This window comes from Salvia splendens, chromosome 6 (genome assembly GCF_004379255.2).
Source record: "Salvia splendens isolate huo1 chromosome 6, SspV2, whole genome shotgun sequence".
Lineage (NCBI taxonomy): Eukaryota > Viridiplantae > Streptophyta > Magnoliopsida > Lamiales > Lamiaceae > Salvia > Salvia splendens.
In genome coordinates this window covers 27,649,675-27,721,043 of record NC_056037.1, presented here as the reverse complement: position 1 = coordinate 27,721,043, position 71,369 = coordinate 27,649,675, and the positions used below count along the sequence as shown (strand labels likewise).

Genomic DNA, 71,369 nt, shown 5'->3' with positions numbered 1-71,369 from the left:
GGAAAATTGGGATTCTACTTTGCAAGCATATGTACACTACGCTAAAGGAGCTAGCCCAGTGGAATTCCAATCCCCATCCTACCGGTCAGTATGAAACCTGAGTATGTGGTTGCAGTGGGATCTCATCCACTACAGCCACATCACTATTGTCCCTAAATACTTTTAGCCTATGTCCATTCACAATAAAAGGGTCAAAGTTAGAAAGACTCCTTGAAATTTCCACTGCTCCATTAGAACCTTGGTCCTCAGATTGAGTTTTCCTCAGTCTCGACTGTAAGAGTAGTACTTTCTGCCCAACATGGAGATCCTTGGTCCTCAGATTCCTGTCGTGCTACAATTTGGTTCGCTCCTTGTACCACATGGCTGAGTCGAACGCTTCCAATCTGAGTTCCTCCAACTCCTGCAACTGCAGCTTCCTTTCCTCTTCACAGGATGCAACATCCACATTTACTTGTTGTACTGCCCAGTATGCTCGGTTCTCAATCCCAACGGGTAAGTGGCACATCTTTCCGAAAACAATCCGGTACGGGGACATTCCTATGGGGGTCTTGTAGGCTGTACGATATGCCCATAGAGCATCCTCTAACCTCATACTCCAGTCCTTCCTGGAAGGATTTACGGTCTTCTCCAGAATCTTCTTTATCTCTCGGTTAGAGATCTCTGCTTGCCCATTCGCTTGCGGGTGGTAGGGGCTTGATAGTCTGTGATGCACTCCGTACTTCTTCATCAAGGCTTCGATGGTGCGGTTACAGAAGTGGGTGCCTTAATCGGATATTATGGCCATTGGTACTCCGAATCGACTGAAAATGTTACTTTTGAGGAACTTGGCTACCTCTCTTGCTTCACACGTGCTCGAGGCCTTGGCCTCTACCCATTTGGAGACGTAGTCAACTGCAACTAAGATATATAAGTTCCCATACGATGAGGGAAAAGGCCCCATGAAATCCATCCCCCATATGTCGAACAACTCACAAACAAGGATCGGGACTTGCGGCATCTCAACTTTTGCAGATATCCCACCGGTCAGTTGACAGCGCTCACAACTTCTGTAGAACTCGTACGCGTCCTTGTTGAGCGTTGGCCAATGAAAGCCGCTATCCAGAATCTTCCTTGTCGTCTTCTTAGGACCGAAGTGTCCTACACATGCCAAGGAGTGGCAATGTGTCAATACGTCCCTTTGCTCCCAGTCAGGAACGCATCTCCTTATCACTTGATCGGCTCCTACCCTCCAAAGATACGGGTCGTCCCAAAAGTTGTATTTCGACTCGCTCTTGATCTTCATTCTTTGAGCTTTGGTGACGTTTGGCACTTCTGGAAGCTCCCCTGAAACGAGGTAGTTGGCTAGGTCTGCATACCATAGTTTTTGCCCTACATTTTCTTTTCCTTTTGTTGTATCGTACTGGCCAGTAAGCTTCATCACTTCTTCCCAGTCAATTTTCCTGACCTCAAAAATTACCTCACATAAATGCTCATCTGGAAACTTGTCGTGCACCTCTTCGCTGTTTCCATCTTGCACTATTCTACTCAAATGGTCCGCTACCTTGTTCTCGACTCCTTTATTATCTTCCACCTCCCAATCAAATTCTTGTAACAAGAGTACCCATCGGATCAAACGGGGTTTGGATTCTTTCTTGGCAATCAGATACTTAATCGCTGCATGGTCAGTATATACGATGACCTTGGATCCCAACAAGTATGGCCGGAACTTCTCGAAAGAATACACCACTGCCAGCATCTCCTTTTCAGTGGTATCGTAATTCCGCTGGGCTTGATTCAGAGTCTTAGATGCATAAAAAATTATGTACCTCTTCCCATCGATCTTCTAACCCAGTACGGCTCCCACTGCATAGTCGCTGGCGTCACACATTACTTCAAAAGGATAGTCCCAGTCAGGAGCCCGTATGATAGGTGCGGATATCAGCTTTTCCTTGAGAAGGTTGAAAGCAGCCTTGCATTGCTCATCAAAAACGAACTCCACTTCATTCTGAAGAAGTCGGGTAAGGGGTTGAGCGATCTTGGAGAAATCCTTGATAAATCTTCGATAAAATCCGGCGTGCCCCAGAAAGCCCCTTATCCCCTTCTGATCAGTAGGAAACGGCAATTTGGATATAACGTCCACCTTGGCTCGATCCACCTGGATTCCTCTCTCTGAGACCACGTGTCCTAGAACAATCCCCTCGGTGACCATAAAATGACACTTCTCAAAGTTCAAAACCAAACTCTTTGCTTGACACCTTTCGAGAACTATGTCTAAGTAATGAAGGCATGAGTCGAAAGAATCTCTGTAGACCGTAAAGTCATCCATAAATATCTCTATACAGTTCTCAATTAGATCGGAGAATATGCTTATCATACATCTTTGAAACGTACCTGGAGCGGTGCATAGGCCGAAAGGCATGCGTCTGTATGCATAGGTTCCGAATGGGCAAGTGAATGTAGTCTTGTCATGGTCCTCAGGATCCACGTAAATTTGGAAATATCCGTTGTATCCATCCAAAAAGCAAAAGTACTTATTACCAGCTAGTCTCTCCAACATTTGGTCGATGAAAGGCAAAGGGAAATGGTCCTTCCTCGTTGCATTGTTTAGCTTTCGGTAATCGATGCACATTCGCCAACCCGTGACTAGCCTCATTGGGATCAGCTCATTCCTCTCATTTTGAACGACTTGGATTCCCGACTTCTTTGGAACCATGTGGATCGGGCTGACCCACTCACTGTCCGGCACTGAATAGATAATCCCTAGCGACAACAATTTCAAGATTTCCTTCAATATTTTTTCTCGCATGTTAGGGTTTACCTTCCTTTGAGCATCTCGATGAGCTTTTGCTCCTTCCTCCAGCCTAATATGGTGCATGCAGACGTCGGGGTTTATCCCCACCAAATCTGTAAGACTCCATCCAATCGCTTTCTTGTTCTTGCTCAGCACAGTCAGTAGCCTCGCTTCTTGTTCCTTTGTAAGGCTGCTGCTGATGATCACTGGATATTAGTTCTCCTCTCCGAGGAAAGCATACTTCAGATTCGATGGCAGTTTCTTCAGCTCGACTTGGGGTGGAAGTGTGTCTTCGGGTAGAGGGTTTCTTTCAGCTTCTCCTTCTTTTTCTAATTCTCCCCCGGGGGGTTCCTCTATACTAGCTGGTAGCTGAGCCCCTGCGGCTCCAATGAACTCTGATTTCTGGCAAAATTCCTTGATCGCTCCTTCTATTTCTTCATCAGTCAACCCTTGGCTACTGATCAGATCGCACCATGTAGCAGCTTCTACGTCAGCCTGCTCATACACATCTAAAGCTTGAAGTTTCTCCTGCAATAGTTCGGTCTCAAGAAAATCTTGGACTAAGGGGTCAATCACATCAACATAGCATAAGTTTTCAGAATCAATAGGCTTCTTCATGGCCTCATTGATATCAAAAGTAAATTTCTCCCCGTGGAAATCAATGCAAATTGTCCCCTCAGCCATGTCTACTATTGTCTTGGCCGTTCTAAAAAATGGTCTCCCTAACAATATGCCACTAGATTCCCTAGCCTCGGACTCACTCATTTTAATCACATAAAAGTCAGCAGGGTAGGTAAAATCATGCACTCTAACCAACACATTCTCTAAAACACCCTCAGGACTTATGCATGACCTATCAGCCAGTTGGATCAACACCCTAGTACTCGACAATCTAACTCCCTTCAATCGGTTATAGATTGACAATGGCATAACATTTATAGATGCCCCCAGGTCACACATTGCATGCTCGACTTTTACATCTCCTACAGCTATGGGTAGAGTGAACATACCTGGGTCGGCTCTCTTGGGTGGTAGTTTTTCCTGCACTATAGCCGACGCTATCCCTTCCACCATGATCTTCCCATCCTCCTGGGCTTTCCCGGCTATGAACTCCTTAATGAATTTCCCAAGAGGGGGTAGCTTCACGGCTTGGAGGAATGGTATGGTGACATCCAATTTCCCAAAAATTGACAAGTAATCCACCGGGTTCTCCTTCTTTCTTTTTGTAACAAAGCGGAAAGGGAATGGTTTCTCCCCCTTTCTCTCCTCTACCGGTCCCTCAGCAACCTCCTTGGAATCTTCCTTGGGCAAATTCTGGAACTGAGCCTCCGTTCTGGATTCTACCTCTTGATGGGGTTCCTTCCTGACCAGTACGTTCTCGGGTTCACCTCCTCCACATGCCGTCTCCCCCAAGAAAAATGGGTCCTGCATCCGAGGTATGGATCTATTAAGCTCTTCCACTGAGATGGTGTCGCCACCTATCTTCGTTCCACTCGGCTCTCCACTTGGTTGTTTCGGTCGAGGGCCATCATAAGTAGTTCCTGATCTCAATGTAACCTTACTCACATTCGCATTTTCGGGTATTTGGACTGTAGACGGGAGTTTCCCTGCATTCCCTTCAAATCACCCACCGAACTGGCCAGCTGGGCCAACTGCCTATTCATCATATCCATGTTTGCTTTATGTTCCTTCTGGGCATTTTGCATCCCCTGCACTACTTCGTTGTGGGATTGCAACTCGCCCTTGATACCTTGCTGCGACGCGAGCAATTCTCCCATCATGTCCTCCATGGATCGTCTGGTCCTGTTGGAATATTGTGACTGATTTGGGTCTTGGTGCTGGTTATACTAGGAACTTTGGTTGGGCTGGAAATTTTGGAAGTTTTGCTGGTTCTGGTTAGGTGGGTATTGGTTATACTGGTCTTGGTGATATTGGTTCTAGCAAAGGGTGTATCCTAATGATCAGTATGGAAGTCCCTGCTAATCCTGAACCTGGTATCAATAATCCTCAACCCACTTCTATTGGCTAGTATAGTGGACGTAAGGGTCAAATCCCACAGAGATGAATGCGTTTTTGGAATTGTGGTGATATTCTGGAAAGGTTTGGTTAGCTACCACGCTTTGGGTTGAGACTTATCTAGGCTGAAATTTAAGGTGGTACTCTGCTGACTAGGAGGAGGGAGAGATGTTAAACAGACGGCTGTGTACGCGTGAGTGGGGAACATGATGTTTGGCTAATAAATGTGGAAGGTACGGGCTTACTATAAAAGGCTAAACGGAATATCAGAGAAAAAGAGGTAGTTAGGTGACTAGACCTGCAGATCTGAAAAGTAACAGCTGAAAAGTAAGGACAAAAGTAAAAAGTTGTTAAAAAGCAAAAGTGGTCCCAAACTTGGATGGAGATGTTGTCTTCTTCAACATAAATCAAATCAGATCAGCAAAACCAGATTCATCACCATAAAAACACAGATTAACAACTTCAAGAACACAGATCTACAATTAAAACTTCAAATCAAAAGATCGAACACTGAAACTGCAATTATGCTTACTGGCCAATAGGCAGGGTGGCAGAAATCACGTAAACTGGGTTTTCACACTTAACTAATTCAGATCTAAAATCTAACAGCTATCTAGACTTGCAAACTCTGAGAGATTAACTACATAAGTTAAAACATGCAATTCCACACTGGAAATTACCGTAACAGCTAGATCTAAGCTATCTAGGCAGAAAGAAGCGAAAACAAACATGAACCGATGCTGGAAAACAACTTCATATTCAATAAAACGTTTGGATCACAACTAAGACTTTAAGCAAATATTTAAAGTGCAACAAATCCAATCGTAAGAAAACAGAATGCGATTAACTAAGAAAGCAATAAAGATTGTTTGCCACTCCGGGCGATGAAACTGTTGACACTGCGAGACACACTGACTGGAACGAGAGAATGGAACTCCGGCGAACTGATGATCTTCAAGTGACCAAGGCTGTGGCGAGGAACGAGAATTACGAAGGATAATGCTGAAGGAGTGATCTACCGAAGAGAGTTTGCTAACTAAGCGTAGGAGTTAACTAACTAATTGATGATGATTCTCTCTCCAAGTGGCTTCCTTTTATAGGGAGGCCTCCCTTGATTTTTAGGGTAGACTTCAAACATGAAATGACTCTTTTGCCCCCTTGCTTGCGGCTGATCTTCCCAGCTATCCTTCTTCTCCATCTCGAGCCTTTTTTTGGCATGCATACTGGTCAGGATAGCAACATCCTGACGCCCTTTTCGCCTGAAGTATCCGAAGCTTTGCCTATTGGCTAGAACACTCAACCTGCACACTTAAGCAACTGTTTTGCAGATATAATTCAATTATGCACATCATACTGACCAATAACCAAGGCCTAGAATACGACTTATCACACACCGACTAATAATGCATCATTATAGTGTAATAATGCAGATCATCTGGACCGTTGATGAATGAGATCTAACGGCCCATATTAAGAAGAATAAAGGATCTAAGGGATGAATAGGAGAATAACGCTATATCAGGCAGTGATATAATGAAAACCATATATCTAATACAAACTCAAAACTTTAATTCTAGCCAGTAAATATTACTAATCAACGATTATAATGTTTCCATTTGAAAATATCAATAACTTCTATAAATCTGTCAACATAGGTTATAATAGACACTTTCATGATATGGTGAATCATTTAATTATCGAATAATTATGTAATCCTGATTTCATCGTTCTCTCTCTCTCCCCTCAACTATTCACGTTTTTAGAATCAACATAGAATCAACACGATTTCAACACAAAATTCAACAGCAGCAGAACAAAAGAGTCAACACAATTTCATCGCAAAAAAACAGCAGATGAACAAAAAAATCAACGATTCAGCACGAAATTCAACATCAACAAAGCTTCAACGCCATTTCAACACAAAATTCAACATCAACGACGCATTGTCAATGCAAAATTCAAGCAATTTTTTCGACGAATCAACACATGATCGGAATTAGCCAGGTTTTTTTACTGGAAAATTTTAATTGTTGAGAATAGGAGACGTCAATTACAATGGTGAAGATCCTCGCTGAAGATGTGAATATTTGCAGTTTGGAAAGTGGAAGATTAGCAGCGATGTGAATATTTACAGTTTGGAAAGTGGGAGATTAATTAGGAACGCATAAACCGCTAGTCAAATTAAGTTACAAAATTACCCTCTGTTGACAAAATATATGCTCTTGTTGACATAGGAATTGAACGCCATATTGACCACAAATCTAATATAATTAGTGATTAGGATTAAAGTTTTGAGTTTGTATTAAATATATGGTTTTCATTTGATCACATCCATATATATATATAGGGTTGCGTTAGTGTGCTAACTAATTACAGTAATAATTAATAACTTTCAATTTTGTGTATTAAAATTATCAACACAAAGATATAATTATATCAACACAACATGTAAATTTAAATATCAACACAAAGACATAAATTTATCAACACAAAGACATAAATTTAACATACAAAATTGATATTTAGTTATTAGTTATTACTGTAAAAAGTTAGTATTTGATCACACACATCTATATATATATATATATATATATATATATATATATATATAAAATAGGGGAGCGTTATTCTCCTATTCATCCCTTAGATCCTTTATTCTTCTTAATATGGGCCGTTAGATCTCATTCATCAACGGTCCAGATGATCTGCATTATTACACTATAATGGTGCATTATTAGTCAGTGTGCATTATTCAACTGAAAATCTGCATTATTACACAATAATGATTCATTATTAGTCGGTGTGCATTATTCAACTGAAAATCTGCATTATTAAATGACACGTGGCACCAATCTAACCGTCGGATGACAAAATCGTGGGGCTGAGATTAAAAAGAACAAAGAACAAAAGATACAAAAAGGAAATGAATACATCCCTATATATATATATATATATATATATATATATATATATAGGGGTGTGTTAAGGTCCTTCGCAGCTTTTCAGTCCAATGTTATTTTTAATCACAGCCATTGGATCCTTGAATTGAATGGTTGTGATGATCTGCATTATTTGATGAAAAATTTGCATTATTAGTCGGTGTGCATTATTCAACTGAAAATCTGCATTATTACACTATAATGGTGCATTATTAGTCGGTGTGCATTATTCAACTGCAAATCTGCATTATTAAATGACACGTGTCATCAATCTAACCGTCGGATGACAAAATCGTGGGGTTGAGATTAAAAAGAACAATAGAACAAAAGATACAAAAAGTATATATATATATATATATATATATATATTATATATATATATATATATATATATATATATACAAAAAGTTTGTATTGATCATTTTCCTATATATATATATATATATATATATATATATATATATATATATATATATATATATATATATATATATATACTGAAATAAGAGTGAACTACATATATGGTACATGATCTTTCATTTTCGCACATAAATAGTATATGATCTTTATTTTATATCTTTTTTGGTACCTATAATTCACATTTTTGGTCCCTGATGCAATTTTCACCCCAAAATGCCCTCTAAACAGTACATTTTTTCATTTGTTTCATAGAGGATATTTTGGGCATACATAAAACTACTACCAAAAGTGATATTATAATATCTTTTGTCATTCTCCTTGCTCTTTATACTATTATTATTAATCAATATTAATATTATTATTTTGATGTTATAAATTAATAATTAATTAATTTTTTAATATCATTCAAATATACTTAATTATAATTATATTTAATTAGTATAATACTAAATACTAGTAATTAATAAATAATTATAGTATAATTATTTAAGTTATGAATCATATAATATTATATAATAATAATTATTATCATTATTATTATTTTATATTAAATTAATAACTAATCTCTTAATAAAATTTTAAAATGGTGAATTATATTCATAATGATATAAAGAGTTGAATATTTTTAGTTATGTGTTTTAACCCTAAAATAGTATAAAATAATTTAATAAAAAGTATTCAATTGATATAATTACTTTAAATAATTAATTTAACTAGGTGTTTTGTTCTTGATTTATATTATGAATGCAATTAGATGTATGTATAAGACACTAAAGAGAGAATAAAAAGAAGAGGAAATAAAAAAGAAGAAACATAAACTAAGGAATAAAAAGAAAGAATGAAGGAAGTTAAAATACTAAAAAGAAAGAAGAAGAAAAAAATAAAAAAGGAAGAAAAAAAATTAGACGTTTGGTACTATTTAATTGAAATTTCTAAAATATCCCGCATAATCAAAAAATTACATGTTTGGTATGTAGGGTTATCTTTGTCACGAGATACTAAAAATGATATAAAATAAAGATCAGACCTCATTTATGTTCGAAAGTTGAAGATTAGATATCGTTCACGTAGTTCACTTTAAATATTAAATGGTTAATTTATATGTGTGCATGTGTAATAATGCGTGTGTGTGCATGGAAGTATTTTTATGCATGTAAAACATTCATAATGGTAGTGATTCTAAATAAATGTTACATAAATAAAGTAAGTATAGCTAGTATAATTGTTCTGCATGCACGTGTACACTTTTTAAAAGTGACACTAATCTCTTGAGACAAATGTCAATTAGAAAAAAATATGTAGCATGCATGGGTGCTATTTATCAAAATTATTTTATATTCAGGAAAGAGAATAATAAATAGTATGGTTTCATATTTTATCAATAACGAAGGTTGAGAATGAGAAAAAGAGAAAAATAGGGAGTGTAACAAACTAATATCCGAGTCAGTATTGCGAAGAAAAGGATCGTATAGCATAAGATGGAATCAGGGGTTAGATTAAAATACCTATCATATATTATACGTGTATAAATCACGATTTAACTTTATATATGTTATTGTTACGCACTTAATTGCTACATGTAAGATTGGAGTGAATATTTGGATTGTATAATGTGAACCTTATATAGTTATTTGTTATTTAGAATTATTTTGTGGAATGTGATATGATATGGATATGTGATTGGTGCAATGAATATGTGAGTGGTGCAATTGATATGTTTTTATATTGCATTTGAATTTCTTGAATAATTGGGTTAAAGAGGATATGTGACAGTCTCGCCCGAGGTTTGATGTCAATAATAATAGAAATAGATCTACGAGTCATATACAATGATAATGGACCTACGGGTCAAAGAAAATATGCAAAGAGGGACCTTCGTGGAATGGTCAAAGGCAAAGAGGGTCCTTCGTGGAACGTCGAAATGCAAAGAGGAGCCTTTTTGAAAATGTCAAAATGCAAAGAGGGGCCTTTATGGAAAAGTTAAATAATCAAAAGCGACCTTCGGGTTGTTCACAATGTAAATCCCGGGCAGATACCAAGTTTGATTTGTCATAAAATAATAAATTGAACAGAAAGACATATGCATATAGATCAGAAATTGTTTATGATATTTGATGTTTATTTATATGTGTGGATTTAGAATATTTGTAAATAAGTCAAAGAAATGATGGATTTTGTAATTACAGTATCTAGATGGTGATGTAATTGATATGTTATTTCTTTATTTAAGTGTGTATTTATTTATTGTAAGTATATTCGTCAGGGGAGAATGGGGTGTGACAATAATAATTTTGAGTGAGATGGGGCAATTATTGGGGACCCAACAAAAATAGCAAAATACAATTAATAGGACGGGAGAGTTGTAAAATAGTACTCCCTCTGTCCTACCGAAGATGACTCACTTTCATTTTTAGTCTGTTATATCAAAATGACTCATTACTAAAAGTAGAAACTCATTTATCTCTACTTTATTCACTCTCTCTTACGCTACTCTCTCCACATACACACAAAATAACACTGCATAAAATCTCGTGCCGCCTAAGGAAGAGGTCTTCTTCCTTGGGACATAGGGACTTATATTGTTTTCTCACGTATATAGTGAATTTGGAAAGAAAATTTTACATTTCTATTTAGCGCGTTTTTATATATATATCTATAAGTTGATATGTTGTGTAAACTAATGACGCTAAATAAATAGTGAACTTGGGTAGAAAATTAATTACGGCTATCTACTCCCTCCACTTAAAGTAGTGGGGACGCTTCTTTTCGTCATGCGAATTAGGAAAAATTTTGTGAAATGGGTTAAGTAAAGGAAGAATAAAGTAAGAAATGAAAAAAGTAGAGAGATGAAAAAAGAATAAAGTAAGAGAGAGTAAAGTAAGAGAGAAGAAATGTATTTTCTTTTGCTAGAAAATGAAATGTCTCCACTATAACGGAATGTACCAAAATGGAAAAAAATGACTCAACTACTACGGAACGGAGGGAGTACTATTTAGCACATTTTTAAATATATCTATAAGTAAAGATGTTGTGTAAGCTAGTGACATTAAATCAAACTCTTATTTATTGTTTGATTTGATTTGACTTTGACTTAAGTCGAATAAAACATTGCCGTACAAATAAGGCAATCGAAGTAATTTATGGCCATCTTATTTAATATAATACAATTTATATTTTATCTTTTTTAAAGTACTTATGATTGAGATATTTAAATTTTCAATATATAATAAAACTCTCAGCATAATTTGATTTGCCTATTTAAAATTAAAGAGAATAATGATTATTTAAATTTTGATTTGTTATATTCACACTTTATAAAATGGGAAAAAATATCAATGTAATAGTCAACAGCTAATACGGCAGGTTACCAGTAGCCACAATAGTAAATAGTGTATAGCAATCACATACAGACGTACGTAGAAACTCTAAATTCATCCACATTAATTTAGTGTTTAAGTTCAGAAAAATATACACACGTCTTATTTTCTTTTTTTTTCTATTTTTTATTTCATTAGTTAATGTTTGATGCTTCTTGTGATATAATTGCATCATATTAATAATTAAGTAATAAAGATGCAGTTTTACAATTACATGTATGAATTGTTTTGGCGTGATTGTCAATCCTAACCTAGGTATAGTTTGGACAAATATCTTGATAGTTAGACTAATTAATACTCCATCCGTCCACAAAAAATAGGGCAATTGGTGTATGGCACGAGTTTTAATGTAGAATTGATAAAGTAAGATAGAAGGGAAAAAAGTAAGAGAAAATGAGAAAAAGTAAGAGAGAAGTAGTGTTAGTGTAAGAGAGAAGTTTTAATTCTAATGGCATAAGTGGTAAATAAAATGATGCGTAGGGTTATTATTTTTTGTGGACGACCAAAAATGGTAAATGTGCCCTATTTTTTGTGGACGGATGGAGTATAACTTACGGCTAACTAACATATACATAGTCAATTATTTGCCTAATAAAGTAATAACTAACAAAGTAATCACAAAGACTTCAACGAGTGGAAGAGCCTAATTAAATTAAACCTATCTAGATATCATAAATAATCTAGAGTGTTTTTTTAATGGCAACAGCTAGTTGCACTGTATATATATAGTCAGAAACATATGGTACATGTATTACAAAAACAAAAACATGAGGATCATGAAAATAGATTCTCGTTGGCTCCATGTTTGTGTTCTAGTCCTTCTCATCCAGGTAGCCACCCATGAGGCGACTCGGCCTCCGACTGACTTCTTTCCATGGTATGGAATACACTATCCTCATATTCCATACTTTCCACAGCCTTATCCGTGGTTTGCCCATTCTCCTCGCTCATCGCCTCCGCCTTTTGTAAATCCATTTCCTCCAACTCCAAATACATATTGGTTCTACAAAAACCCTTTTGCTCCCAAAGCTCCATCTCCTGGGCAAGCGCCATGAGGAACTACGTCTGTTGTTGTCGGCTCTTCTTCAGTAGGAATAACTTGGCGCAAACGCGGCCATTTATGTGCTTTGTTTGGTTTTCTTTTTGTGATTTTAGGTTTTTGTTATGATTGCAATAAAATGTTAATGGCATAACCTTCGTCTATTTAAATTAATGTTAATTTGGAATATTGTAGTGATTGTTGTCATTATCGTTTTATGTGCTTGGATGGTCTTAGATTTGCATATTTAGTGCATTACTATATGAATAAGTATGGAATTGAGCTATGCATAGGCCGACTCCAATGAGGCAACCCAAAGCAATTCTAATATGAACTCATTATATATACTCAAATACTAATTTAAATAGGATAATGAAAAATTAGATATGGTACGATTTGCTAAAATATGGTAGGACTTAATTGGATTTAATTAAGAAAGATATGCATAAGATATTAATTAAATCCACAAAATAAAATTATCTCCTAGGAATTAGGAGATTTTTGAATGTCCTTCAAGAAAAAGAGGCGGTGGAAAATTTTAGTATAGAAAAGAAGATCTAATTTGAATTTAATTTGGATAATAATTCCATGGAAATTTATTTAAATCTAAGAAAAATAAGTCTTCTCCAATTGTAAAGGGGGTCAAAAATAATAAGGAGAAATAGGGTAGAAAATTTAGTAGGGACCAACTTGATTAAACACACTGGCGGCTCTCTTAATGCGACTGCGGTTTTTCTTTTGATTCAAGTTCTATGGAAGAGATAACTGAACCGGATGGATCAGTTAGCAAATGTCGTTGCCACTTAATCAAGTTGATCTCGCTATCGCACGCCACCAATGTAATTTATAAACTCCCAATTTTGCACTCTTTAACAGTAAAGCGAAAAGTTCGGGGTCGATCCCACAGAGAAGCTAGTGTATCAAGTGTGTGAGTAGTGAAAGGGGGTTGGCTGCTGCCATGCTTTAACTTTGGGAGTTTTTAACTACTGATTTTAACTTAGACAGAAAAGTAAGTAACTACTTTCTCAAGGGAAATTTAACTACTGGGTCAAGTGAATTGAATGAAAATTAACTACTTAGAACAGTAAACATAAGGCGGAAATGAAAACAACTTTGATTAAAACTAAACTCAGAACAGTACAGCGTGAAATTTAAACTAAGCTAACACTTCGGAAAATACGAAAGCAAGTAAAACCGAGGAGATCCCGGGCGGGAAACTTAAGAATACACCGATAGATATCAAGGATTCTGCAGCGCTTCCTTCGATCGCCCTTTCTAACTAAGCATTACTTTATCTAATCTATCTAGAGAACTGAACTAAACTAGAGAACTAAACTAAACTAAGACGGAAAGTAAAAGATCGGATTCCTTTTGGCACATCCTCTATTTATAAGCTCGGCAACGACCTCCAGCTGGATAACGATCTTGGCAGGGAATATTCGCTCATGCTGAGAGTAAGCGACTCATCGATTGCTACGTGCTTTCCTTCTAGAATGACGACGCTTTTCAGTAACAGATTCATGACTCAGCTCCGTCCTTGTGTCTCATATATCAGCACGTGTCCCCTTCTAGAACGTTGTCCTTGCTAACTGAATGATGCGCACCATCCAGCTCATTGCCTCACATGTCCTTCTTCTGGAAGCCAGTGGTCCCCTTCTTGACTGCTTGATTACTCCCCTTGATCAACTCCCCCGCTTTTTGGCCTTTTTCGCCTATTGTACTTGCTTGATCAGTTTGGCCTTGTTGCCTTGGTCAAGCGGCATTTCTGCACATTTAACACTTGCTTTGCGCGATAAAACTGATCAAGTAGCGTACATTTTACCCCTAAACCGATGCATGAAATGAGCATTTCTGAATATGAATGCAATTAGATGTGCATATAAGACACTAAAAAGAAAGAATAGAAAAGAAGAGAAAAGAAAAAATAGGCATAAACTAAGGAGAAAAAGGAAAGAAGGAAGGAAGATAAAATACTAAAAAGAAGACGAAAAAGAAAACAAGACTCGAAATAAAAGAAGACGAAAAAGAAAACAAGACTCGAAATAAAAACACATATTCACATAGATGCATTAGATCGAATAAATTTCCAACAATCATACCCGAGGTCGAGGTCAATCCATTTGCCAGCAGCTAATGTTTCTTCCTTTTCGCTTTTACTTGATCAAGGTGTCAGTTCGTCAAGATTGCTCGATTTAAAAACCACTGTTGGATTCACTCAGTTACTCATTTCTCACCAGAGATGTTAGGACTGTTCACTCGGTATTGCCACAAATTTAATACCTCGAATCGGATTGCACAAGAGATTTCCTTAAGGTCTTTGTTTCGGGTGTAATGGGGCTTAAGGGTAGTAGTGTATTAGGGTAGGGTCCTAGGGGTTCTAAGTTAAAAATATAAATTGTAAAAAAACAAAAACACATAAGTCAAAAGACCAAAGATTTGAACTATTTATTTCGCCACTAGATATCTTACTTGGTCAAGTGGCGACTTCTAACCTTGAATTTTTGGCTCTATTCTCTACCTTTCGACTTGCTGGGTCAGGTTACAATTTTTTTCTTGCCCTCTTTTTTTCTCAAACTTTTCTTGCTAACAACACATTTTTTTATTTTTATTTTTATTTTTTTTAGTTGATTTCTAACCTGATCAACCTGATTGACTAACTTGCCAACCCGGCTGCCCTTTTATTTTGACTTTCTATTGGTACCCCATTTTCCTTTGAAATTGACTCATCTCTCTGGCCCCTTTTCCTCACGTATTTATAAAAAGTATAAGGATGTGGATTTGGTTTCAAAAGTGAGGGTAAAAGTGTATGGGCTCAACTTGGTTAACTAGGGGGTGCCTTGCTTGACGAGGCGGGTTTGTGGAGCGAAAGGAGAAAAGACTCAAATTGGTTAAGTCCTAATGCCTTTAGTCCTTACTACTTGTGCAATTTTCATCTTAATATTAAAAATTCAGCCTCTCGTAAAAAGTTTTCCTTTGGAAAAATAGTAGAAAGTGTTCTACTTTGACTTATAACTCACACATAGGGAGGCTTCACCGTAAGTTTAAAAATTGAGCACTTCCATCATACTTGCATCGTTCAAACTGATCAAGTTTTTTGCAATCAAGTTTCTACATGTAAACATACTGATTTCTTTCTCTAACTCTTCCCAAAGTAATCAAGTCTTCCACTTATCCAATTTCATGCATATTGCCTATTTATTACTAACTGAAATTTTGAATTTTTAAAATTTTTTTCATGAATGATTTTTATTTTCTGGAACTAACCCTCCCCCCTCCCACTGCACATGAACTCGTCCTCGAGGGGCTGGATGCAGTGGAAAAAAGGTTAGGTACAGGCAACGGCACAATAGAAAAACAAGGAAAACTTCTCGCACTTAGACCAGACACTGGGCTAAGTGTGAGATAGTGCCAACAGTCAATCATGTCAATAAATAAAGAAAAACAAAAATCAAAACAGAAATAGGCATACCAACAAACACAAGCAAAAACAAATATGTATAACTTCTCACACTTAGACCCAACACAAGTCTAAGTGTGAGGTGGAGCAGAATATCAGTTATACAAATAAAAAATAAATAAAAAGTAAGATTGTTTAAACTTGAAATGACTGGGAGGTTGACTGGGTGATGCTGAGGGTGACCGAGAGGATGATGGGCGCCGAGGCGGAGGAGAGCTTGTAGTGGGAGGTGGCGGTTGGTTGGCAAAGGTCTGTTGGCGGATCGCCTCCAGAATCCTAGCTTGAGCAACCAGCTGGGCATGTGAGTTCTCCACCAGCTGCGTAAGCATTTGCTCCATGCGAAGCCTCCATTCATTGTTAGTCCGTGCAGCCTCCTCTGGCTCTGTCGTGGGGACCATCTCCATCCTTTATCTCTGCTGCCTCTCAGGGCTTGCCGAACGATCGGTCGTCCTCCTCTCTTCCTCGCGCCTGGTCTCCTGCTGATCCATCTGCCTCTCCTGCCTAGCCTTTACGTAGAAGCGAAGCTTCCCGCCGGGTACCCGTTCAAGTACATGTATTCTTACAAAGAAATCTAGGTTAAATAATTCGGGCTTAGGGCAACGGCTGGGACGCCCCACGTCCCTGTGGAACACCAGGGTCCAATTCCTCCTTAAGTAGGCTCCAAGCAAGTGGCAGACGTTGAGGTGGCGGGCAGGATGAGTGGCAATCTGATTTATTGAGTAAGCCAGCCAGTAGCCGAGGTGCACCCTCCTCTGCTCCTTCATGCTCCACATAAAGTAGAGCTCGGTCAGAGTAATGATCGCCAGTGTATTGGCTTGGCTAAGGAGATTGCAGGCAAGGTAGACCTGGGCAAGGCGGAGGGGGGGTCAGCAATATGAGTTCCTCTGGACTCAGAGGCTTTAAAGTTGGGGGCACGTTCGTTGCATACGGCCTGCCAGACGGCCAGCTGATCAAACTCCGGCTTCCTCTGAGGAAGGCCAATGTCGCAGCCGAACCACTCTCCACTAGCAACCTGGGCCTCTGTATAGAGTCTCATCCTCACAGAAAACTCGTTCAGGCTCATCCTCTGATCACGCCTGAACACCCGGAAGGAGACGCTCCTGGCCTCCAAGTTTGTGCTTCCAGTAAACCGGAAGGACGTGAAAAATTCTTTGGCCAGGTCCTTGGGCACGAGGGTATCCTCGATCTCCAATAGCCAGTCAAAACCAATCCCAGTAATATACTGGGTAAATCTCTCCTCAACCCAGATAGTCGCCAGGGCTGGCTGGTGGAGTTTCTTACCGGCCTTCAGCCTCTTCGTGGGCGTCACCCTCTGGTCAACACCACAGTTTGTCTGGAATAGACGATGGTGGGGGGTGCTGCAGGCCTTCCTTGTTGCCTGCGGGATGTTCGGGCCCACCGGAGCTCTCTCCCCTCTGTATCACTGCGGTAGTTGGCGCTTCCTGACACCTTTTCAGTGATTGCGCACGTCCTTTCATCACCTGCCCTGATCAACGAAAGTACTGTACCACCAATTAAATTCGAATTGCACTGATCAAGTGGACAATTAATTCCAGATGAAAACTCAAATAGTTCCACTTAATAGATTAAAAATTTATTTCTTGATCAAGCAGACTACCCATGAGTACCCGATCACTCCTTTTACCTGCTCACTGGATAAGATTAGGCATGGTCAGTGGAATTTCTTCCACTATGCCCGCTTCGGTCTTGTCTCTGTAGGGCTCAACCCGTTGACTATTTACCACGGAGGAGAACGAATTGGGGGATACTCCTGGGAGTATGTCTGCCTCCTGTGTGTGCATTGCCATGATGGTACGAGGGTCTGCCCATTTCGAATTCCGCTTCCTGGGTACCAGTTTGATTTGACACTGGAAGAGTAACTCTTTCTGCCCCACTATGAGCTCTTCCTTTTCTGAAAGTGGGGTCGAGTCTGCGTTGTCGATCACGGTGGGGTGTCACTCCTTCTTCTAACATGGTGGGGTGCATGCACAGATCCGGGTTAATCTCTATCAAGTATGTTGTTTTTCACTTGACTACCTCTTGACCCAGCCTCAGTTCTTCCATCAATTGTCCTCCCTGTCCTTGCAGATTTGGTTTGACCGGTTTTTGATACGTCTGGTTGGACAGGTTCTTGAGGGTATCTGGCGATGTAGGTAAAGGCAATAGTTGCCTTGTAGACGCGGGACTCTCCTTCATCATTCTTCTCAATGGGGCGGCTTGGTCAGGTGATTTTTCAACCTTTGCCGGTTGAGTGATCTCAGCTGGTCATGGCGGCTTACAGAAATCCATAATTGCCCTTTCGATGGCTTGATCATCCATTTCCCCAGTCATCTTTGCATCGAACCATTCAGCTGTTTCCCTCTCAAGTTGTTCATCTTCAGTGGAATCAGTGGACGGTTTTTTGAAGAGTTCATTTTCTAGATACCTTTGCTCCCGAGGCCTGATAGCTTCATCAATATCGAATGTAAGCTTTTCTCCATTAAAATCCATATTCATCGTCCCATGGCGGACGTCAATGATTGTGCTGGCTGTAGATAGGAATGGCCTTCCCAAAAGGACTCTGGTAGACTCCTTCGTTCCTGGCTCTGTCATCTTCATGACGAAGAAGTCGGCGGGGTACTTGAATTTGTTTACCTTGACGATTTCATCTTCCAGAATTCCCTCTGGGTGAACATAAGACCCATCTGCTAGTTGTATCACCATGCCGGTTTTGACAAGCTTAGCTTCTCTCAGCTTTTCGTATATAGAATACGGCATAACATTGATGGAAGCCCCTAGGTCGCACATTGCGTGCTCCATTCGAACGTCTCTGATGGATATTAGGAGTGTGAACACCCCTAGGTCAATCTTCTTTGGTGGAAGATCACTTGGTTGGATTGTCAGGTTACTTTTTCTGCTTCGACCATCCTCCCCTTCTCAGTGACTTGTTCAAGGGTACTGGACTCTCCTTTTTTTATGGCTTGATCAAGGGCGCTGGACTCAGAGCCTTCTTCATGATTGGGTCTGTCTGCGGGTGTTAGAGAACTCGCAGATGGGCTTTGATAAACTCTTCCTGATTTTAGAGACACTGCATTGACATTCTCTCGCTCAGTAGGTGGCTGCACTGTAGACGGAAGTTTTCCTTCATTTCCTCTCAGATCGCCCAGTGACATGGCAACTTGAGATAACTACTTTGTAAGCATATCTAGTGCAGCCCTCTGTTCTCTCTGGGCCTCTTGTATTTCTCGCATTATATCATGGGGCTGATGTGGGATCATCACATCTCCTGGGCCTTCATTTCGCTGTTTGTTATATCTCTGATTAAAACGGCCTCCTTCATGGCCTTGTTGATGGTAGCTGGAAGGTCCATACTGCTCTGGCTGATTCTGGGAAAAATGATTCTGTTGGCTCCCTTGGAAGTACGGTGGGTTCCCTTAGGATTGCTGGTTTCCTCTCGGGTACGGCGGAACATAATTGACCACTTGATTATTTCGTTGTCTTCCCTGGTTGCTTGACTGAGGGCCTTGGTGTTGGAACCCCCAATTTCCTTCCTGTTGTCGGCTTGACCAGTTAGGTTATCCTCCGCTTGACCAGTTCCCCTGACCGCCTTGTATCTTGTTGTCTCCATCTTGTGGTCTTTCCTGAATGCGTGCGGGCCAATTAGGCTGTCCTTCGGTGAATTGTAAGTATTGTTGTGCTGGTTGCGGTGGTTTGTTTTGACTCTGATCAGTCCACCTGAAGTTAGGGTGGTCTCTCCATGGAGCGTCTCTCTGTTTACCCTGGATCCAGTTGCCATTCGCATTCCTGTGGCCACGACATTCACTTGGGGTTGCGGCTCCACCTCAGGGAGAAACTCGCAATAGTAATAGTGATGCTCTTCTGGTGGTGGTGGCGGCGCATACTGCTGCTCTTTGAGTGCAGGAGGTGGAGGTGCTCTGGATTTTTCTACTGCCTCAAGCAGCTTCTTTTCTATCTGCTTGAATCGAGCCTCCAATTTTTCATCACTGCGTGCCTCTGCTGCGTGTACTGCACCCCTTCTGTACTGGCCATGGAATGTCTCGTACGACCTCTTGGCTTCGATCAGCCTCTCTAAGATGCTCTTGGCTTGGCTGAATGGGGTTTTTGAGAAATCCCCTTGAGCTGCGAGGTTGAGGTCGTTCTTGCTGTCGACTGTCAGTCCACCGTAGAAGATCGAGTAGATCTCCCGCTCCCCCAGCTTGTGGTCGGGGCATGCTTGAAGCAGCCCTTGGAATCTATCCCAGTATTGGCCGAGGGGCTCATCGTACTCCTGTCTGGCTTCTGTAATCTCCCGCTTGAGGGCACTCGTTTTTTACGCTGGAAAGAAGCGATCAAGGAATATCATTCGGAACTCGGCCCATGTTTTTATGGACCCTTCTGGCAGTCTCGACAGCCATACTCCACCTTCACCCTTCAAAACAAAAGGGATGGCCTTCAGCCTGTAATCTTCAGACGTAGATCCAACCGATACAGGTTGGATATCACAGTATCGGCAAAATTCCTCCAGGAATGCGCACGGACACTCTTTTGAAAGGCCGTAAAAATGGGATAAAACGGCCAGTACTCCTGACTTGATCGAGATGGTCCGCATCCCAGGAGTAACGGCAATGGCATGTGTGGGCTCCTTCTCATCATGAGCGTGCAGAGAACCAATTCCTGAGTCGTTGTCGACGAGGGCCATCTCTGCTTTTGCTTGTTCAAGTGGTGGTGGTTTAGGTTGCGCATTCTGCTCTCATTCTTCTTCGCTGGTTAGTTGATCAGCGGTTGCTTCTGCTGCTAGTGCGGCTCTATAACTAGTGGTAACTACGCCGGCTTCCTGGATTCTCCAATGAGCGTTAGTGCCTATGTATATAAGAAGGTGATTCCAGTGGTCGTCGCGGTGGTACCTTCTCATCAACAGAAGAAACAAATGAGAAAAGAAAGAAACAAAATTATGTACACATATGCGCTACACACAAACATAAAATAAGACGGAATATTCGCTCATGCTGAGACGGAAAGTAAAAGATCGGATTCCTTTTGCGTGATGGCACATCCTCTATTTATAAGCTCGGTAACGACCTCCGGCTGGATAACGATCTTGGCAGGGAATATTCGCTCATGCTGAGAGTGAGCGACTCATCGATTGCTACGTGATTTCCTTCTAGAATGACGATGCTTTTCAGTAACAGATTCATGACTCAGCTCCGTCCTTGCGTCTCATATATCAGCACGTGTCCCCTTCTAGACGTTGTCCTTGCTAACAAAATGATGCGCACCATCCAGTTCATTGCCTCACATGTCCTTCTTCTGGAAGCCAGTGGTCCCCTCCTTGACTGCTTGATTACTCCCCTTGGTCAACTCCCCCGCTTTTTGGTCTTTTTCGCCTATTGTACTTGCTTGATCAGTTTGGCCTTGTTGCCTTGGTCAAGCGGCATTTCTGCACATTTAACATTTGCTTTGCGCGATAAAACTGATCAAGTAACGTACATTTTACCCCTAAACCGATGCATGAAATGAGCATTTCTGCATATGAATGCAATTAGATGTGCATATAAGACACTAAAAAGATAGAATAGAAAAGAAGAGAAAAAAAAAATAGGCATAAACTAAGGAGAAAAAGGAAAGAAGGAAGGAAGATAAAATACTAAAAAGAAAGAAGAAAAAAAGAAATAAGAAAGGTTTAAAAAAAATCACACTCCATAACCAAAAAATCATATGTTTGGTACCTAGGGTTATTTTTGTCAGGGGATACTAAATATGATATAAAATAAAAATTAGGTGCCATTTATATGCGAAAGTTAAAGATTAGGTACTCCCTTCGTCCCAAGGAAGATGACCCCTTCATTGGGCGGCACGGGAATTTATGCAACTTTATTTTGTGTGTGGAGTGCAGAGAGTAAAGTAAGAGAGATGGAATAAAGTAGAGAGGAAGATGATTCCATTTTTAGTAATGAGTCATCTTAATTATGACTAATCAAAAAACAAAATGAGTCATCTTCAATGGGACGGATGGAGTATCATTTACATAGTTCACTTTTTGAATTTGAAATAAAGTGTCACAAGGTCTCCCTTATAAGTCTCACTTTTGAATTTGAAATAAAGTGTCAGAAGGTCTCCCTTATAAGAGCATCCGCAATGGCGGACTTCATCGCGGAATTTCCACGGATGTGCCGGAATTCCGTGGCGGACGTCCGCCATTAGGCACGAATGGCACGGATACGGAATTGAGCTGAGGACGTCGCAGGTCCGCGGCCTTCCGCGGAATTCCGCAGGGACGTCCGCCATTGCATTGACTCACGCAGAATTCCGCACGGAATTTTGATTTATTTATTTTGTTATTATTATTTTTAATGTCTATATATACTGCTCGTTGAATTTCACTTCATTCGCACCACTTGTTTTAATAAGTTTCTCTCTCTCTAAATTTCTTTTATATAATAGTAATGGCTGGTAGTGGTAGTGGTAGTGGTAGTGGCCATCACGAAGACCCTATGGCTCGGATTTGGGCACATGTGCGGGAGGTAGGGGTGTGCATTCGGGTTTCGGTTCGGTTTTTTGCCCAAACCGAACCGAAATCGAAAAACCGAATTTAGGCTAAAATTAAAACCGAACCGAAACCGAAAACCGAAAAATCGAAAACCGAAAACCAAACTATAACCAAAAAACTGAAATTATATAAAAAACCGAAAAACCTTAAACCGAAAACTCGAATTAAAAAAACTGAAAATCTGGAGAGAGAAAAAACAGTTCGGAAACTTAGAAATTTTCAACCTACAAAACATAACATGATAAAAATGATAATATCCCTAATCCATCAAAGGCATCAACCAACAAATACAAATATGCAATCAACATTCCACAATAAAAAACATCAACCAAAATGTCTTCAATAGTTTCAACACATTACATCAAAATAAATCCAAAATGAAGCTCCATGACAAGTCTTCAATATTGTCCAAGTGCAAGCAAGTTTCAACAAATAATGGAGATTGATTAATTTGTTGAATCTTGAGTAGACATCAATGCAATACCTACACAAAAAATAGTTATATAAGTACTATAAATAAAATAATCAATAGCAAAAAACTTAAATGTATAATACTACCTTCTTCTATCTTTTGGACATCTTCAAGAATTTCTTCAACACTAAATTTGGAAGATTTGGGAAGTCAATTTTGACCATAAACAAGATACTCGACAACTTTAGGACTTAAAGAGCTCCTAATGGATCAAGAACTCAGCCACCGGAGCTAAAAGTGGACTCAGATGCTACGGTGGAGATAGGAACTGCTAGAATATCAAGGGCAAATTGGGAGAGTACAGGATATTTATATTCATTATTTTTCCACCAATCCAAAAGGTCAAATTTTGGCCCACCACTCTCAATTTTTTCCAGCAATCAATTTGCATTTTACAATACATAAATTACATCAAAATTAATGAATAACTTACATTGCAACTTGATGCTGAATAATCTATGTTGTAAAGTGGAGAAAAATTATCTGCCTTTTACTTACTAAATCTGAAATCTGCAAGTACGAAAGAATTAAAGAAACAGGTCTAAATTAGCATAACAGTATAACACTTTTTTCATCTACACAGCAACATCGGCTGCCATTAAACAGCTTTAAAGAAGCATCAAATATGTGCCCATTAGGTACGGGAGTCTGATTGATTATATAACATTATTGTTAAGAATAACAAGGCAACCAATGAATGTCATGCCATATTCTAGAGGTTATATATAGATGTTGCCCTGAAATATCGAAATATAATAGATTGGGTAAAATTATGTAACTGAATAAAGGTATAACAAATGTTGTGTTATTTCTTCAAACGCTTACAGTTTCTATTTGCATTTAAAATCATACAGGAGCTGTATAAGAATAAAATTATTACTACCTTTAAAATCATTTAAAATCATACTCCACTGTATAAGAATAAGATTATTACTACCTTTAGACAGGAGCTGACGAGGGGCGACGGGCGACGGGCCGCGACAGGCAACGGGGCAACGGGCAACATGCGACGGGCCGACAGGAGCTGGCGAGGGACGACATGAGACGGGGCGATGGCCGACCGGCGACGGAGGACGATGGAGTTGGTGGTGGATTGGTGGAGGGATTTAGGGTTAGAGGGAGAGGAGAGTTGGACGATAGATTGGCGGCGGATTACTCAATTAGGATTTAGGGCATTTAGTCTTTTAGTTATAATTACATAATAGTAATATATATATATATATATATATATATATATATATATATATATTATATATAAATTATATATATATAATATAAATAATTAAATAAATTCAGTTTTTTGGTTTTTCGGTTTTTTTTCTTCTCCCGAACCGAACCGAACCGAAAAACCGAAATAACCGAACCGAATTTCAAAATTTCATTTGGTTCGGTTCGGATATTCGGTTTCTAGTTTTTCTACTCACCCCTAGCGGGAGGCCGCGGCGAGAGAGAAACAAGCGGCCTCGGCACCGGCGGTGCCTCGACCCATCCATCGTCGCACTATAGTATCCCGCGACCATCTCGCGGCCCACCATCGGTTGTACGATGACTACTTTGCGCCGGAGCCACGGTTTGGGGAGAACCTATTCCGGCAACGGTTTAGGATGCATCGGCCGCTGTTTATGCGTATCATTGGCGCTTTGGAGCGTCGATACGGGTATTTTAGGGTGCGGGAGGATGCAGCGGGTAAACCCGGCCACACATCGATCCAGAAGTGCACTGCCGCAATCAGGCAGTTGGCGTACGAAGGTGCGGCGGACATGTTCGACGAGTACCTCCACATCGGCGAGTCGACCGCCCGCGATTGCCTGAAGTATTTTTTTCAGGGCGTTAGGGAGATATTCAGGGATAGGTATCTTCGGAAGCCTACCCCCGATGATTGTCAGGCTCTGCTGGATATGCACGGGTCTCAGCACGGCTTCCCGGAGATGCTGGGCAGCATAGATTGTATGCACTGGGAATGGAAGAACTGTCCCGCTACCTGGAAAGGGATGTACACTACCGGTTTCAAGGCCAAGAATCCCACGATGATCCTTGAAGCAGTAGCTGACTACCAGTTGTGGATTTGGCATGCCTATTTTGGAGTAGCCGGGGCGAACAACGACATCAACGTCCTCCAGTCGTCGTCCCTTTTCAATGACCAGTGCATGGGCGTTGGTCCGGCCGTCAACTTCGTCCCCAACGGCAACCAGCACAACATGGGCTATTATTTGGCGGATGGAATATACCCGATGTGGCCCGTCTTTGTGAAGACGGTCAGATGCCCAACGGATGAGAAGAAGGTATACTTTGCGCAACGTCAGGAGGCAGCGCGCAAGGATATGGAGCGGGCATTTGGTGTGCTCCAAGCTCGATGGGCGGCAGTGAAGGGTCCGTCACGGCTGTGGTATGTTGACAGCATCCCCGACCTCATGTACGCATATATTATCATGCACAACATGATCGTCGAAGATAAAGGCGCAACACTGACCGAATGGGCCAATGATGATACTGACGCTGCGGGTCAAAGCCACGGCGTGGCCATGAGCAATGTACGCATGGGGATACCCCATGACGACGTCGATCGAGTCCGTGCATTTGCCGACATGCGCCAAAAACAAGCCCACGTTCGACTCCAGAACGATATTATTGAAGAAGTGTGGCAGCGTAGGGGTCGTCGTTGATGTAGTTTGTAATTATTGAAATTTATTTTTTTATTTGGTGAAATGTACTTTTCTTTTTTTTATGGATTTTTTTCCCTATTCGCGTCGAAATTTTAATTCCGTAAATTCTTTACTTCCGGAACGTGGTTAATTTAAGAATTTGTGAATGTTTTTTTAAATGTGGGAATTCCGTCGGGAATTCCGCAGGAGAATTCCGTCACTGTGCAGTGGGAAGTTCTTATGACGTGGCAGTGAGAATTTCGCGGGGAATTCCGCCAGGACATCCGCAGCACTGCGGATGCCCTAAGTCAAATATTTTAACCCAATAAAATAGTTACTCCATATCCCATCATCAAATTATAAAATGATAAATTAATTTGATTATATAGTGTCACTTGCTGTAACCTACGAGACTATTATGGCAAGTATAAATTGATTACTTAGGTTAATTTAAAGAATAATTAATATAGTGATGATAAGGCAGCAATTTGTCAAACAATGACAACTCAATAAAAAAAGCCTTATGATGCACTTTCATTTCTCCACTTTAAAAAGCACCATCAGCCAACTACTACATTTAACTCTACAGCTACAAAAGAGGTTGAACTATTATTATTTATTTTATTTTTATTTATATTTGTGGAAAAGATTAGTCCCTTAAATCGGAGTATATAGAATTATTTGTTCAATTGAGGCATTAACAAAAGTAATATATTTAATTTCTTTATTTTATTCTATTTCTTTTTTACTATCTTTTTAATCAACAAATATTTTTGATCCATCCATGAAAAATAACCTTAGTAATAAGTTGTATGAGTTTTAATACAAATTTAATAAAATAAGTGATAAATAAAGATAAAAGTTTTTGATATATTATTAGTAGAAAATGAGACTCACCTCTCTAAAGAGATCAATTTACTTGTATGAAGTGGATGAACAAAAATAGAAAAATAAGACTATTTTTTGGACAAATATTACATTTTATTCCCTCCCCTAATTTATTACATACTCAATTATTTAGTTATTGTCTAACTATTAACTAACAAAATACAATTTTTTTAAAAAATCTTATGTTCAAAATTAACGTCACCATAAATTTATTATTCATAATTGAAGTTGATCGAAAAGTAAATACTACGAAATGATTAGAGGTCGAGAAAGAAAATCATAGCAAAATAATTGTATTTTTCTTTAAAACTTAATCATACAAACGGTTGGTTATGAAAACTGACGGATACAGAGATATTGACTCCCGACCTTCAGCTCATCGGGTCAAAGCAACCCGGATGGATGCTATCCATTTTCTCTCTCACTCAAACCCGACCCACCCAACAACTCAATATCCTCAAATATCCATTTTCACGTAAGTATTTAATTGTTAACCTTAATAGAAATAAGAAAACATAATATTAAAGAAAAAAATATACACACAAAACTAATCTAAACAATCCCAAAAATGCAATACCTAATTTATTTGACTTTGTACTGTGAGTATCTATTAGTAGTATAACAGTAACTTAGGTACATACCCCCTCCGTCCCAGATAGTTGGGATATTTTTTCGCACGAAATTTAAAAAATTAATATATTAAAGATTAAAATAAGGAGAATAAAGTAAGAGCTGAATTAATGTAAGAGAGATGATGAGAAAGTAAAGCATGAGAGATGATAAAGTTTTTGCTAGAAAAAAATGATTCGACTACCTTGGGACAATCCAAAAAAGTATACGACTCAACTACCTTGAGACGGAAGGAGTATTATTTAAGGTTTTAATTTAATTTTATTTCCATGGCAACCATATTTCATATATCTCGGCTTTCTCTATTTAGCTTACTAATTAGTAACTCCAAAATATAAAGAAGTTTAAATCTTAAAGAACCATGTGAGAAAATTTGGCTATTCATTTGTTGTCAAAATTCAGCCGATTATTCCATAAATTTCCCTCCCTAACTCAATATGGAATTTCTACCAACCAAGAAAATACTTAAATCATAATTTATCGTCTTACATAAAGAGGAAAAAACAAGTTAACTCGAATTTGAAAGGCGATTTTTCAGTATAAGACAAAATAGAAGAATGAATTAGAAGTAAGAGAAAAACGTAACAAAAGAAAAGAGAGAGCTAAAAAGTGCTCAAGAATTCATTACTATCAGAGTGCTTTTTGTTTAATTTTGTGTAGAAAGTGATGTACCAATTAATTTAATAAAAAATATTTAATAGGAAAGTGTGGAATATTGGCACATAAAACTATTAGTATATATGCAAAAATGAATTAAAACCTTGAATAATATAAAATGCAGAGTGTTCATCTTTTAAAAAATACTAAGATTTATTAGTCCCTCCATCCGCAATTAAGTATCTCATCTTTTCATTATCGTTTGTCCATCAATAAATGTCTCATTTCACTTTTATTCTTTTTGGTAAGTGGACCTCACATTCCACCAGCTCATTTCACACTCACATTTCATTATAAAACCGATATATAAAAGTAAGACTCGCATTCTCCTAACTTTTTTTCTACCATTTTTTTTTAAAGTCAAACAATTTTTAAAAATCCTCATCAGTCAAAATTGAGACATTTATTGGCTGCAATCAATTTTCTTTTCTATTATTATATCCATCCACAAAAATGAGTATATTTTCAGATTTTGATAACACAATCCATCACTTTTTGTTTTTCTTTTAGTAATAAAATATGTGGAGTATATATGTGTGTGTAAATACGAGTGATATATTTGCATTTGCAAGTTGCGATAGTGGTGTGTTTGGTGCTCTCTCAGAAGCGATCGGAAACCGGTGAGTCATCGGAAACATGTGATTGCTATTATTATTAATCAATTTATGTCCTCTTTAATCTACTTTTATTCATCCTATTTGATATACTATATTTCATTTTCTCCAATTCCAGATTCATTTTCGCTTCTGTGTGCATGCAAATCCGTTATTGATTAGAATTTTCATCATAAATTATATTCTTAGCTGCAGCTTTTGAGGTATTGAAGAAAAACCACCGCAATTCTCAAATAACGACGACGATTGAGGAGTAGAGCTCAAACTGAGGTTTTATTTCTCCATTCTTTCTAAATCTCTTCTCATTTTCTTATCCTAACATAAATTTTGGAATATAGTTAAACTGTGTATTCAGGTGGAATTCGTATCGAATGGTGAAATGGTTACTGAATTTATATACTCTTATTTTTTGAATTGGCAAGAGTGAAATGGGTACTAAATTTATATACTTTTATTTTTTGAATTGGAATCCCTTTTTTATTAGTAACTCAATTGACACGTCATTTCTTGATTAACCAGAAGTTGAGATCTTAAGGTTTAGTTTGACCTACCTTTGCAATTACTTAAAATGTTGTGTTTTAATTGATCTATGAATTGGTAGGTTTTACAACCACAATTTGTTAGTTGTAATATCTTATATCATGATTTGTGGTTTTTTTCTTCTTCATTTTACTAATTTCTTGTTATATTTAATGTCATTATTCTTTCTTCTTTTACTCCCGTTTTCTTCACCTCATCGTATTGATAAATGAATACCTCATTAAGGTGCTGAAATTTATAATGTTAGCAAATACTAGCAACTACAAGGAGTACATAACTCTCAAGGGTATGGTAAATAATTAAATACTTCCTTGTCCTATTAAAAATTACTATGTTTTCTTTTTAGATTGTCCTCATTTGATAAAAAAGATGGGATATAAGAAGATTACAAAGTAAGATAAGATATACTGGCTTGGTGTCAAGATAAGCTCAGATGATAATTTTTCTATTGTTGTTTGATAGACAAGAAATGAGATAGAAATGCTATCAAACCAAATTTATGAAATACATATCCTTGTATTTTAAGGAAAAAACTACGGGCTTGGATGAGCCATAGAGGATAAAATACAAGCTTACATAATATGTTAACTATGATACCAAACGCTTGGAAATAGTCATATAAGCATCTATATTTACACATTACCGACTTATCAAACAGGTCCTAAAATAAAACATTGCCCCATAGGATAAATGGCCTAAAAAATTGACATTGACACTCAATAAATGTATATGATATATTTTAATTTAAATTAAATAATCCATCTGTAACATTAATTTTCATCCATCATGTTCCATTTTTTACAGTTAAGTAACCATCCAGTTTAATGTTTCTTCAGGTACAGCAACTTGTGACACAGAAAAAGCACAACATAACATTGTAAAGTAACAAGTCAAGCTATGGCAGGTAATCATCTCTCTCCTCTCTCTCTCTCTCTCTCTCTCTCTCTCTCTCTCTCTCATGAAAGTTGAAATCATTCATGCTGCTGCAGGCTGGGAGAAAGCCAAGAAGGATGCCATTTCTATGAAGAAAGACCTCGACAAAGCGCTGCATCAGAAAGCCGCTTCAGACGAGAGAGCCAGCCACTTGGACGCGGCGCTCAAGGAATGCACGCAGCAGCTACACCATGTGCGAGAAGATCAAGAGAGAAGAATCCACGGAGCTATGATGAAGGCATCGGAAGAGTTTGAGAAGAAACGGATCGATCTGCAAGGAAAGCTAGCAGAAGCTGGCAAGAGGATCGCTCGATCAGAAGCTGAAAATTCCCAGCTCCGTAATGCTCTATCCTCAAAGGAGAAGGCCATTGAAGAGATGAGCAAGTATAAAGCTCAGGCCGAAGCTGATCTCAATGCCTTTGCGCTGAGAGTAGATTCCTCTGAGAAAGATAAGGCTTCCCTCAGCTATGAGGTTCGTGTTCTTGAGAAGGAGCTTGACATTCGGAACGAGGAGACAGAGTTCAATCGCCGCACAGCAGAGATAGCTCAGACAAAACACCATGAGAGCCTGAAGAAAGTTGCCAAATTAGAGTCCGAGTGTCAAAGGCTGCGTCTCCTCGTGCGCAGACGGCTGCCTGGCCCTGCAGCCTTGACAAAAATGAAAAATGAAGTCGAAATGCTTGGAAAGGATCAAGATGGAACTAGAAGAAGGAGATCGAATTCTTTCATGATTACCTCCGCTGATTTTCGTATTGATGATGCAGCAGCTAATACAAAGATCAATCTTCTGACGGAGCAGCTGCTTAGAATGGAAGAACAGAACAGGAGTCTTCAGTATGCACTTGACAAAAATTCGAGCGAATTCCAGTTTTCCAGCAACATGTATGCTCAAGCACCGCCCAGGTCATCACAGGGCGATGCACAAGAGGAAGGATCGCTCAAAAAGGAGCGGACGACTGAGCGGTCACTGGCAGCACTGTCTGATTTGGGGAGTGATGACAAAGCTAGCTGTGCAGAGTCTTGGGGTTCTACATTAGTATCCGAGCTCGAGCGTTTCAAAAATGAGAGGCAGTTGGGCGCACAGTCTAACGGGTACATGGAAACTCCAGAGATGAATCTCATGGATGACTTTGCTGAGATGGAAAAGTTGGCCATAGTTAGTATTGATTATCCAGCCACAAGCTCGCGTCATTCCTCTGAGGAAGGTAACGGTCCCTCTGAAGGGCGTTCCTGGCCAATAATCGCTAGTGACATGGTTCCGGTGCATAGCAATGAATCACAAACTTTGATTTCAGACAAGGATATTCAATCTGGAAACACTTCAGCCAATAGATTTCCCGAGCGGCTGGATGACTTGCTGAAGATACTTCTTGAGTACTGTCAAGCATTGAACATAAGCCCTCATGGAGTATTGGAGGATATGAAGGTTGCTTTAGAGCATAACAATTCAGACTCGGCGTGTGCAACGACACATTCCCCAGAAGTAAGCAGGCAAGCCTCAAATAAATCTTGCAACCTAGAGGCATCAGATACAGGAATTACCAGTCATATCTCAACTACAAATAAGACTGATCAGCTGGAGAGTAATGTGGGAACTCAGATAAGCAAGATTCTTGAGCTACTTGAAGGGATTAATATATTACCTCGAGATAATGGTGCAGCAGAGGATGACAAGCGTTTACCATACAAGAATTTGGCAACGCCTACAGGCTACATGGTCCGAGTGTTTCAATGGAAATCAGCTGAGCTATCAGAAGTTCTAGAGCAGATTTTCCAAACTTGCAATGAATTGCAGAAAGGAAAAGCCAATCTTGATCAATTTGTGCAAATTGTAGCTTCTAGTTTGGACTGGTTGGTGAACCATTGCTTTTCCCTTCAAGATGTTTCGAGCATGAAGGATGCCATGAGGAGTCGTTTGGAGTGGGATGAATCAAGAAGTGAGAGCGACTTTGATAGTGGATCAGCTAATCACTCTACTGGGTCTAATAGAGTGAGCATCCAAAGAGAAGACGCTAAAAAGTTGACTGTCGAACTAGAAAATACAGATTTGTCAACTATTGATTTTGAAGGTAGGGCTCAATCACCAATTTTCAAGGCTGAAGCTTTCAAGAATCAACCCAAGAAGGAAACAGCATTGCAGTCTATGGGCAATAATGAAGATCAAATAAAAAATCTGAACATAGCCAAGGTCCAGGAGACCAAATTCATGGACACTAACCATGAACAGAGAAACGCTTGCATAAAAATATCACGTCCGAAGAATGATCCGGAAGATAAGGGAAACTCTGTTAAGAGACAGGAAGAGACATGCAATAACCAAGAGACACAGCCAAAAAGGTACATTTTGTTCTAATCTTTCTTAGGAAACACATTTTTAGGCTTTCTTTTTCTAACTTTGTCATTTCAGCATGAGAAGCAACGGATCTCAGGATGATGGAAAGCCCTGTGAAAAACAACTCAGAGATGTAAGTCTACGTCATCCATCATTCAACATTCTGAAATAAAAATGATTTGCAAAGATCTCAATTTGCATCACTATCGATAGGTGTCAAATTCAATCATATTCTTCTAGGAAACACAAATTTTAAAAACCCCAGTATCTATGGCTGTAGTATCATTAGCCACACACATATACTTACATGCAAGGAAATTCATTCAGTCAGTAGAAGAAAGAAATAGCTCTTGCAGAGTCAGTAATCATAATTTATTCATGTAGTTCTGCTGCAGATCTATGAATCTCAGTCTTGTACTAGAGATGAGCCACGATAACCAGATAATGAGAGGCTCATCCAAGATATAAAGAAAGGCACGAGTAGTCTTGGAAGATAATAACTTTGCACTAAATGCACTTCCTTGTTATTTTGAACATCAGGCAATTTGCTTGTCTTAGCTTAAAGAGCAAAAACAGTTGTTCGTGCATAATGCACCTTTGACTTCATAATCCATAATTAACTTTAATTTTCCAGGATTGGGAGATTAGTGCAGCTTCCGAGAAATTGGCAGAGTGTCAAGAAACTATCCTCAATCTTGGAAAGCAATTGAAGGCATTGGCTTCACCAAGGGATGCAGCTATTTTTGATACTGTTGTGTATACACCTGCTGACTATGTAATTACCAGCACACCAACTTCTAAGAGAATCCACAGCAAACGATTGTCTCTACTAGATAATATGCTAGCAGAAGACAGTGACAAAAATGGCGCTTCTCCAACAGCCACAGATCATATTCAAAATGGAAGCATCGGTTCCACTGTAAGTACTAATGCTGCATCAGAGCCGTGGAGCAAGTTTACTAATTCGGATGGTATCGAAGGCAAGGTAAACACAATAGAAAATGTTTCCATGGCTATTGTCCCTCGCAAGAAAAAAGAGGGACGAAACTTTTTAAAGAAGTTGTTTTTGTGGCAAAGGAAAGGCAACAGAAAGAAAGCACTCTTCTCTTAATCCGCAACATCACAACGGAGCTCAAAACGGATTTCTATTCCTGCTGTATTGTTCTTCTACTGCCTATATAGAGGGTGAAGTCTTAACAAAGGCTTGATTATTTTTGTATATCTTGCTGTAAATTTAGCCACTAGATGGATTATTGCATATAAAGAACTCAAAATAAAGATGAGAGTGAAGAGAGGAGGATAAGAATACCCATATTTCAGTGCTGCCACTGCTGGGAATTTTTCTTTAACTCTATATTAGAAACACCGCTTGTGAACACAATATCTCGGTCTGCTGATAATTATTTGCTGTGCCTGTACAACATAAATATAATAATAGACATAGGAGAAAGAGCAAAATGTATGTTCGCAACGTAATATGTTAGGAAATCAAAGCGTGTGAGAAGCTCTTCAGAAACTTTTGCTCAGTTTGGTTTTTTCAACAATGTAGAATAATTTCTTAAGCATGTTTCACAGAATTGAGGAAGAATGGCTGACTGCCAACATAATATAAAAGCCGAAATAGGTTCGATGTAGAAAATTAATCTCTGTGAAGAATAAAAGTGGCAATATCATCAAGTGCAGCCTGCCTGTAACAGTCAGCAACTCTCTCCACACATTCATCCCAGGTCCCTTCAACTGATGCTAAATCTAATAAGAAAGCAGCTTCATCCAGCGCAATCTGAAAGGAGATCGACACTTCAATAAGAACTCTAAAGAGAAATATAACTGGAGTTGGAAGACTCAATACCTGAGCAGGCTCCTTTCCCTTTTTCAAGTCCTCTTGCCTTCCCTCATCTGTCACTTTCTCTTTTATGTACTCAATTTGTTCATCATCCCATTGAGCTATATCAGCAACTTCCTATTGACCATAACCGAAAAGTGACATCAAATATGAGCTTGTAAACACTAAATACCGAACGACTCACAGAGACTGTTCATTGACAGATACCTGATACTTACAGCCCAGTGTCCACCATGGTGATTTCAGAGCACCCCTTGCAGCATCCTTTGCTTCTGCAGTTCGTCCAACTCTGTATGACAATAAAAGCATACCATGAATTGAGTAAACAGAGGGTCGGCAAAGCTTGTCATTATGTACTGTTAAGGAACAATAATACGAACTTAAGCAGAACTTCAGCGTTGAACACAAAGGGCCGCCCAAATCCTGGAAAATGCTCCTTTTTAGTATAGAACTCCCCAGTTACCAAAGCTGAGACCTTACACCAGCATGTGTTGGGCATCACCAAAACATAATAAAAGCCAGTTCACTCAGATATGCTGCTTTGTCAAAATTATCTTACATGGTCTCCTTTGTCAAAGTGCTGCTTTACTTTGCGTTCGAGTATGTCTGGAAACAAACCTACCTGCAGTAGAATTATTGCTTTGTTAAATATGCTACAATTTAGATTGAGTGAAGTCTCTCTTTAGGCTACCTTCTTCAAAAGATATGACTCTAAGCTTGCAATCCCAGACGCAGCAAAATCACCCTTCTCATAAAAGTTATTTCCTGCATCAGCTGAAGCACTAAATAGCTCCTCGTTTCTTTCCTGAGGGTTCTTTACATCTTCTTCCACTAAGATTCTCTTGATATACTGCTCAACCTGTTGAGATGGCAAGACAGAGTTTACATATTACGCTTTCTATGCAAACACAAACCAACAAAACATACAATGAAACATCATGAAGCAGAACTTCTTCATTTGCATGCACAGGTTACTCACATTTTTAGCCAAAAGCCAAACCCCATATTCACGAACCTCCACTACCGGCATCTCCATCCTTGTATATTTGAAAGAGATATAAATAGTCAAAATAATAACATTGGGCTGTCTATAACAAATTGAAATTACCCAGTAGGAGCAGTTGGCCACCGCAACAATGCAGTTACAGAACCTATAATCAGCAAAATAAAGATGATGTCAAAATATTAAGAAAATAACTTTTCAAAATTAAAACCCCAAGTTTCCACATTGATGCACCTGAGTTAGTTTTGGAGAGGGGAACGGCAAGTGGAATCAAACCTTGCTTAGCCCCAGGAGATACAATTTGCTCGCCTGTTACAGTGTAAGATTGACAAAGTTATGGTGGTTAATGAAATCACAAAATCTTCATCAGCAGACAACTGACACTATTTACTCTTAATCTCTTATCACAAGTTAACAATTGAGAAAAAAAGCTAAGATCTCTCTTCACATCACATATACACCAGCGAGCTAGTTTCAATTGAGAACATCTCTCTTAACAGCTCAATTATATATATAGTCATTAATTAAAGCTAATTAAAATATTTTCATATTCTAAGCTCGATAATTAAAATCTGCCAAAGTTGTCAAACATAGTGAACATACCTCTGACCTGAAGTATTCTAAGAAGCTGATTCAAATGCTCCGGTGGTTTTGCGGCAGCGACATCTTTTATGAACGAAGCGTGGTCTGGATTCAAAAAAACACAAATTCTCTCACACTAGTGCGTGTCAAATGCGCATAAATTTGTGCATTTTTTTTATAAAACTACACATATATTTAGAAAAGGGCGGGATTTAATGACAAACCTGGAAGAGAGGAGGAGGAGTAGCAGCGAATGGCAGGGCGGCGATGGCTGAAGAGAACTGCGGGAAACGCGGAGGCGCGTGGAACTCCGAACACCACTCCACCGCCAGCCTTCATATCTGTTTAAGCCAAACTGGTAAAATCTGGTTTTGTGGATGTTATATACTTATATTTGAATATAAAATTGGTGAAATATTGATTATCCACAAACTAAAGCGACCATATGTAGACTGTAGTAGGCTCACAATTTTTTGCGATAATCTGACATAAATCGGCACAAAATTATTGAGTTTGTGTCTTTATTCGGTCGACTAGTTAAGAACAAGCAAATTGCATGTCAGGTTCGGGTTATCTGTTAAGAAAATAATATTATTAATTTTTTATTTTAAATTTTAAGCTAGGGTACATAGTTTGAGTGAAATGTGAATTTCGAAATCTGAATTTGTTGATACTTAAATTCACTCTCATTTAATCACTTTCCAATTTAGGACTACGCCGCTCGTCACCCTTCTGGTCTCTGGCGTTCGTTCATCGTCGCATGCTCGAGGTCCAATGTCTCTCGTTGTCGGTTGCGGCTGGAGTTCGCTGTTGCTCGTCGTCCACCAACAGACCCATCCTTCAACGTATACCACATCTCAGCTTCCGATAATCAATTGAACTATTATAAAAACATGGATATCTGAATTGCTAAATCTTGAATTAGTCGGCACTTAAGTGTCAATGCTCTCGCGCATTTTTTTTTCTTTATGCATTCTTTCTGCATTACTCTTGGTATCATGTGATCATTGTTCTCTCTGCATTTTTTCTATTTCTTAAATCATTATTGTAAATTGTTACAGTATTTCTCTCTAAATATCTGATAATTAGAAATGTTTCACTAATAGAAAGTTGAAATTTGCGATTACATAAATGAACAAAATTATATATCCTACAAGCAACAAGAAAATTGGGGGAAAAGATCATACAAAACACAAATTCGACGTGCACCTCCAAATTATAAAAAATAAATTTTAGTTGGGTAGTGATTATGTTGATTAAGCTTTGTTATTGTTTCTTGTTGAATGATCACTAATCAGGCTGCGCACCAAAAAAAAATGATGTATATTTTATCTAGGTGTCTTATTTAGGTAGTTAACATTTATATGTTTTTTTAATAATATCCAAGTCAGTGTTATTGTGCTAACTATTTTAAGGTGTTATTTGCTAACTAATCAACATATTATATTAAAAATATCAATACAATAATATCGGTTCTTTGATGGCTTGACCCCGCATTCCACTAGTGTATTGATTGGTTTGCAATCCTCTAATTTGAACTTCTTCGGGATCTCTTTTGCATAGTTTTTGTGTGATGAATACTCCACCTTCACGTTTCTTACTTCCACTCCGAGGTAGTATGCCACCAGCCCGATGTTTGTCATCTCAAATTCTTCAGTCATGGCTTTCTTGAATTCCCCAAACATGCTTGGATTGTTTCCAGTGAAAATAAGATCTTCCACATACAAGCACACTATTAACATATCGTGTCGTTTACTTTTCACATAGAGCGCATGCTCATGCGGGCATTATCTTCAAAATATTTGACGATCTTGGTATTCCACGCCATTGGTGCTTGCTTTAGCACGAACAAGGCTTTCTTCAATCTCAAGACTTTGTCTTCTTGACCATTCACCACGTAACCAGCAGGCTGCTTGATGCAAACCTCTTCGTCAAGAAAGCCAACTTCACATCCATTTGAAAAATCTTCCATCTATTTTGGGCTGCAAGAGAAAGAATTAGTCTAATAGTTTCTAAGTGAGCGACAGGAGTAAATACCTCGTCATAGTCGATTCTAGCTCTTTGGCTATATCCTTTATCTTTCAACTTCATGATTGGAATTCTTTTCTATGGCTTTGATATCTTCATCCACCCGGACTCGCTAATTTTCACTTGTTGTAGCTTCTTCAAAACTAACTGGTTCACAATCAGCAAATAGGCAAAATAAGGTAAGATCTTCTAACCTTTTGGTGTCGGTATACACTCCGTTCAAACTTTGTGTGCGTTGTGTGGCTCTTTTGTTCAAGAAAGATGGTAACGAGCCTCCAACATCTAATGTAGGAGATGTAGGTGGAGTTGTTTGTTATTGATGCACCTCTGTCGTCTGCTCGATAATTATTTGATCTCCAAATGGAGGTATGAAGGTGAAGTCATTGTTCAAGACCAAATCCCATACCCGTACTTCATAGAACACCACGTCTCGGCTAATCATGGTTTCCTGCGAAGTTGGGTCATATAGCTTATAGCCTTTAGTGCTAGAGTTGTACCCGATGAAGATGAATGGCTTGCTATGGTCATTGAGTTTACTCCTCGTCTAATTTGGTACATGTGCATAGGCTTTGCTCCCGAACACTCTTAAGTGGGCAATCCCTGGTTTTCTTCCGCTCCAAGCTTCTTGAGGAGTCATTCCACACACACTTCTTGTTGGAAACCGGTTAGACAGATACACAACGCATGCCACTACTTCTTCTCAAAGCTCTTTCAGCAAATTCTTCATCTTTAGTATGCTTAGAGTCATCTCAACGATAGTCATGTTCTTTCGTTTGGCCACTCCATTCAGCTAGGGGGATCTCATAATTGTTAGTAGCCACTGAATTCCGCTTTATTTGCGAAATTCTAGAAACTCCCTGGATGTGAATTCTCCACCGCAGCCGGTCCGCATTACTTTGATTTCTCGACCACTTTCTTTCTCGACGGTAGCCTTGAACTTCTTGAAAGCGTCAAATGCTTCTGATTTCTGCTTCAAGAAATATACCCACGTTTTTCTTGAAAAATCATCAATGAAAAGTAGAAAATAATTATTTTTACCGAGAGAGCTTGGCTTGATTGGTCAACAAACATCTGCATGGATTAACTTCAATTGGTTCTGAGCTCTTGAACTTGACTCCTTTGGGAACAGCTTTCTGAAGTGCTTCCCAACTAAGCATCCTTCACAGAGTTGATCAGGGTGCTCGATGGGCGATAATCCTCGTATCATTTCTTTATTTGATAGCAATTTTAAGCTACCGAAATTCAGGTGTCCAAATCGAAGATGCCATTAGCCAAGACTTATTTTTATAACATGCTTGATGACACTTCACCACATCATTTTGAACATTTATTAAAAACATTCTATTCTTGGACATTGGCACCTTGGCGATTAAATCATTTTTGTCATCTCTTATTGAAAAGGCTATAATCTTTCATATGAATGTTATAACATTTCTCTAAGAGTTGTCCAAAACTAAAAATATTATTTCTCATATTGGGCACGTATATATTCGTCATCGGTAAACATGCATGCGAAATTAGACGGTGAGGTGAAGCTACATTTTAGCTTCAATGTCAAATTTACTTCAACATCAACATCATTCATCAGCTATGCTGATAGTCGCGCTATTATGTTGAATCTTGACCTATTTGGAATGCAAAATCATGCAACTAAGTAGTTAGGTGAAATCTCATGAATGGTGAGCCATCTAATGATCTAAACAAGATTGAAATTTGTAGAGGGATAACTGATCTAGAATCCCAAATAGAAATCATTTTTGGGTCACTTTTGAGTAACTTTCAAAATTCTCGTACGAACTATGATATGATCAATCACGACTATATATTAGTAGAATTGTTGACTTTGCTTCAGTCAACAGAGCTGACATGAGGTAAATTAAGGAATAACTGATGGCACCCAAGACATAAAGTTTTCTGTGTGGCAACAAACTGCGACTATTGATAAGTCAAAGTAGTGTATAATGACGTATGCTCAATATTATATACAAAGATTAAGAAATACAAATCACCGAGACCTTGTCTTTTTGTAGATAGCAATAAAGACTCGTATCAACTTTAGATCTATTAAGGGTTATACTGCTGGGGTTTGGTGCCCCTTGCACAGCAGAAGACTTGTACAAAACAAATAAATCAGATAAGGATCTATTTGACCGATTATGCGATTAATCAATTCACATGTTAAACATATAATTGCATGCTAGAACGCAAATAATTCATGCTTAAAGAAAGTAAATCATAAAATATGAATTCTACGGTTTATAGTTACCGATTTGATTCTCCAAAGAATCGTTGATTGCTTGCGCCTTCTCCACGAGATGATCTTCAATACTAGACCACAGATCTTCTGACTGGTTCCCGAACTGTATCTCGATATCAGGGTGGGCTGATCTTATCAAAATACTAGGACTCGAATAAAGAAGACAGAAAAATCTTACGGATGAGAAAATAAGAAAAAAACGTCCCACACTCTAATTAGGAGTGGACGTTATTTTCAAAAATTAAATCTTAATTCTATCTCCTTTATTCTCCTATTTATATTAAGTTACATATTGGGCCCAGTCAGTGATCTATGGAAGGTTTTGGATATGGCCTCCCCAAATTAGCTTTTTACTAATTAAATTGAACCTACAATTTAATACAATCTTATATTGGAATATTACGAGCAACCACTACAGAAGTAATATTGCACTGCCCATCCAAATCTGAAATTATAAGTAATACAGGCTTCCGTTTTGTTTGTCGTTTATTTCCCGCGCATAAGATAGAAATGTCCATTAATTAATTAATTAACATCTTATTAATTCCAAGAGTGAACTTAGCAAGAAACACTTATTTATTATTCATGGAATAATTAAATTCCAACTAGCTAGTTTCCGAATAATAAAAACTTGTTTTAGCTCCTCTTTGGGGACATTATCAAACCAGACTCACCAGGCGCGCAATTCAACATAATAGCAATCCTAGCACCGCTAGATATTAATCACCACTACCCAATATATCAGGATTATTGGGTTGCGAAAAACCCGCACCATTTGATAAGTCAAAGTAGTGCATAATCAATACCGTATGCTCAATGCTAACGTATGTTGATTAAGAAATAGTTGTTTATCAAGACCTAGTCTTCCAGTAGATAGCATGAAGACATGTATTGCTGTTAGATCCGTTCAGTGCTATACCACACCAATGTCATTTTATTTCAGTAAGGCTTAGAAATATCGTACTGACATTGCAACCTTTCGCGATAGGTAGCAAAAGCCTATCTAGGTTGTGAAATTCTTCTTTCTCTTTTGCAAAGCATTGCATAGAATCGACCGTGTTACCTTAAAGTGGACGACGCCCACAACCGGTCTACTAAGCAAAAGACTTAGACTTTGTTTACTTCTTGTGCATTTAAATGTTAGTAAAACATCTTATAAATGCACAAGCAAACACAATGTAATAATGATGGTGATTCTATTCGTGCGTAACTGCCCGAATAATACTGAATCGGGTTAAAAGTGGATTGTAGAGTTTTTCGTATACAAGCAAGATTCTATTCGTGCTCATTCGTGCTCGAAACATGCTTTTCAGTATAACAAACTTAACAATCTCCCACTTATACTCAAAACATGCTTTCGAGTATACCCCACTGCCAAAAACTCTCCCACTTATACTCATAGCAGGTCTTGGTGCTAGATATATCGAACTACCATTCATTTCACGTCATGTTTGAAACATGTTGCCATAAAGGCATTTTATGTGAAAAAATCTGCTTGGTAGTTCTCTGATCATATCTTTGCCACTACTATGTCTTTGTTGCGTACTTGATCTTTAATTAATTTCATCTCTCTATGTGATTGTTTAGCTTATGATCTCGTGTGTCCCTTGAGTTAGCCTTCACTAGAGTAATTAAAAATAATACTCATATGCATACTCAAACTTACGATCAAAGCTATTAGGAATATACTTCTAAGGTAAACACATATAATGAGGATGACTTACTCAATCACTGATTAGTCATAAGACTTAGTTAGTGTAACCCCAAGGACATTACACGAATGACTGATAAACTAGAATATAACGATTAGTCTTTCTCAAGTACTATGGTATATTCATTACATCAATCAAAGTCCTTTGCCATGGTTAATATGATATAAACTTACTATACAAATAACACAACTAATATCAAACTTAGTACACATCATAGCATATACGAGACATCTATTTCCGAAATTAGTCTCATTATTCTTGATCTCACTAAGTGTCAGACGACACTTGACTAGAGACAAGACAATTCTATCTAGAAAGGTAAAAATATTTTCATGGAATTTCTAATGATAAAATGTTCCAAGCAATGTATAGATATATGATTCCTAAGAGAATATCAACATTCTTTCTAGCGATCTTGAAAGGACTTAGATGCTTAGAATGTGTTTCTCTTTAATCCTTTATCTTAAACTGAGTAAACAACCAATTTCCTACGCTAGATGTCAATCTTAGTTGTTTGCAACTTTCTAGATTTCATCATCGTAGAGTACCATTAATACCATATTTAATGCATTTTCAACTTCGTTGTGCTTATAGCACTCTTAAGGGCACAAGTCAAATTTCAAACATTTGACAATTTTTATAAAAACACATATACTCTGATTTAGATGCTTGCCCGAGGCCACGAAGGTCTTCATAAGCTTCCAATCATTTGTTTCTGGGCTTTCATTATATACCCATTAGGATGTTCTATGTAGATAATCTCCTCAAGACTTCTATTTATAGAAGGTTGTCTTAACAGTCTTAATACATACATTCTAATTTATGTAAGTTCTAATAGACGTGGACTTGTTTGTTTAAACACATCACTGTTTAAAACATATATTAATCAACAAAACACGATACAACAAAACTATTTCATTTGTTAATGGGTGAACGTGAGTTGGAGTGTAACATATACAAACAACCGTTCGGTTCGAAACACACTTTTTCCAGTGTACTAACTTCAATAGTGTTGTCTAAGGGCATCCACAACAATGGTGCTCTTTTCAGCCTCAAATCTGTCAAAACTCTGATTTTTTCAGTCGATACGATCATCTAACTACAATCCAACCTCAATTTCTAAAGTAAAAGTAATCTCATTTAAGCCCTAATCAATTTTAAAAAATTAAATACCTAAATTTAAAATAAAATAACTATTATTTTCATAATTTAAATTCCTAAAATACATAGTCAAATTGCTAAATTATACTTAATATTTAAAGTCCCAAATGACATAATAAAATTATTATAATCTAAATTTTAAATTGAATGAATATACACAAAATATTTAAAAAGTAAAAATCGATCAATATGGAAAAAAGGTATGAATAAAATTATTGTAAAATAAACTTAAAAAGTAAAACACCACCGCAAGTAGAGCCGCTGAATCGTCATCTTGCCCAACTGTCTGCCCCTTAGTGGGCTGAAATCCCAACCACCCAGATGGAGGCTCCTCCACAATTGGGACAGCCACACCACCTCCATCCTAGCTGCCATTGTCTGAGCTCTGCTATGAATGCTTTAAGATATGATCCAGATCTACTTCTCCATCTTTTAAAAATAGAAACTTTTAAAATGCCATGAATTTTAATACATAATTAGTAAAGTAAAAGAGAGATAGAAAGAAAAATTAATTAAAATATTATTAATAGATTATGAATCCCACCTTATTACAAATAATTTTTTCTAAAATACAAAGTTCATATTTTTAAAGGATAAAATAAAAATAGTTTTCAATTCTAAAATATGTGGATAATGATATTTTATTATGTACTATTTATTTTGTAAAGAAAGTTCTAAGTTAGATGAGATAAAAGAGCTACTCTTCATAACCTACAAATTGCAATAATAAGTTTTGTTAGGTAAAAGTCATAAATTGTGGTTATATGTATGGCAAATAGCTAATGTTGAGTATTTGGTATCGGTATGGTATGGGAGGCGACCAACTCTGAAAAGCGCCCCTCTCTCAGGCCCACCACATCCGCCACCTCCTCACTATCCATTTTTAGGGTTTTCAAATTCCAAGCGCCAAATCCCCAATTCCCATCATCTTCCCCCCCTTTTGCATGACTCCGATCTGCAATCCGACCTCCATTGCCGATCGAGTGCTCCGCCCCCTCCTCCGCCAATGTCGGCGCCCAAGCCCTCTCCATCCGCCTCCGGATCCGACCTTCATGTAATTCGCCCTTCTTTTTTCTGCTCCGTCTTGTGTTTTTTAGAATGAGACTCGATTCGATTTGGTAGATGATACATGCTTTGCGTTTTTCTGGCAATAATGTGCTCAATCTCGTTGGGTTGGTGATGAAGGTGATTAAATAGGAATGCGCATTGTGATTTTGGATGGCTGGAGCTTATATTCGCTTTTGTTATGTATTGAGGTTTTTTTTTGTTGATTATCAGTTTAAGGAGTAAAATTTATTGCAGAGGCTCACTTCAATTTACTCTTATTTTTATGCACACAGTAAGAGAATGATACAGTATTGTGCACGTAGTGGCTTTTGATTTTAGAGTTTACTGACCTGTTGGATAATCTGATGAAACAAATTTTGTTCCTGTGGATGTTATTAGACAGAATTTGTTTACAGTTCCTCCTTGGAGAGTGCTTCATTAGGAAAAATATTTATTTGATGAGAAGGCATGGATTTAGAATTAATAGCTGCTCCAACCTAATGATAACATTAGATTACTAAACAACTGAGATAGAAGTCTTTTCAGTCTTCAACCTGTGTACTCCTTATTGAAATTGGTCTCAATTGCATAGTTTTATGAAGAGCATACGTTTAAAGGCCAAATTTGATAGATAAATATGCCTCAATATATTTCCTCTTACTCATGTCTCAATTGGGTCTGATGTCACCTTGTTCGATTTTCTGTAACTTTGACAGATAGCTGACCACCAAGAAAATGGCTCATCAGCACTGGAGATAGTATCTGTTATTGACTCTTTAAAGGAAAAAGTTGCTTCGGACCGCTGTGCCTATATAAAGGTTCATTCATGAAATGCATATAATTCTACTATTGATGACTATTGAGTTCATTTTAGCACCTAACACTTCCAAGTTACTTCTTTGGCCTTTCAGAAACGGATTGAAGAAAATGCTGAGAAAGTGCTTGATGTCTCAAAAAATCTATACAAGTTATCAATGGAAAGAAGAAATTTTAAGATTATTTGTGGTGATGGAGGTGTAGATTTGCTAGCAAAGAGACAGAAAGATGCGATTGATATGCATAATGGTATTGGCACAAGCAATGGAGATAATGATAGTAGTAGCTCCCAAGAAGATGGATATGCCTCTTCAGCAATTCTTTTAGGATCCAGTATTGCAGTCAAGAGTGCTGTCCGGCCAATTAAGTTGCCGGAAGTGAAAAAGTTGCCACCATATACAACATGGATTTTTTTGGATAGGTGAGTCAATATTGTCAGGTGCTTGGTGGAAAAAACTATAATGTAGTCACACCTTTCTCAACTAAAACACTTTTCTGCCCCAGTTCTAATAATCTGTGAGAAGTTGTCTATTACTTGTCTGCAACTACATCACTTTTCTGCCCCAGCAATACTTAGCTTAGTAACTGAAACTATGGCACTCATCTTTATGTCTTATGAGCTAAGGTGGAAATTCTAGGAGCTTGACTGTTGGAACTAGATCTTAAGTCAGTAGAGGTTACAATAGAAATTTCCAGGGTACAGTGCTGTATACATAAGTCCTGTTCACTTCCTTCTCTATATACTTAGTACAATTTGGTATTGAAGTTTTGATTAATTTTGGAAACTGGCCCATATCTATAGCTCTGCAGTTCAGTTTAATTTTAAACAACATAGAAGATTCTTCAAATTATTTACACATAGTATCTTTTCTGTCATTCTTTGTATCAGTGACTAGATTTCTTGTTGCTTTTTCCACTTCTTTTTGTGGTGAACTTTTTGCTTTTGTTTTACCTCTCCCAGTTCATATCATATTCCTCTTCCTTATGTTCCTAGAAGTCAAAGTTTATGCTGAAGTGCTATCTAGGTCTCAATCTCAACTTAAACAAGGGGAAAAAATTAATTTCCTTCCTCACGCAGGAGCATATGCTCAAACAAAATGGGAACAAACATGGAGAGTATAACATAATAATTATCTTTGCGTATGTACTGAATAAATTAAGAGTAATATTCATTTATTTTCTTTAGTCATTGCTATGTACCTCAACTCATATACAATGCCAAAACATTGCTGTGCTGCCTGCCTCCTCCTGCGAACAATATATCCTTGTTCTGTCCTTTTGGGTTAATAGTCAACAGATCATCAGGCATGCATTTAGGTTGCTTGGTGGTTTATTGATACTTGAAGTGCTACATACTACTCCCTCCGTCCCACTACAAGTATTCCCTTTTTGGTTATCCCGCTACAAGTGATCAATTTCCATTTTTAGCAAAAAACAACACATTTATTTACTCTCTCCCTACCATTCTCTTTTATTCTCTCTCCTACTTCTTCATTCTCTCTCCATTTAACTCATTAAATATCATTTTCTTAAATCCCATGCCCAAAAGAAATCCTTCACTTGTAATGGGACGGAGGGAGTATCTCATTAGACCGCTAGGTCTTTTGATGTCTATGACATGGCTAGAGATGTTTGACTTTGAACCAATTGCTTTGGAGCTAAACTGAACCATCGTACTATAAGTTTGATGCTGATTCCAATGGTTTATTCTTTATAGTACTTATATTATCTTGATTTCTTTTGTGAATTATGAGTTTAATAAATTAAAACCGCATAATCTGAGGGTTCTGAGCTAAAAATGAATGGGAGAAAATAAGAAGATTGGAAATATTGTTTTAACTTTTGTATGATACAAAATGTCTCCTGGTTACATTTTCAAACCAAAATTGTGGTCAATGGTTTTTAACCCTCGGGCACCTGTGGGCATGCCGTAGTGAGTGAACTCTACATCTTTTGTGACTTCAATTTTAAACTACTGTAGTGAAAAACACTCTTCTATGGATATCTTATTGCTATTGTAGTACTAGAATCTTTATGGATTGATAGATAATGTTTTAAATCTTTGGAAGATATTTTCCCTCTGAGATGCTTGGCCCTAATTTATGTAACCATCCGTTCACCCCCCCTCCCCATTTTCTTTTCCGTCATTGTTAATTTTCTAGCTCGTTTCTTGTTTGTTTGTTATAGTTTCTCTAATCAGGTAATTTGTTCTGTTGCTATACAGAAATCAAAGAATGACAGAAGACCAATCTGTGGTTGGCAGAAGGCGTATTTATTATGACCAGAGTGGTGGTGAAGCTCTAATTTGTAGTGACAGTGAAGAAGAAGCGGTTGATGATGAAGAAGAAAAGAAAGAGTTTGTAGAATCTGAAGATTATATTTTGCGGTTGGTATATTTTGTAGACCCGTTCTGGCCTTTATTTTCATTTCTTTGTGTACTAAGTTTGCTTGGACATGTGTTTTTACATGAAGTGACACCCAACTTTTCTGTCATCTGTTTTTCTTCTCTTACTAAACATTGGCCAAAATGACTTCAGTCATCTTTGTGAGCTAGGTAGAAGCTAAGTCAATGGTACATGCATAAGTTTTGCAATATTTCATGTGGCGGTCTTTGTTTACATTCTATATAGTAATATATTGATTTCCAATCAAAGATCTTCTTTTCCAATATTTGGCTCATTTTTAGGATGTGCTCGCGCTATCTATATATTACTCTGGTAGATATTATAATCTTTGTGTGAGTGTAACATTTTAGTTCATGGCCTGCTGATTTTGCTCCTTTGGAATTGGGCTGCATTGGAAATCAATGGGGACCTAATAAATGTTTCTTTCCTATACTGGCCAGAATGACCATCAAACAGATGGGGTTTTCTGATACGACATTGGATGTGTTGGGCCAGTGTCTATCTAGAAGATCTGGTGAACTCAAGGTATGCAATTCAATTGCCAACAATCGGCCAGTTTGCATCTCTTTACGTTCCGTTATTATCTTGAAAAAGAAAACAACTGGTCATTGTGAGAGGCGTTGGTCCAGCTGTTTCCCATTCGTGTTTTGCTGGCTTTACAGAGATAAACCACCATAGAACATCTTATACAGGCAAGATTTGAAGATCATATCAAGAATAACACTACTATGTCTCGTGTGAACAAAGGAAATGCAGAAGGCTTTGTGAATCCCTATATTGATAAAGATCTTGATGCCGCTCTTGATTCATTTGATAACCTATTTTGCCGCCGTTGTCTAGTAAGCAATAATTTTGACTAATTTTGTTACTTTGTGCTCTTTACATCTATTCATTTCATATCATTTTGCATAATTTTCGCCATCTAAGTTATTCTCCCTTCTGTGGCAGGTTTTTGATTGTAGATTACATGGTTGCTCTCAGGAGCTGAGCTTTCCTGTAGGTCTATTATTTGTGGACCAATATAAATTAAAATTATTACTTGTGGTGCTGGAATGCTAATATATTTCCCCCCTTCAGGTGGAGAAACAAGTACAATGGAATTGTCCAGATGCATATAAGGAAGCATGTGGTCCAGGCTGCCATCGATTGGTAATCTGTGTTTGCACTTTTAGTTTATGTTTTTTAAGTTTTAACAATTTGGCTATAATGGTCTGCTCGGATAGTTTAGCTTATGCCTTCTGTTTGATGAGCATTGCCTCTATAATAGTGCTCTTGTATCCATTAGGTTAGAATATAGTACAAGTATTTCACATGTGCTTTTGTAGGTAATCTTCTAAGGTGTAACTAGTAAGTTATGAACAATTTAACTATGATTGTACTCTCTGAGTTCCACTGATCTGTCTTCCCTGTAACATTGTTATTTTTTCCATGTGTATCCTTTAGACCAGAAGTCAGTAATATTTGCAGACTTAGATTTTTTTTCTTTATTTTATTTTACTAATGTTCTTTAGGACTCATAAACTTACAACTGTCAGGTCCTTGAATCGGAAGGGTTGAGCTCCAGGCAGGCAAATCTTGAAGAAAAAGCTGCCCCTGCATCTAATGCTGCCTCTATGCAAATTCAAAAGAGGAAGCAAGGATGCACACCTCTCAAGAAGAAAACAAAGTCTTGCCAAAGTGAAAGTGCTTCTTCATCCGAGGTTAAACCTACTAATGATATCACAATGTCAGTGAAGAGTGCTGGAAAATCTGGCATTGATAAAAGAAGTAGCAAGAGAATAGCTGAAAATGTTCTTGTTGCTAAAAAGAAAAGGCAGAAGAAAATGGTAACATCTGACTCTGATCGTCGAGAAAGTGAAGATAACAGTAATCCACCAAATGTCAAATGTACAAGTTCTAGAAAGTCTAGAAGGAAGGAATCTCCATTGCTAGACTCTGACAGATCTTTGCAGGATGAGGCTGCTAGCGGTGCCTCAAATGAGAGCGAGAGTAATCAGCCTGTGACTAGCAGCGCTGAAACTTTAAAGAAAGAAGAGTTAATTGATGAAAACATGCATAATCAAGATTTAGTCGACAGCAAAAGTTGGAAACCATTTGAAAAAGCACTTTATGAAAAGGGCATTCAGATATTTGGCCGTAACAGGTTAAACACCATATTTAATTTGCCTATGTTTGCTAGCTATTACAACCCTTCTGTGCTTGCAGTAAATTATATGAAAATCACCAGTTGCATGTCTATACATTCACATCTGGAAAACAGGTCATTATGTTTTAGATCCCTTGGTTATCAATGGAATAATGCAGAACAGAATTTCATGATCCACATTATCCTTTAGTTTCACCAAGATCCTTTGCACTTTAGATTAGCCAGTCTTTTTGACAGATTTACAAGCTGCTTGGTTACATTATACACCAAAACTATACTCTGAGGATGGACTATGTATGTCATGCAGCTGTTTGATTGCTAGGAATCTCATGAGTGGCTTGAAGAGCTGTTCAGAGATCTTCAATTACATGCATCGTTCTGAGAACAGGATATTCACTCGAGATGGTGATGGTATGGTCCTTTCTGATAGCTGTCTAAAAGCTGACGGTACTGAGACTGTGGTAAGTCCTTTTCTGTTCATTCTCCTGTATTTTGATTTATGGTGCTGTGGAACAAATTTCAATGATTTTTATACAGGGTGGTGGTGCAAGGAGAAGATCAAGATTTCTACGCAGAAAAGGAAGAGTTCGTCGCCTAAAGTACACATGGAAATCTGCAGGATACCAATCCTTCAGAAAACGGATTTCTGAAAGGAAGGACCAGCCATGTCGACAGTACAGTCCATGTGGATGCCAAACTGCATGTGGGAAAACATGTCCATGTCTTGTAAATGGTACCTGCTGTGAGAAATACTGCGGGTGAGCTAACTGCAGTTCCTGTGAATTGTGATACAGTTATTTTTAACTTATATCTGAACGTACAAGTTGTCTAAACCGTATATAATCTCTTTGCAGATGTCCAAAGAGTTGCAAAAATCGATTCAGAGGATGTCACTGTGCCAAAAGCCAGTGTAGAAGTCGTCAATGCCCATGCTTTGCTGCTGATAGGGAATGTGATCCAGATGTCTGCCGAAATTGCTGGATAAGGTGTGACATCTTTTCAATATTTTGTCCCTTTCCTGGCGTGAGGTCTTGAAGTCAAATCATATGGAACTAAATTAAAAAAGAAAAGAAAAGTGTGGGCTGCTTTTTATTTGATTTTTTTTAATTTTTGTTGAATACTAGGCTGGTGATTTTCTTGTTCTGTCCTGTCTAATCCAGGAACTGGTGGATTCTAAAACTCTTGAGTGTTAACTTTCTTTAAGATTAATTTCACTTTGGCAAGCTGTAATATTATTTGAATTGGCTTGGCAGTTGCGGTGACGGCACCCTTGGGATACCTCCTCAAAGAGGTGATAATTACGAGTGCAGGAATATGAAGCTTCTTTTGAAACAACAGCAGAGGGTAAGTGACTTTCCTCTTCGGCTTCGCTCACATTATCAGTTAGGTTTGATATCACATCATTTTATATTGTGCAAGTTTCTTGGGTGTGCATAGCTACTGTTTACTGATGGACCTCTCTGCTGAAATTGCAGATGAAATAATTTGTTGATTTTAGATAAATCTTTCTAATAACAGTGCTTCTTGATTCAATTTTAGGTTTTACTGGGAAGATCTGATGTATCTGGCTGGGGAGCTTTCTTGAAGGTAATTCCGGAAAATAGCATTGTTTGTCACCACGATAAGTTTTATCCCGTTCCTAACTCCCCCCGCACTTCAAAAACTGCAGAATAGTGTTAGCAAGCATGAATACCTCGGAGAGTATACTGGCGAACTAATTTCACATCGCGAAGCTGACAAGCGTGGAAAGATATATGACCGAGAGAACTCTTCATTTCTATTTAATCTAAACGATCAGGCACGAATAACTCAAAAAATATTTCTTTAGTAGTCTACTAATTTGGAAGAAAGTGAGTGATGATGATTTTCCATTCATGCTCAGTTTGTGCTCGATGCTTATCGCAAGGGCGACAAGCTGAAGTTCGCCAACCATTCCCCAGATCCAAATTGCTATGCTAAGGTAAACTGAGTGGCAAGAAACGATGAAAAAAACATGGGACGTGCTTACAATAACATGATACGAAATGAATTGGCAGGTGATAATGGTGGCCGGAGATCACAGAGTGGGCATATTTGCTAAAGAACGGATTAACGCTGGAGAAGAAATCTTTTACGATTACCGATACGAGGCGGACAGAGCTCCAGCCTGGGCGAAAAAACCAGAGGCATCCGGGAGTAAGAGGGAGGACTGCGGGCCTTCAAGCGGGCGTGCCAAAAAGCACACGTGAGCGTCGGAAGATAGATTTTTGTGACAACTTGTGGTTGAAACTCTAATCATTAGTTGCTGGAGATAAAAGGTTCATCTCCAGAGTAACCTAAACCGATTCTTTTTTGGTGGTGACTGTTGAGTGAGCTGAGAATACTCATCCTCATCAAAGCGGGAAAGAATACAGGCGTAGTTCGTGTTTTCCTTTTTTTGAATATATTTATATATATTCTTATGTAAAATGCATCACTTGCTACGATTCATTTGGCAAAATGGTGTACATTTCATTGACATTTTACTCTGAAACGATTCTTCATTCAGACTCCCTACTGTGTTGTATTCTTCATCTATCTTGTTTTTGCTTTTCTTGCATATCTCACATAATATTCCCAGGAAAGTAAACTCTTCAATTTTAATTTATTTTTCAATAATTTTATAAATCTACAAAAATAATCACACTGATTTCTTATTTTCTCTTTTCAAATTTCTTTCTAACTCAAAATTATTTATCTATATTATACACTTAATTTATTCAAATACTTTGGTTAATTATAATTTATTGATATATGATGTGTTTAAGCATCGTCAAGACGGACTCTTGTTATATCCTTTTGATTTTTACGGAGCATGCTGTCAGCAGTGATTAAAAAACTATTTTTTGTAATAATGATAATATCTAAAAATCTCATACACGTATTTCTGTCTACCGCTTAAATATTTCGAGGTACATATAGTATGTAGTAAGAAATATTTGCAGGCAATTTCATTTACATAAAAAATAATATTTGCAGGCAATTTCACTTAATTTTGCGCATCGCAAATACATTAGCGGCTCGAGAAGAGTTCTTCCAAGAACGAGTTGACGCTCTCGGTCGACAAAGTCTAATGACACTGCAAAGTGTATGTCTGCAATCCGAAAGCTTGCTATTGGGCAAATACCGTATTTGTTCGACGAGTACATGCACGTTGCAAAATCTACTGGTCGCAAATGCTTGAAAATTTTTGAAGAGACGCTCGCGCAGCCTTCTGTGCAGAGTATCTTCAAATCCTCCACACCGCCGATTGTCAATTGTTGCTTCATCTTCATGAAGTAGTGCACGACTTTCTCGGAAGCTTGCCAGCGTTGACTGCATGCATTGGTAATGAAAGAATTGCTCAATGGCACGGATGGGGACATACATAAGCGGCCACAAAGGCACTCACCTGATGCGCATCCTAGAGGTGGTTTTCGACTACCACCTATGGATTTGACATGTGTTTTTTAGAGTCCTCGAATCGAACAACTATATCAACGTTCTCAACAATCCGACCTCTTCAACGAACTTTTACAAGGCAGAGCACCGGCGATAGCCTTCATGGCCAATGGCAGTCAGTACAACATGCGATACTATCTCGCCGATGGTATCTATCCGAGTTGGCCAACCTTCGTGAAGACGCTCAACAAACTCCAAATGAGTTCATTTTGCGCAGAGGTAAGAGTCGGAAAGACCCCGAAAGAGCATTCGGGGTTCTACAAGCAGGATTCTCATTCGTCAAAGCTCCGGTCGTTCTTGGTTTGTGCAAAACCTCGCAACATCATATATACGTGTATTATCATGCACAACATGATAATTGCAAGCGAAGAACCGGCCGCAAAAATTGGTTCGACAATGAAATCCCCGACAACTGAACCTAGAGGTGCACACGGTTCCGGAACCGGCAGTTACAGTTTTGGAAATTGTCAAACCGGAACCGAACCGCGAGGATGTTTCACGGTTACGGTTCCGATTCCAAAACCGCCGGTTTCGGTTTCGGTTCCGAACCGGTGGTTTTCCTATGGTTTCGAACCACCGACTTTCAGTGATTTCTTGCGGTTCCGGCTCGGTTTCACGGTTTTCCGATGGGTTTTCACAGTTCTGGTTTGGAACCGCCCGGAACCGGCGGTTCCGCCACTGTTTCGGTTCAGAAATTTTTGAACCTTAACTGAACTCTGGTTCTTAAATTGACGTTTTCGGTTCGGGTAAATCTCATGGTTCCGGTTCGGAATTGAAACCGCCGGTTATGATTTCGCGGTTAATAGCTAGAACCGTAAACCTTGGGCACCTCTAACTGCACCGCAAGCAGTTCGCCACGCCAGGATGCGCCGACACAAATGCGCGAGAAATTAACAATTCGGGCAACGACGCGTGTTACCGCCGCCCACACCAGGAGATCTAATCGAGCACATTTGGACGAAATTTGACAACCATTAACCGATCTCCCACAACATTTTTCTGGCGCAACTCATAAGTGGTGGTAACTGATTTTCTACGAACTACACGATTTTAGGACTATGTATTTCATCACTTAAAATTAAATTGTAATTTTATGATTTGAATTATATGTAATTTTCATTTTTTTTCATAAAATGTCATTTTTAAATATTTAATCTAAATTTAAATTTAATTTGCTGGAAAAAATAAATTTGTTTGGACTTATGAATAGTGAAAGAAAAAGATGATTCAGAAATAAAGTTACAGAGTTTGTCTCTTGATTAAGAATAATCAAGAATTGAAGTAAAAAGTGACCGTGAGACTCATAAATATTGCTGAAAAAAATGGATAATGGACAAAGTTGATGGTTGCCTTAATACTCCTACGATAGTCCTCAATTATTTACTAGAAAATTATTTTTAGTCAAACATTGATTTACTACTTACCAATTTTGGTAGCAAGACAATTAATTACTTAATTACGTAATTAGTCAATGCTAGTAATTAATTACTACGCCTCTCTGCATTGAACTTGGTATCCACGACATCAATCGTTATTTATACAGATGTTCAATTATTCAAAATTCCTAACCACCAACACTTAAAACTTGAAAGTTGACAGTAGTTCAATTGAGATATCACACACACACACCTCCAAAAACACTAAATTAAATACAAACAAAGCTAAATATGCATTGCCCATAATATAGGTGATATCTGTTCCCTTTAATATCTCTTTCCCTTTTCGCTTTTATTTTCTTCTTTAATAGTATAAGACGTTGAAAGAGCGTTTGAGGTTCTACAAGCACGCTTGCCATCATTAAAGCTCCAAGTCATTTTGGGTTTGTGCAAAATCTCACTGAAATCATATATGTGTGTATTATCATGCACAACATGATGATTGAAAGCGAATGATTGGCCACGGAAAATTAGTTAGACAATGAAACCCCGACAACTCCACTGCAAGCAACCTGCCATGCCGGGGTGCACCGTCAAAAATGCCCGAGAAATTAGCAATTCGGCAATGACGCGTGATGCTACTGCCCACACTCAACTCCACAAAGATCTAATCAAGCACATTTTGATGATATTTGACAACGGTTAGCTGACCTCCCGCAACAATTTTTCTGAAGTAACTTCATTGGTGGTAGTTGACTTTCCACGAACCATTCGATTTTCAAACTATGAATTTCAGTGCTTAAAATAAATTGTAATTTTAGGATTTGAATTATGTATTTTTCATTATTTTCAATAAAATGTCATTTTAAATTTTTTTAATAAATACTCCCTCCGTCCATGATTAAATGTCTCATATTTGACCGGCACGTGTTTTAAGAAATTGTTTGACTTTATGTAGTAAAGTGGGTAGAAAAGTTAGTGGAACGTGGGACCTACTTTTATATACTCCATCCGTCCCACAAGAATATGCATTCTTTCCTTTTTAGCTCGTCCCACAAGAATATGTATTTTCTAATTTTGAAAACTATTTTCTCTCTAATGAGGTGAGACCATTTCTTCATTAACAATACTTTAATTACCTTTTCTCTCTACCTCTCTCTTACTTTACCAATTTTGCATTAAAACACATACCAAACTCAAAGTGCATATTCTTTGGGGACGGAATGAGTACTAGTTTTATAATAAAATGTGAGTGGAATGAGTTAGTGGAATGTAGGGTCCACTTACCAAATATAGTAAAAGTGAAGTGAGATATTAATTGGCGGATGTACGAAAAAGAAAAAATGAGACATTTAATGATGAAAGGAGAGAATATTATGAATCTAAATTTAAATCAAATTTGCTAGAAAAAATAAAAATGAAATAGAATTGTAAGACTCATAAACACATAAACACTAAGAGAGATGGAAAGTTTTAGATATTCTCTTAATTAACAGATGGAATAAAAGTAGTATGAGATCTATAAATAATGAATAAAAGAAATGGATCAGCAGAAACTTTATTTACTAGAAAATTAGTCGTTGTCAAACATTGATTTACTACTACTACTACTTACCAATTTTGGTAGCAAAGACAATTATTCAATCCAATAATTAATTACTATCTCCATATCACAATAATTATCTCGTATATTTTGGGCACGAGTTTTAAAAAATATAGAGAAAAGTTATTAGAATGTGAGATCCACTTATTATATTAATTTTATAATAAAATATGAGTGAAGTGAGTTAGTGAAATGTGAGAGCTACGTACTATTTATGGTAAAAATGAAGTGTAAAAATTATTGTGGAACGTAACTAAATGAAAAAGAGAAACAATTATTATAGGACGGAGGGGAGGGAGGAATTAATTACTTGCGCCTCTCCCATTGAACTTAGCATCCACGACATCAATTCTTGTTTATACAGATGTTCAATTATTCAAAATTCCTAACCACCAACATTTAAAACTTAAGTTGACAGTAGTGGATTTGAAATACATACTATCATATTCACACCAATTCCAAAAACTCTAAATTAGCTAAATATGCATTCCCCATAATATAAGTGATATCTCTTCCCTTTAATTTCCTCTTTCCCTTTTCGCTTTTATTTTCCTCTTTCTGTTTGTTGAGGGTTTCCAGTTTCGGAGAGAGAAGCAGCAGCAGCAAGCACAATCTCTGTGATTCGCAGGTGTTTCTGTATAGTAATATTCATGATTGTGTGAATTGTGATAGTTTTAGTATATCTATATCTGCTTCACTCACACTCTCTCTCATTGCTGCAGCAGCAGCAGTATGATGAGGACATGCACCAGTGCTGCATTTCTACTCATCACAGCTCTCTTCTTCGCCGCCGAATCTCAGGTCTCTCCCCTTCCCCGATCCCTTCCGTTTTCACCTCAATTTTCTCCCCAATTTGACCTCAATTCTCCCCTCAGCTTCTCGATTCCTGCTCCACCGCCTCCGACTGCCCCCTCGGCCTTTACTGCGGCAATTGCCCCTCCCTCGCCAAATCGCAGCCATTCTGCATCCGTGGCCAAGCTCAAATCCCTACTTCCTTCGTACTAATTCATTCAATTCTCTCTCTCTCTCTCTCTCTCAATTGTAATTCTAATTTCTAACTCTGTGTGTGTGTGTGTGTGAATGATTGCATATGATTATTAGGTTAGTGGACTGCCGTTTAACAAGTACTCATGGCTCGTCACTCATAATGCTTTCTCAATTGTGGATGCGCCTCTGCTGACTGGTGCTCAGAGAGTCACTTTCTACAATCAGGAGGATTCTGTTACTAATCAGCTGAGGGTATGATGCTCAATTCACTGATTTTTACCTGGCCGCCTCTGTATAGGATCTAATTGAATTTGTTTCATGTGTAGAATGGAGTGAGGGGGTTGATGCTGGATATGTACGACTTCGAGAACGATATCTGGCTCTGCCATTCCTTCCGCGGCCAGTGCTACAACTTCACCGCCTTTGTAATCTACTATGGCCTTTTTTGGTTCTTTCTTTACTTCAATGCTCTGTATTATCTTATGTCGTTTGTGATGTTGCTGTTTGTTCTGTGGAAATGGAATGAGTAGGAGCCTGCAGTCGATGCATTGAAAGAAGTGGAAGCGTTCTTGACGCAGAACCCTTCGGAGATTGTTACCATCATAATTGAGGATTATGTTCGCGCACCCAAAGGATTGACACGGGTGTTTGCCGACGCTGGTTTGGATAAATATTGGTTTCCCATTGCCAAAATGCCAAGGAGAGGTGCGGATTGGCCCACTGTCAACACCATGGTGAAGAATAACTATAGGCTGCTAGTTTTTACTTCCGATTCTTCCAAAGAGGCGTCTGAAGGAATAGCATACCAGTGGAAGTACATGGTGGAGAATGAGCGTAAGTACAGAATTGTTATCGAGGTTTGCTTCTGCATTTGGATTAGTGTGGTCATGCAATTCAAGTCCCCATTTTGTATTTTGTTACAGCGGGAGATCCGGGGGTGGTGCCTGGCTCGTGCCCAAACAGAAAGGAATCAAAGCCACTAAACTCGAGAAGTGCTTCTCTGTTTCTGATGAATTACTTCCCGACTATTCCAGTTCAAAGTGAAGCTTGCAAGGAGCATTCTGCACCACTTGCTGATATGGTGGCAACTTGTTACAAAGCTGCTGGGAATATGATGCCCAATTTTGTGGCAGTGAACTTTTACATGGTAGTGGAATTTTCATTAGAATTTCAATACCTTACTACTTTAAGTAATAATTTGGTTTTGCTATCAATTTGCAGAGAAGTGATGGAGGAGGGGTATTTGATGATCTGGATCGAATGAATGGCCAGACATTGTGTGGGTGTGCTACCGTCTCTGCTTGCCAGGTTTGCCCATATTTTGTGTCTAAAAGGGATTTTTATTGTTGATGGATAGAGTCAGAATGACTAATTGAGGAAAGCAGTGGATGTCTATAAACTTAGAAAGACATTTCTATTCCTAAGTTTAGTTTTGTCAATCAAAGATCTTCTGCTCTTTATCATTAATGTTATTGCAATACAAAATATGTTTTGCATATGAAAAGATATTGTGCCAGCAAAAAGGTTGTTCTATATTTTTTTAACATAGCTTCTAATGCTAAAATCTCAAGATTCTAATTAAGCCTTAAATTCTAGGTGCCTTGTAGTGACATACCAGTTTTTCCCCTAGACGATCATGCAATCATGGATTAATAAACCCCATTAAATACCAAAAATTGATGCTAATTGTGAGGAAGTGTTGTTTGCCTGCAATTAAATATGACTGAATCCAGGACCCGTGGTCCCATTTAAATGTCTTTATTAATGAGTAAGATCTCCTTTCATGCTGATGCAGCACAACCACTCATCTTAAATTCTTTTGTGAGTGAAATACGCCTGTGCTATGATTGCTTCATGAAACAATTTTCCTCAGTGAATGAACAATTCTGTTATTGTAGTACCGTAATGAGAAACATTTCCTCTATATTACTCCATCTCCCATCGGGAAGGCTGGAAACTTGTGTCGTAGTATTAGTTTGCAAGAGTTTTCATTTGATACGACTGCAAAGTTCTATTTCAAAACTTGATACAGCTGCCTTTGAAATGAACTTATTGCAGGCTGGAGCACCTTTTGGAAGTTGCAAAGCTGTTGGCATGCCTAACACGAGCTCCACGACTACAGGCACTGCTGGAAGCTTCTCTGGGTCTGTTCAGTTATCCGGAGACGCATCAGCAGTCAATGCTCCTGGTTTGTCATTCATGTGCTTGTTTCTGGTCCTTATAACCTCTTGCTTGTTGTGATAAGGATCGAAACATCGAAGCTCCGTTGAGGTGCACAGATGAGTTAAGCCTAGGGTCTCCTATTGCTGTAGCCTCTGAAGTTTTGGAATCAGAATATATTAGCTATAGATAAGACGATACTCTCTTACAGTAGACATTGGGGAATCAACTACGGAGCTTGGAATAGAGAGAGCGACAGTGAAGAGAGGCCAAACTCTATGAGGTGCGGCCACTTTCTATATTTACTTCTTCCATTCTACGTGTGCGCCTGCGGGATGAGTTTCTGATATCATTTTACCGTATAGTTTGCTGGTCGTTGAGTTGTGGAGATTGTCAAAAAAGTGTGGATACGGCATTATTGTTAGACATGAAATATATCGTTAACTGTTAACTAGTACTACTATTATTGTTGCATACAAAGCACCTCTATATATGCGTTTGTGAAGTTCTATGTTCCACTTGCAATTATAAATCATTCATTTTCAGTTCCAATGTTTGATTGTATTTTGAAAAAGTAGTTTAACATTGTAAGTTTTGCATGTTTAAGTGAAAACTTGATGGTAGTTTGCTCATGAAATGAAGCAACATTTGCATATAATGTAATCTCTTCGTCTGTTTCTTTTAGGACTGGAATTAAGTAATGAGTGTTTAGCATTTTAAGTGGGTCTGATAACCAGGAAGATAAAGATTTAAGTATTTTATTTTTAGTATTGATTTAATTTTTATATGCAGAATTTTATTTGGAATTCAGAATTTATTTTGAAATTCAGCATTTTTCAAAGTTAGTTCTGTTTAATTGGACTTCAATTTTTCAACATATTTTAAGTAAACGTCTTCTAATCTAAGGTTTTTTTCAGGTTATGAATTGTTGTCTTAATTCTGTTACTTAGGCACTGCTTGGTAGCTATGTTACAGCTAGATAATATCCCCCCGTCCCACAATATTGTCACACTTTATTTTGACCATAAATAGTAATTAGGTCTCATGTTCCACTAACTCACTTCATTCACATTTTTATTATAAAACCAATATAAAAAAGTGGGTCTCACATTTCATTAATTTTTCCAACCAACTTTTCTTTACATTTCATAAAACTCATGCCCACAATAAGAGTGACAATTAATGTGGGACGGAGGGAGTATGACTTATTCGAGTTTAGCTGTGTGTTTGGTAGCAATGTTACAAATCTGCATGTGCCGTGTTTTTTATCCGGCTCGGTCAAAGTACTCCTAAAAATCTATGTTTCAAGCAATGTTACAAATCTGCGTGTTTTGTATCCGGCTTGGTCAAAGCCCTCCTAAAAACCTATGCTTCAAGGAACAATGTAACTCCTCATTTACCTAAGTTACATATCTAGTCTACCCAGTTAGTTTAAGGAAAATACAATATTACCTATCAATTTGTAAAGTTTAGTTAAACTATCTCCATAAGTAACCTTTGTAATCTAATTTAACTTTTTAATAAAATATCCATTTTTCTTTCTTTCACATGCACAATTACCATGTCTAATGGAATAAAGTAGTTTTTACTTTTATTTGGGGACTCGAATCAACTTAGTAAATATTTTCTTTTTCACATATTTTTAATCATACTCAAAATTTATAATAATTTTTAATAAATTAAATACTATATTTATCCCAAAATAGATACTATTACATTTTTTTATTGTCCAAACATGTCACTTTTCATTATGGATGTCAATCGGGCCAACCCATTCGGGTACGGACTATTCGGGTTATGATTTTTTTTGGGTTATAAAAGTTCAACCCTAACCCTTCGAGTTTCGGGCTTACCCATCGGGTTATTCGGGTCAATGCGTATTTTTAGTTTTTTTACTATTTTCAAAAAAATAATACATACTTTTAATTTTTTTTAATTATATACATATTTTTAATTAGTCATGCAACAATGAAATACGTATTTTTAATTTTCTTGAATATTTTTGAAAAAAGATTAAGTTTTTCAAATTAAAATAACTTATTCATTACATATTTACGTAATTATTTACAAAATATCTATCAATAGTATGTTTATGTTTATGTATTTAAAACATAAATCAACACTTTGTTTCAAAATTTAAACAAAAATCAAGTATTAGAAAATTGAATAAAATTTTCATTACGTGAGAGGTGGAGCGTAGATGTAACAAAAATATTTTGAATCGTTGAAGAGTGAATTATCAAGATGCTAACTAATTGGAGAAACTCTAAAGTTTTCTTGAATTATGATTGATCAAATTTTATTTATTTCAGTTGTAGATAAGTCAAATACTGATTTATCTTTGTTTTAAGAATCATCAAAGTACGCATAGATACGAGTATTTATGAATCCATAAACCGCATAATGATTTTTTTCGTGATCTTATATAGTCGGTTGACGTATTTGGATTTTGCATGGTTTTAGAGAGTTGACTTGGATGATTTTGATTATATTTCTATATTTTGGTATGTTTACATGTTTGTTGAGAATTGATAGAAAATGGATTAGAGAAATATACACAAAATATGTGGATGTGCAACAGCCTTGTTCAAGTCAATGTTTATCGCAATTTTGAAGTCTGAAAAGCCCCTAATGCATATAATTCTTTTCGTCTTCGAAAGAGCTTCGCGTGAGTATCTTGCACGCCTCAATCGGAGCTTCATAGAGAAAGTTATGCCCGTTACAAACACTGCGCGCTATCTAGAAGCCTTCAACCCGACGGGTCGACCCGTAACCCGACCGGGCCAGCCCGCCCAACCCGGAGACCCGACCGGGTCAGCCCGAATAGCCCGATTTCAAATTCGGGTAGCGAAATTGCAACCCTAACCCTGTATTTTTATCGGGTTGTTCAGGCCGGCCCGCGGGTTACGGGTTACATTGACATCCATACTTCATCTTTTGAAAAATGTAAATCATTAGTAATTAATATATTCAATATCTTTTTTCTCTTCTTTATTTACTTAAAATCCTAAATACTCCCTCAGTTCCAGTTAAAATAATATACTCCATTCGTCCAACAAGAATATGTACTATTTCCTTTTTAATTCGTCCCACAAGAATATGCACTCTTTCCTTTTTAGTTCGTCCCACAAGCATATTCACTTTCTAATTTTGAAAACTCTTTTTTCACACTAATGAGGTGGGATCCATTCTCCACTAATAATACTTTAATTACTTTTTCTTTCTGTCTCTCTCTTACTTTTCCAATTTTGCATAGTAAGTAGGCCGAACCCAAAGTGCATATTCTTTGGGGACGGAGGAAGTATTTCTTAGTCGGCACGAGATTTTTAGGAGTGGTTAGTTAATGTGTTTAATTTGAGATAAGAAAATGTGAATGTAAGTATTAAATAGAGAGAGAGTGAGAGTTGAATATTTGATTGGAAAAAGAGAAAATGGTTACCTGTATTAATTGGAAGAAAAAGTTTCTAAAATAAAAAAGGGTCATAGTAGTTGGGATCAAAGGAGTAACTTTTTTTCTTTCTATTAATACATTAAACTCTTTTTCTCTATCTATATAACACAATAAACATCTTCTAAAATCTAAAATCTGTGTAATCCCAAGTGTGATATCTACTTTGGGGATGGAGATAAAAACAAGTCAAGAAATTACGTTTATTTCAAGTTTATTATAAAAAAATGAGTGAACTACAAAATTGGCCTCTACTTATGACAAGTCGAATGCTAGAGGTACCTATGTTTAAAAAAATGCATTATAGACCTCCATGTATGGGTATAATATCATTTCATACCCTTTTTCACTATTTTGAGTTTTTTATGCCACTATTTTCCACACTTTTAAACTCAATGTCATTCCAAGGGTGTTTAAATCTTTTTCGTTTTTATTACTATATAGTATGATTACTTTATATTAAAATATTGTTTTCATTTAATTCATAAATATTTTAAATTTAATTTGATTGATAAATTAAAATACTTATCAATAGTTATCACAAGAATGATTTTATGTTTTTATTTTAGCTAGATATATTTTTGTAAATAAACTTTTTTAAATAAAACCTTAAATTATGTAATACTAGATGATATGATAATTAGAATTGTAAGTATTTTAATTCATCAATTTTACCAAATTTTATATACTATAATAAACGATGAGTAAATGGAAATGGAAAGACTGAAATGCCATAGGTGGCATTTTGGGGAAAAAGGGGGTGAGAAGGTCATGGAAGAGCAGAAATAGTGAAAAATGACCCTAAATGGTATTATACCATACGTAGTCCTCTTCTGTGCTGAAATGCACAGCACGCCCATGCTGTCTCTCATAAAAAATAAAATAATCAAATAAATTAAAATAAAATAAATTAAATAAATATATATTATTTTAATGAATTGTGAGAGGCAGCAGGGCCTGCTGTGCATTTCAGCACAGCAGAGGATCCCCACCCTACGTAGAGGAGAGTCTATTGTATTTTATGAAACATAGGTACCTGCAGCATTCGAACGTCCATACGTAGGGGTGTTTTTTGTAGTTCACTCATAAAAAGGGTTATTTTCATGTAAATACACGAAGTTTCAATATTTTCTATTTTTTCTCCTGAATTTTTATTTTTTTAATATAAATACATGAACTTTTAATTTTTCTGAAGTTTTCCCCTACAACAAATTTTGGCCAAATTAAAGCTTATGTTGAATACACTAAGCATATTACCATCTACATGGCGAATGGAGGCAAATTAATATAAAATTTTCATTTTCTAATTTAAATACTTGAACAATGAGAATTTATAATTTTTTTCCAATTAACAATTTCAATCAAATAATATTAATACTTTATTTGATCACGATTTAAGTGATTATGTATAAATTTGCATATACTCATATTTTTATTATTTAAACGATGTAATTTTAAAAATGTTAATAAAATATTATAGAATAATCACTCTCCATAATTTTTTATAAATATAAAGTAATATTTATGTCTAAATATAAAAAGTGTTGGACATTAAATTATTTAGAAATATTGGGGGGGGGGGGGGGGGGGGGGGGGGGGGAAGGGAATCAGAAAAGTTCCAAAGTTTGGGGAATATTCTAAAAAATCTCAAAGTTCAGGGGATATTTTAGAAATCTCAAAAGTTCTTGTATTTTTCAGCTTCAATACTTGCCGCTTTTGGCCTCGTTGGCACTTCCGACGTACATGTCATCTTCAATTTTAAGAAAAATTATTTTTTAGGGAAAAAGCACAAAAACTGAAAGTTCATGCATTTAGATTCAAAAATAAAAGTTCGGGGAAAAATAAAAAAAATGTTGAAAGTTCGTGTATTTATAGGCAAATAACCCTAAAAAAATAATGCAATTCTAACCGATGAAGCCGAAAAAGAAGAGTAGGACGGTAGTAAGTAAAGAATCCATAGCTGCACTAAGGTTTTGGTTCGTAGTGGTGAAGAATCTATGGTTTCTGTCTCTGAGTATTGCTGTAAATCTATGATGATCTATCTTCTCATCTGAGCCTATTTTTCCGGCATCTTGCTCGATTGAGGATTTGTTGGATATTGTGTTTTGGCTATTTTCTTATACATACATGTTATTCTTTCCTTGTTTCCATTTTCTGCATGACTTTGACGAAAAAAATGTTAAATGGCGTTACTAATATGACTTTCTTAATAAATCTCAACTTAGTTCTTTTAATTTTTATTTAACCAGAACAATAATCTGGTTTTGGCATATGGCCAATTATAATTTGTAAAACTAATTCAACAAAATGCTTTATAAATATTAATAATTAATTTAACACATCAACAATTAAATTGAACTAAAAGTATTCGTATCCAAGAAGGAGATAAGAGTCTTTTTAACCTAGCAATACTTATCAATAACTTTTTATAGAATAAATCAAGATAAATTATTATAAATCTTGAATATTTAGAGCATCCACAATGGGGCGCCCTATGCTCCGCCACATCAGCATTTTATCCTCCTACCCATTCACCTGCAGTGGTATGCCCTATAGGCCGCCTTATAGTCCGCTCTAAGCATTTTATTTATTTGAATATTTAAAACACTACAAAAATTGGAAAAAAAACTTCATTTCATTGAAAGTTCAAATATTACAGTACGAAATAAAAAAAAACTACAAATTCTCAATGGCGGTTACGGTCCCAAACTTCTTCAATCATGTCGTTCATGAGCTGAGCATGATCTTGTTGGTTGCACATTGAGGCCTGTCTAGATAGAACCTCATTGTAGCCCATCGGTAATCCTCGAACTTGGGGCGGGGTCGCCGTGCTGGAGCTAGATCCAGCTTCATCATCGCCCCAATCAGTGACTCTTCCACCTTCGTGTTCGACTATCATGTTATGCACGATGATGCACGCATACATGACATCGGCGATGACTTCCTTGTACCAGAAACGCGCCGGACCTTTCACTATTGCCCACCGCGCTTAGAGCACACCAAATGCCCGCTCCACATCCTTCCGCGCAGCCTCCTGCTTTTGCGCAAATAAAACTCTCTTGTCACCCATTGGGCAGCTGATCGTCTTCACAAAAACGGGCCACCTCGGGTATATGTCATCGGCCAAGTAGTACCCCATATGATATTGGCGTCCGTTGGCAGTGAACTCGATGGTCGGGCCGTTGCCATTGCATTGCTCGGTGAAGAGGTTGGATGAGTTGAGAACGTTGATGTCGTTGTTCGACCCCGCTACACCGAAGTAAGCATGCCAGATCCAGAGCTGATGGTCAGCGACGACTTCGAGGATCATCGTCGAGTGGCTGCCCTTATATCCACTAGTAAATTGGTCTCTCCACGCCGTCGGGCAATTCTTCCACTCCCAGTGCATACAATCGATGCTCCCTAGCATTCCAGGAAAGCCGTGCGCAGTCTCGTGCATCTTCATCAGGGCCTGGCAATCCACAGCAGTCGGCTTCGCAAATATGTGTTGCTATAAGCCTCCACAACTCCCCTACAAAAATTCTTCAGGCACTCGCGGCCAGTTGTCTCCCCGACGTGAGGGTACTCGTCGAACATGTCCGCCGTGGTGCCGTAAGCCAATTGCCGGAGCACAACCGTGCACTTCTGCAACGGCGTAAGTCCGAGTCTGTCGATGCCATCTTCCCGATACTGGAATTATTCATCACGTGCCTCCAACGTTTGGACAATGCTGAGAAAAAGATCTCGCCGCATTCTAAAACGGCAGTGAAAAACCGTCGGGCCCCACCGTGGTTGCTCGGCAAAATAGTTTGTGAACAGACATTGGTGTGCTACGTCGTGCTCGCGGCGAAAAAACGTCCGACGTCGAATCGACCTCGGGATCTGCTCCGCCGCTTCACGCTCGCGCTTCATTTCAGCCAAACATCCGCCGCAGCCTCATGAACGCAATCGAATAAGGCCCGAGTAATGCCCTCCGAGGTACTCTAGTCGTAGGCGGGTCTCATTTTTTTAGTGAGAAAGATTGGAAGAGAAATATTGGTGTGTGGGGAAAGTGAGAGATGAGAGAGAAAATTTTGTGTGGAAAATGGAATGACAAATGGGGCTTTAATAGATAAGAAATTCGAAAAAAAAAGAAAATGTTTTGCATCGTCCGCGTGACCCGCAGTGGGGCGGACGATACCACGGACGATGCGTGTTCCGACGCCATCGTCCACGGACGATGCATCGGGGATCGTCCGCATGGCTACAGTGCCAGACGATAGCCCGCCCGATGCATCGGGCGGAGTCCGCCCCACTATGGATGCTCTTACAAATTAGTCTTGAATAGCTATGGCCTATGAGTCTAGACCTAGAGGGACAAAAGGCCAGGCTGAGCTGGGGGAACTGGGCTAACCCCAAACTGAAAAATACAGAGCCCAACCAGATCTAAATTGAAATCACCTACAACCAAATTGGTCGGGAATGTGACAGGGTATTTTTTGCTAGCTGACAATTCGAAGTGAATTTTAAAATGGATAAACAATAGTACTCCCTCCGTTCCGAGCTACTCGCTCCTTTCTTTTTCGGCACGGAGATTAAGGAATGAGTGTATAGGAAAGTCAAAAATTACGGCTGTAGGTGAATTTTTTTACTAAAAATGGAAAGAGTGCAAGTAACTTGGAACGCCCAAAAAGGAAATAAGTGCGAGTAGTGCGGGACGGAGGGAGTATAAGGATAAAAAAAGCATAACTTTGTCAATTCAACGAATTGTTCAGTAGAGTATATACGAAATTGACTAGATTGAGAATATTTTGGTAGAATTTAAACTCCAGAACACCTGTTCCTTCCACTCTAGGGAAGGTTTGAAACAGTATTTTATATGACATGACTCGTACCTTCAAAATAAAATGTCCAATTTATTACGTTTTGAACTTGCCCATTCATTCATTAAATTAAATAAAACCTTCAATTATTCCACTTCTGTCACGGAAAGTCAACGTATTCATCCCTCCAAGCAATTTATCCATTACAAGCAACCAAAAACTTTCTACCTCTACAACTCATATCTTAATCAATTTGACCAGCTCTTCACATTAGAAAAAAGATTTCATCATTACAAAAGCAATGCGATGAATTGCAAACTGCTGAAGGATATTTTACAAGTTTTCAAAGTTCTTTACAATTTAATGACTTCTCACAAAGCAAATCACAAATAACATACAACAAAAGCAATCGATACATACAAAGATACAAGCAATCTTTTCTTCATCAATTGAAGGAAGAATCATGTTTCTTTATTCATTTCAATAAATACTGAGATATTTCACCAATAATGGAGTTTGAGAAGCAGAATGCAGTTGTATGTAATCATCAATAGACAGGCCATGCATGGAGTGTTTCGTCATGTATCGCTATCCCTTTAGGCTGTATTTGAAGGGCCGGGCTGATAGTAAGTAGGCCGATGAAGCAGTCTAAAGGAACCCTCATTCCCCACACGTTTATGGACTCTAGTTTACGGCACTTATTGACAAGAGCTAGAAGCCCGTCCTCAGTTACATGACGACAACCCCACAAGATGATAGTCTGGATGGAGAAATCACAACATCTAAGCTTCGAAGGTAATCAGATTGATGAAACTTCTTACTTAATTAAGTAGACTTTAGGCATTCATTTCATGCATGAAAAACTCATAACTTATAATAGATCAGAATCATGTTTCTCTAAGATGAGATAGATGTACCTTGAGATGAGGACAGCTATCTGCAATGGCGAAAAGGGACACGTCTGTGATAAATGTACCACCAATGTTGAGGTGATGCAGTGAAGTTGCTCTTGAGATCTGCAGGAGAAACAACGTGTAAATCAGCACTGGCTCGAAAAGGATGGTCATGGGAATTCTAGGTTTCCTATAAGAACTCAACGAGATAGTGTAAGGGGAACAAAGTTCTCTACATGATTCATGGAGTACTTATTTTTGTAAAGAGTGAAATGATGGCACTCTTACTCTTCATCAATGGTCCAATATATATTTCTTTTAACTACGAATGATACCTTCATATGTAAAAAAGAAAATAGCAACGGTATACCATTTGCACAACTCCTTTGTCTGTAATTCCTGTCGAACCCCACAGAGAAATTGAAGAGAGATTGCAAATACATTTCGCCGTGGATAATTGCTTCAGCCCGTGATCAGTAATTTGGCAGCCCCATCGGCTCCTTGATCTATAAGTTAAGTTCCATAGCAAATTAACACAAGAAGTAAACACAAACACAAACACAAGCACAATAGCTGCTCTTTTCTCTATCCACAAAATTCTGTGATTTCAATTAATAAGATATAAAATGATTCTAAATCAACAACAAAGATCTGTACACAAACCAGAGGCATTGCAAAAGCAGAGACTTCACCAAGCATAGTATAGCACTTAAATTTCACCAACATAATTTCTAGGTGAGGCTTCCTTTCAAACTATGACAATTTCGCATCACCAAAACAGAAGAAGCTATTGAATTTAATGATCAGACGCTAAAACTATTCCAACACAACAACATTCCGAAAACACTACGATTTATCCAAACTGATACCAATCTACAGAATTAACAAATACAGTTTCCTACCAATAAAACACCTAATATCAAACCCTAGATTGACTTGTTCACAAAAAAATCTACGCAAACACAAAAGCAAAAACTAAAATACGCATAAAAAAAAACACAGCGTGCGTGTAAATTAGGAATTGAAAAACAGTACATGTCGAGCTCCTTGAGGCTATAGGCTAAATGAACGAGGCGAGTGGTGGATTCGTCATCCGTTTTCCAGCCGGAGAAACTCAACGATTCCTTCCGAGCCAGAGATTCCTTCACCCCCTGCCTCCATTTCCTACACACGCTGCTGCTCCTGCGCGTAATAAGCAGCCGCGATTCGGAAAACGAAGCGGAAAATCAAAATTGAATCCGAAAATGAAGTGGACAATAAAAATTCAATTGGAAAATCAAAATTGAATGAGCTTACTGAGCCAAGTCTTTGAAGGAAGTGAGGAGAGAGAATATATGCGCCAATAAATCGACAGGCAGCCGATCGATATCGGCGTCTTCGTCTCCTATTGCCTTCATTTTCGCTTCGTTCAATGGGAAAAATCGGTTAGCGCGGGGCTGGGATGAAGATTGGAATGCATAAAATGGTCTGTGATGAAGAAGCAGAATGTATAGTTTTTATGAATCAGGTTTGAAGAAGGAAAGAGAAATTGGCAGATAGAAACGAGTGAGTCATAATAATGATTAAATGTGGTCATCTTTTCGTCATTTTATTGAATCTACAACCATGGAATATTCAATGCGAGATTACGACTAATAATTAAAGTAGTTGTATTTTTTTTAATATAGGTAAATGAATATAAATTTAAGAGTTAATAATTAAAAAACAAAATATCTATTTTGGTTTTATTCAGATAATGAAATAAAAAAAATTGTAAAAAGACTTAATAAAACAAGATACACATAATAAATCAAAAATTTATAAAAGGATCTAATTAAACAAAATGTATTTATATAAAGACATTTGGATCTGTTTGGCCTATTATCTAATGTATTTAATGACATATGTAAAGTTAGATCACCACTATTCATTTATGATCCAATTGGTGATAATTACTATAAATTATAATTTCTTTAGAATTATGTTTTTCGATAATTCTATTGCAAAAAAAGTAATATGCAAATTATAATTGCTTAGAGTTATGGGTGTTATGAAGACGACGTCATATTTATAAAAAAATGAGTGCACAAAAGTGCACGAGACTCCTAAAATAGGATGAAGGGAGTAACATTTTATTAATAAATGTAATTAATGGAGTATTATGATTATTGTCTACTGATATAGTACTCCATTAAATTAGAACTCAAGGTACAAAACTGCATTTATACTTTTAGATTTATGACATGTTGTACAACAGGATGAATGTTCGCATTGTGGAAGTTGTATAGGAGTAAAATTTAAATATAGTAAAGAAGTTACTACTATTAATTTTAAACTTAATAAATTGGTCACGGTTAAATTTTTCGGCAAAACTAATCCTACGTTCGAGATGTCTTTTCACACCGGTTCAAGTAGTTTATAAGATAAACTTATAAACTTTTGGATGGTTTTGTTTGTAAAATCTTAATAATACATTAAGTTTGAATGTTGCTAAAAAATACACTGACTATAATTATAATAATTTTTATATTGGTAACACTTTTGAAATACTAAATAAATTAAAAAAACTTTCTAAGTGTTTGTTTGGACATCGCAAATTTGTACTATAAATATAATATCATATATTCACGACTTTTTGATCATATTTGAGTTGGCGTATTTTTCAAACACATTAAAGGTATTTTAAAGGTATTATAAACATTATCCAAAAGTTGGCATATTTGTCGACCACATTCAAATTTTTTTTTTTACAATATTATAAGTTCGTCCTATAAATTACATGGAATCGGCGGCGAGATGACGCAGATATCCCGGTCGCCATGTAGGACTAATTTCGCCAGAAAATTAATCTTAATAATTTACTACAAATTGAAAATTGATGTATTTCTTTTACAATAGTTTATGAATAAAAAATTAAATCTACCAAAATTAGTAGTAATATATTTTTTTGGCTCTTTACTCTACTCATTACTTCTTCCGTCCCATAAAAATATAGGCAATGAGTATGATACAAAAATTAAGATAAAATTGGTAAATTCTTGGAGTAATTATTTATGGTTAATAGGATACAACGGCCTTTTACATAGCAGGCGTTTTGTGGTTGCAACTAAAACTGCTTGCAAATATTTATAGTTGAAGGAACCGATACTTTGGGAAGAAAAAGCTGTTTTTGGGAAATTGAAAGATTTAAATTCTATTTGTAATAGTAGGATAAAACTGCCTTTTTACATATAAACAATATGCTGGAAAAAAGAGAAACTAAATTTTAACCATATTACACTAAAAGCCCAATCTAAAGCCATATTAGTTCACGGGAAATCACAAAAATACAGTTTCAATTAATTGTACACTTAGGCGTAACAATGTTTGGTAGACATAATAAGGCCATGATAAATAAGTTATCATAGACAAACTAATGTTTGATAGCTTAT

At 37.6% G+C, this 71,369-nt stretch overlaps 5 protein-coding genes across 8 annotated transcripts; 3 read left to right on the top strand and 2 right to left on the bottom strand.

Moving 5' to 3' along the window:
- Window positions 1–28,372: 28,372 nt before the first annotated feature.
- Window positions 28,373–33,633, top strand: LOC121806257 (filament-like plant protein 7). 3 transcript variants are annotated; one of them, XM_042206240.1, is made up of 6 exons: window positions 28,373–28,453; window positions 28,643–28,717; window positions 29,824–29,891; window positions 29,977–32,257; window positions 32,328–32,385; window positions 32,887–33,633. In XM_042206240.1, the coding sequence occupies exons 3-6, from the start codon at window positions 29,885–29,887 to the stop codon at window positions 33,361–33,363; spliced, it is 2,823 nt and encodes a 940-aa protein (XP_042062174.1). In that variant the 5' UTR covers window positions 28,373–28,453; window positions 28,643–28,717; window positions 29,824–29,884; the 3' UTR covers window positions 33,364–33,633. The 3 variants fall into 3 exon arrangements, with proteins under 3 accessions (XP_042062174.1, XP_042062172.1, XP_042062173.1); XM_042206238.1 differs by having other exon boundaries at window positions 29,824–32,257; XM_042206239.1 differs by having other exon boundaries at window positions 28,385–28,453; window positions 28,637–28,717; window positions 29,824–32,257.
- Window positions 33,634–33,714: 81 nt separating this feature from the next.
- LOC121806259 (protein IN CHLOROPLAST ATPASE BIOGENESIS, chloroplastic-like) lies at window positions 33,715–36,064 on the bottom strand. Its single transcript, XM_042206241.1, has 11 exons — window positions 35,905–36,064; window positions 35,702–35,785; window positions 35,333–35,407; window positions 35,204–35,246; window positions 35,075–35,132; window positions 34,787–34,954; window positions 34,655–34,717; window positions 34,476–34,570; window positions 34,303–34,384; window positions 34,102–34,212; window positions 33,715–34,032 (listed from the first exon to the last, which is right to left on the bottom strand). Exons 1-11 carry the CDS (start codon window positions 36,017–36,019, stop codon window positions 33,892–33,894), a joined length of 1,035 nt encoding a protein of 344 aa, XP_042062175.1. The 5' UTR covers window positions 36,020–36,064; the 3' UTR covers window positions 33,715–33,891.
- Window positions 36,065–43,644: 7,580 nt separating this feature from the next.
- On the top strand, window positions 43,645–51,783 carry LOC121806347 (histone-lysine N-methyltransferase CLF-like). The gene is made up of 17 exons (XM_042206354.1): window positions 43,645–43,892; window positions 44,602–44,703; window positions 44,797–45,122; window positions 46,926–47,087; window positions 47,547–47,631; window positions 47,799–47,945; window positions 48,055–48,102; window positions 48,184–48,255; window positions 48,642–49,249; window positions 49,560–49,713; window positions 49,790–50,010; window positions 50,107–50,238; window positions 50,506–50,596; window positions 50,792–50,839; window positions 50,922–51,050; window positions 51,135–51,212; window positions 51,289–51,783. The coding sequence occupies exons 1-17, from the start codon at window positions 43,845–43,847 to the stop codon at window positions 51,478–51,480; spliced, it is 2,643 nt and encodes an 880-aa protein (XP_042062288.1). The 5' UTR covers window positions 43,645–43,844; the 3' UTR covers window positions 51,481–51,783.
- Window positions 51,784–56,132: 4,349 nt separating this feature from the next.
- LOC121806602 (PI-PLC X domain-containing protein At5g67130-like) lies at window positions 56,133–59,389 on the top strand. Of its 2 annotated transcripts, none has more exons than XM_042206714.1 (9): window positions 56,133–56,318; window positions 56,416–56,491; window positions 56,566–56,688; window positions 56,792–56,929; window positions 57,004–57,102; window positions 57,208–57,511; window positions 57,601–57,824; window positions 57,899–57,985; window positions 58,736–59,389. In XM_042206714.1, the coding sequence occupies exons 2-9, from the start codon at window positions 56,423–56,425 to the stop codon at window positions 58,916–58,918; spliced, it is 1,227 nt and encodes a 408-aa protein (XP_042062648.1). In that variant the 5' UTR covers window positions 56,133–56,318; window positions 56,416–56,422; the 3' UTR covers window positions 58,919–59,389. The 2 variants fall into 2 exon arrangements, with proteins under 2 accessions (XP_042062648.1, XP_042062647.1); XM_042206713.1 differs by having other exon boundaries at window positions 56,413–56,491.
- A 7,947-nt stretch (window positions 59,390–67,336) lies between these two features.
- On the bottom strand, window positions 67,337–69,507 carry LOC121806545 (F-box protein At5g67140-like). The gene is made up of 5 exons (XM_042206626.1): window positions 69,256–69,507; window positions 68,995–69,141; window positions 68,330–68,465; window positions 67,984–68,082; window positions 67,337–67,826 (listed from the first exon to the last, which is right to left on the bottom strand). The coding sequence occupies exons 1-5, from the start codon at window positions 69,354–69,356 to the stop codon at window positions 67,614–67,616; spliced, it is 696 nt and encodes a 231-aa protein (XP_042062560.1). The 5' UTR covers window positions 69,357–69,507; the 3' UTR covers window positions 67,337–67,613.
- Between the last annotated feature and the right edge of the window lie 1,862 nt (window positions 69,508–71,369).

Coding starts and splice junctions, on each gene's coding strand:
- LOC121806347 (XM_042206354.1), top strand. CDS start 43,845: ATGTCGGCGCCCAAGCCCTCTCCATCCGCCTCCGGATCCGACCTTCAT. Junction 50,597..50,791: donor TTTTGAAACAACAGCAGAGG/GTAAGTGACTTT, acceptor ATTCAATTTTAG/GTTTTACTGGGAAGATCTGA. Junction 51,051..51,134: donor TATTTAATCTAAACGATCAG/GCACGAATAACT, acceptor ATTCATGCTCAG/TTTGTGCTCGATGCTTATCG.
- LOC121806545 (XM_042206626.1), bottom strand. CDS start 69,356: ATGAAGGCAATAGGAGACGAAGACGCCGATATCGATCGGCTGCCTGTC. Junction 69,142..69,255: donor TCCTTCAAAGACTTGGCTCA/GTAAGCTCATTC, acceptor TATTACGCGCAG/GAGCAGCAGCGTGTGTAGGA. Junction 68,083..68,329: donor ACAAAGGAGTTGTGCAAATG/GTATACCGTTGC, acceptor TTTCTCCTGCAG/ATCTCAAGAGCAACTTCACT.
- LOC121806259 (XM_042206241.1), bottom strand. CDS start 36,019: ATGAAGGCTGGCGGTGGAGTGGTGTTCGGAGTTCCACGCGCCTCCGCG. Junction 35,247..35,332: donor CCTCTCCAAAACTAACTCAG/GTGCATCAATGT, acceptor TGCTGATTATAG/GTTCTGTAACTGCATTGTTG. Junction 34,213..34,302: donor CACTGGGCTGTAAGTATCAG/GTATCTGTCAAT, acceptor TATGGTCAATAG/GAAGTTGCTGATATAGCTCA.
- LOC121806257 (XM_042206238.1), top strand. CDS start 29,946: ATGAAAGTTGAAATCATTCATGCTGCTGCAGGCTGGGAGAAAGCCAAG. Junction 32,258..32,327: donor CAAGAGACACAGCCAAAAAG/GTACATTTTGTT, acceptor TTGTCATTTCAG/CATGAGAAGCAACGGATCTC. Junction 32,386..32,886: donor GTGAAAAACAACTCAGAGAT/GTAAGTCTACGT, acceptor TTAATTTTCCAG/GATTGGGAGATTAGTGCAGC.
- LOC121806602 (XM_042206714.1), top strand. CDS start 56,423: ATGATGAGGACATGCACCAGTGCTGCATTTCTACTCATCACAGCTCTC. Junction 56,689..56,791: donor CTCAAATCCCTACTTCCTTC/GTACTAATTCAT, acceptor TATGATTATTAG/GTTAGTGGACTGCCGTTTAA. Junction 57,986..58,735: donor CTACCGTCTCTGCTTGCCAG/GTTTGCCCATAT, acceptor AACTTATTGCAG/GCTGGAGCACCTTTTGGAAG.